At 40.0% G+C, this 70,930-nt stretch overlaps 2 protein-coding genes and 1 pseudogene across 14 annotated transcripts; all 3 read left to right on the top strand.

The window, feature by feature from the left end:
- Nucleotides 1–15,311: 15,311 nt before the first annotated feature.
- Nucleotides 15,312–54,280, top strand: LOC135224360 (uncharacterized). 13 transcript variants are annotated; one of them, XM_064263299.1, is made up of 4 exons: nucleotides 15,312–15,558; nucleotides 31,436–31,487; nucleotides 41,298–41,373; nucleotides 49,359–50,676. In XM_064263299.1, exon 4 carries the CDS (start codon nucleotides 49,391–49,393, stop codon nucleotides 50,543–50,545), a length of 1,155 nt encoding a protein of 384 aa, XP_064119369.1. In that variant the 5' UTR covers nucleotides 15,312–15,558; nucleotides 31,436–31,487; nucleotides 41,298–41,373; nucleotides 49,359–49,390; the 3' UTR covers nucleotides 50,546–50,676. The 13 variants fall into 13 exon arrangements, with proteins under 13 accessions (XP_064119369.1, XP_064119368.1, XP_064119365.1 ...); XM_064263298.1 differs by having other exon boundaries at nucleotides 41,298–41,477; XM_064263295.1 differs by having other exon boundaries at nucleotides 41,298–41,482.
- Nucleotides 36,987–39,029, top strand: LOC135224361 (uncharacterized). The gene has a single exon (XM_064263302.1). It carries the CDS (start codon nucleotides 37,002–37,004, stop codon nucleotides 38,061–38,063), a length of 1,062 nt encoding a protein of 353 aa, XP_064119372.1. The 5' UTR covers nucleotides 36,987–37,001; the 3' UTR covers nucleotides 38,064–39,029.
- LOC135224745 (uncharacterized) lies at nucleotides 42,360–44,578 on the top strand (annotated as a pseudogene).
- Nucleotides 54,281–70,930: the final 16,650 nt, after the last annotated feature.

The following is a 70,930-nucleotide window of genomic DNA, read 5'->3' as shown; positions in this document are numbered from 1 at the left end:
AACACCTGTGGGGCGGTTGAGAGACCGAAACGAAAAAAGTGCCCTGAATTGGTACATACCGTCCCAGTCGAAGATGAAGCGGAGGTACTTTCTGGAGGACTGATGGATGGGTATTTGAAAATACGCGTCCTTCAAGTCCACTGAAAGCATGAAATCGTTCCCCCTCCTGATCGAGTCGAGCACCGAGCGTGCGACTCCATCGTGAACCGCGCGTCGTGCGAACGAAGCGGTTCAGGGGAGAGAGGGGTCTATCACCGGACGCCAGCCCCCCGATGCCTTCTCCACTAGGAAGAGGCGGCTGTAAAAGCCCGGTGACTGGTCCTCCACGATTTCTACAGCTCGTTTCGCCAGCATGGTCTTGATCTCCTGTCGAAGAGCGTTGTCTTTGCTGATCCCCGGCAATAGGTCTGTAGATGGACCGGTTTGGAGATGATGGGGGGGCCGAGACTCGAAGGGTAGTAGATACCCTCCCGAAGGACGTCTACTATCCAGTTCTCGGCGCCGTAGCGCTGCCAAGTCGCCCAATGGCTCGCCAGGCACCCCCCCACTTCCGGCAGCAGGTGAGGGGGAACGCCGCCCTCCCTAGCGTTTCCCTCCTCGTTTCGACTTCTTTCCACCACCTCCTCGGGAAAGGAGGGCTGGGAGGAGGGCTGGTTACGGCCTCCTCTAGCAGAAGTTGAAACAGCAGGAGTCTTCACACGGGGCTTGGACGGTGCAACCAAGTCTTCGCCGCCGTGGAAGCGCTAGCCAAGCTCTTTGGTTTGGCCGCAGTTCGCTCGAGATTGCCCAGTAACCTTCGAGACTGCCTGGTGAACTAAGCGGTCACTGTCGTCAGTGCGCCGCCTTTCCTTTCCACCGCAGTGTCCACCATCTCTCCAGGAAAGAGAGCTTGGGGAACTCCTAAGAGGTCCATTTCGAAGCCCAAGGTGCCGCCTCACGCCCGGCCCCCTTGGTTCACCTCGGGTAAGGACTGCGTCCCTACGTCGAAGAACCAAGTTGGCCCACAGGTTAGCAGTCTGATGGGCGAGGTAAGAGATCGCATCTTCCTCCAGACTGGCACAGTCTCCTAAAAGAAGCGTCGTCTTCGAGAGCAAGAAAACTCCCCGGAGCCGGCCGCGCTACTTTGGATATTGTGAGGACCACAAATCACCCAAAAAACCAGGAAACTGCCTGGAAATGCTGCCATAGCGGTAGATTCCAGGGCAAGTGCCTCCTGCTGCGAGAACCATAGGTTCTCCGACAGGAGCTGCTGCAGGGACACACTGGAGTCAGCCTCGCTAACTCCGGGTTAACCTGTTTCGGCAGTATCGGGTCTTCCGAAGGCACGTAGAATCGCCTCTGCCGCTGTAGAGGAGGAGGAAGCAGCTTAGAAGACCGTCCGGGGACTTTAGCGAGTCCTCCCGTCCTGAGACGAGATTCTCCACCTGATCCAGGACCGAGTCTGCAAGCTCTGATCGCGGTAACCCCCCACCATCATTTTGGGCTCCCTCTTGGAACCCAAAATGATTCGAGCCGGGACGTGGGCTCTGCCGGTGGTAGCGGCGATCCTTCCGCAAGGTCATTATGCAGACGCATCAGCTTAATGACCTCTGCAAAGTTCCTCTGTATCTCGGGAGTTACTGCGTCTTGTGGAGTAGGACCGTCCAGTCCCTCCAGCAAGAGCATGTCCCGCGATACTCCTCCTTCAGAAGGAGGAACAGCGACAGACCCCTGACGGTCGCCTCCAACTACTTGCGCGTATGTTCTGGTCGGTCCTAAAACCGTGCCTGAGCCATACGGCGTCATAGCCGGGTCACGAGCGGCGCACCTCTCGTGATCGCTCCTCGGTACCTCGCTCCTCCCGGTATAGCCCGAGGAGGTTGAAGGTATGGGAGAGGCAGACCTGACGCTCCCCCCTCGCTCGCTGGCAGGACCAGCGTGCGTGGCGGGCTGCTGCTGATCGTCAACCCGCGGTGACGGTCGAGCAGCAGGCCTAGCCTTGCCGCTCGCCTGGTCGATAGGCTCGGCTGAGAATGTCGAGACCGATCTCTAGCGTCAGGCGAGCTGCCGCTGGTCAACGTCTCCGCCCGGTCCCATCGGGAGCGGCGGACGGGTGACCTGCTAGGCTCTCTGTCGCGTCGAGACCGGCCAGCGTCCTCTCGGCGCGTCGAGCCGCTGGTACCTAGCCGTGCTGGTACCGGCGGCCGTGGGGACTCCTTCCTCGCCTCAACCCGTGGCTGGTCAGCGACCGTCACGTCAGCCCGAGCAGCCAGTTGATCGCTGCGAGAGCGTCCACTGGCCTGGCGAGAGTCGTGTGCACGACTCTCGCCAGTCTTCTGCTCCGCGCCGCTGTCTTGACGGCGAGCGAGCTCGGGCGTCAAAACTTTGGCTGGACGGTCTCCCTTGGAAGAGCGTCCACTCGGTGCTTCTCGCGAACGAGGAGCGGCCGAGACGGAACCTGGTTTAGCGGCAGAACCGCTAGCACCAGGTGAGGACGCACCAGCCGAGGCTGGTGCACCTCTGGTCCCCGTCGACTTCTTCTTTGCAGAAGAAGCGACGGGCCCCGTTCCCGAAGGAACAGGAGGACCAGCAGAAGAGCTCCCCGACTCGCCTGAGCGAGCCGGGGCCCATTAGAAGATCCGAAGGAGTCTTCCTAGGGGGGGAGGAGGCAGCCTTCTTCTTCTTCGGCTGTTTAGCCTTAGAAGTCGAAGGGGAAGGAGAGGCAGCAGACGACGAAGAAGACGACGAAGACGACGACGACAACCTTCTTCTTCCTCTTCTTCTTCGCCAGGCTCCGCAGGACCAGACGTCAGGTCTTCCACCAGGAGGGAGCCGGGGCAGTTGCCGAAGCAAACAGGGCCCGACTGCACCTGTCCGGAAAGACCATGAGACTGTGACCAGCACCACCAAACAGCAGGAACAACAGGAACAGGTCCGGGAACAGCAGGAACGGCAGGAACATCTGAAAGGGAATGAGCAGCAGGCACCTGATCTGAAAGGGAATGAGCAGCAGGGACAGCAACAGGTACGGCAGGCACGGCAGGTACCACAGGAGAGCCAGGCGTCCTGTCGGCAGCTACCGTCATCCTCGGCACTGGCGGCAGGCCCAGGGGGTACTCTTGGGGCAGCGGAAGTCCGGGGTCGGCAATACAAAAGAACCCAGGTGGCGGTGGCACCGTACCTCTTTGGCAACGGCAGGAATTGGTTTTTGAATTGCAGCCGTGGGTGTTACCGACATCACATGTGGTGTGTACACCAAGTGCGGTGGCATCTCATATGCTGGTGTAGAAATAGTAGTGGTATTAGTGGTCACCGTACCATGAGTGACCACTGCCGACCCCGCCAACCGCTGAATCAACCCCTGTATGCTAGGCACTCCCTGCAGTCCCAGCGACTCCCACACCTGTCCCAGGTCGTCCTTCGCTGATGGCACACCTGCGGAAGCAACAGTCGGGTTAGTTAGAGGGGTTTCCTCACGCTTGGGGGGGGAGAACCCCACCCAGAAGCGGACGGAAGACCCCGAATACAACTGGACGTCCGGGTAGCGGGCGCCCTCCTCCACACTCGACGGATCGAGAGAGGAGAGGGACTCCGCTACCCACCCCCCCGCAGGGGAAGGCGCGAAACGTGGGGGCTGGCCGGGGGGCAGGAAAGAGGACGAAGTGTCCGTTACCAAAGGAGTCACTGGACTTTCCGATGACTTCTTGGGCGGCCTAAGTCTCTTCCTGCCCTCGTACAGAACCCACTGCGCCTCGGACCAATGCATACAAGTTACACATGGCTCGTTGCGGGAGCACTCTCGCCCCCGACAACGAGTACAAACCTCGTGTGGATCCACATCCACAAATGATCTGAATCCGCCGCATCTACGCCCCTCCAGCCCGGGACACACTCTACGGGCGACTGGGGGGCGCGGCGAAATCTCCATTTCTTGATCACTCATCATTAATGAATAAAAGAAATGCAAAGTACTTACAATTACTCTCAATCACACTAGGAAAAGAGGGCATATACTCAAAACTCAAAGCAAACGACAAAGCGGGCAGAGCGATGACGAGCACGTCCTATCCACACACGGCCGAAAGCAAAAGTGGTTTGTTTACCTCCCAGTCGCGCGGCGCGCGACGATCGGACAAGCAGTTAACTACCGTTCTCCCCTTGTTCGAAGCTTACGACCGTTCCAGCTGCCGCTAGCTACTTCCTATTGTTAAAGGACCGATGGTTTGTATTACGTATCGGAACAACTGAAAGATCCTTCCCTCCGCCATGAAACGGAGGTACTTCTTCGACAAAGGGTGAATCGGGACGTGAAAATAGGCGTCCTGGAGATCCAGAGACACCATCCAATCTCCTTGGCGTAAAGCCAAAAGGACTGAGGCCGAAGTCTCCATGGAGAACTTGTCCTTCTGAACAAATTTGTTCAGAGCGCTGACGTCTAGTACTGGTCTCCAGCCCCCCGAGGCCTTCCCAACCAGAAAAAGGCGATTGTAAAATCCCGGGGAGTTTTGATCCAGCACTAGTTCTATCGCTCTCTTGTCCCACATCTGATCCACCATCAGTCGAAGAGTATCCCTCAGTACAGGGTCCCTGTATCTGGCTGACAGTTCCCGCGGAGTTGACGTTAGGGGAGGACTGTCCTGGAAAGGTATAAGGTGTCCTTTCCTTATCACAGACAAAGATGAGGCGTCCGCGTCTATACGTGCCCAGGCCTCAGCAAATTCTAGGAGCCTGGCACCTACTGGTGTTTGGAGGCGTGAAGAATCATTTACCCTTCTTAAAGGGACGGAAGGCAGACCTACCTCTCCTCTCAGGAGCCTTCATTTTTGAGGGAGCTCTGGAGGGAGGGCCTCCTCGAAGGGCTGATAGACATACTCGGTCCTCTCTTTTCAACCGCAGCCGCAGGCCTCTTCTTTCTCGATGACTGAATAAGAAGGTCTTGAGTCACCTTCTCAGTTAGTGACCGGGAAATGTCCTTCACCAACTGAGAAGGAAACATAAAGTCCGATAAGGGAGAGTACAAAAGTGCTGCTCTCTGAGAGTGGGAGACCGCTTTGGTCAAATAAGCACTGAAGACTGTCCTCTTCTTAAGAAGTCCCGCTCCAAATAAAGAGGAGATTTCTAAAGAGCCATCTTGTACTGCCTTGTCGATACACGACAGTATACAAGGAGTACATCTGGGTCGAGACCTTTCTGCTCATGCGCCTTTTTGGACATCACCCCAAGGGACCAATCTAAGAAGTTGATAACTTCCAATACATGGAAGAGTCCCTTGAGGAGATGATCCAGTTCTGAAATGCCCCAAGTCACACGGGCAGAGTTCAAACCTTGTCTTCTCGACGCATCCAATAAAGTTGAAAAGTCTGCTTCAGCAGAAGACGGGAGGGAAAGGCCCATATTCTCTCCCGTCTGATACCAAATGCCCCTTCTGCCAGCGAGTCTCCCTGGGGGCATGCAGAAGACCGTCCTGACCAGCTCCTTCTTCGAATCCATCCAAGAATTCAAAGACTGAAGAGCCCTCTTCATAGATATGGTGGGTCTCATTCTAAGGAAAGACGAAGATTTTGTCGCCTTTGCGCTTGAAAACAGAAGAGCGCGGAAGGAAGGAGACGGCAGGGGTCAATGCGTCCCCATATTCCTCAAGAAGAAGGGCTGTCAAGACTTTGTAGCTTGTTAGTCCTTCCCTTCCACGAGTTTCGTCTTCTGAGTTCTCAACTAACTCGGGGTCTAAAGGAGAATCCGTAGTAAAATCAGGCAGTCTTTTCTCTGGAGGAGACAAACTCCTGATAGGAGAGGGACTAAGAGCATGTAAATCTCTCCTCTTGACAAAAGTTGGCGCCTCACGTCTGGAAGACGCATCTTGTCTGTAAGAAAGTTCAGCTTTGTAAGACGCTTCCCGCTTGGCTGGCGCCACGCGCTTAGGTGGCTCCTCATAAATGGATGACGCCTCGCGCCTGGAAGACGCCTCACGCCCGCCTGGCGTCCTGGCTGACGCCTCGCACTTGGCTGGCTCCTCACGTCTGGAAGACGCCTCGTGCCTGGAAGACGTCTTGCGCTCGGCTGGCGCCTCATGCTTGGATGACGCTTCACGTCCGGAAGGCGTCCTGGCTGGAGTTTCGCGTCTGGCTGCTTCCACGCATCTGGAGGACGCCTCGCACCTGGCTGGCGTCCTGTCTTGCGCTTCACGCTTGGCATATGCCTCTCTCGCTCTTGCTCTAGAAAGCATGTCCTCTTCTACCTGTTTGGAAGAGGAAGCTTCATGCCTGGAAGACGCCTCGCGCCTGGCAGGGGAGAGAGGACGAGACTTCTTGATAGGAAGAGCAACGTCCTTCTTACGGGGAGGATCTCTAGTCAAAACTCCAACCAATGAGGCTAGCTGCTCTTGGACAGCTAGAAGAATTCTCTTTGAAGCTTCTCCCGCGTCCTCTTCAATGGGAGGAGAGGGAGAGCTCGAAGGCGAGCGATCCGCTACGTCCATGTAGGGAGACGTTGACACAACCTTCGCCTTCTTGATCGAAGAGGGAGCTTCATCCGAGAAGCGCTCCGGGCTCGAATTAAAAAAAGGTTCTCTCCAATGCCTTTTCAGGGGCCTGGAAAGGTCCGAGTCCTTCCACCCTCGTTTAGGTGAAGGAGAGGGAGAGGAAGAGAAACACTCTCGCAGGACGCTTTTTCTAAAGCGGTCCTGAGCAGTCTGATGCGAAACAGAGCCTGCTGAAGGGACGTCTCACCGTTGGGGATTCTCCACAACCTCCTTAAGGCTTTCGACTTTCCTTCTCCTCTGGGCCTGGGAGCTTGGAAGCGGTCTAGGCCTGGGACTGTCGCAGAGACGATCAAACGCCCCCTCCACAACACTGGGAGCACTCACTTCACTTAACACTTAACTCTCACTATCCTTACCTTGTAAGGCCGCCATTTTGGACCTCCTCTTGGAGATAGTAGCCTTCAGGTCAGCGATTTCAGAGGCCGATTCTGAATGTAAAGCCTGTGAAGAATTCGACACAGAGGGAGAATCAAAATCATTAAGATTAGAGATAGAATCAATAAAAGGCTCAATAGGTCTTGTACACACACTCTTTAATGCACGTCTAACTCTATCCCTCTCTAACTTCCTCAAATAAGAAGTTAGAGTCTTCCATTCTTCCGCATTCAACCCCTCACATTCATGACAGGTATTAGTAGAACATTCAAACCCCCTACATTTAAGACATACAGTGTGAGGATCAACCGAAGCCTTCGGTATCCTCACCTTGCAGCCTACATTCACACACATTCTCACACTCACATTTGAGTCAGACATACTGAGAAAAATCAAAAGCAAGTCCAAATTCAGTCCACAGTAGCGAATGCCAAAAACCACGATCCAGGTACGTCACCAAAAAGTCGATAAACGATGATCAAAAGGTTGAAATAAGATTCCAGGTCAGGAGGTAGTAACAACAATGTTGATACCACCAGCAACAGAGAAAATATGATAGAAAACGGGAATGGTTCCTAGTCCTGCCACCCAGGGCAGGCCGGTAGATCACCTGACCTACCTGTAGCGAGTGGCGCGAAATTTGAATTTCTGTCGGGGACGACGGAGTCTTAGCTAAGTTTATATCTGAACCGTAAGTTGATTGTATGAATGAATATATATATATATATATATATATATATATATATATATATCTATATATAGTATATATATATATATATATATATATATATATATATATATATATATATATATGTATACATATATATATATATATATCTATATATATATATATATATATATATATATATATATATATATATATATATATATATATACATATATATATACATATACATATATATACATATCTATATATATACATATATATATATATATATATATATATATATATATATATATATATATATATATATATATATATATATATATATTACCGTGATTCATATAGATCATTCGAGCTACAAATGTCCTTTAATATCTAATTCGCTCTACCTCGGAATTGATATATTTTCATATATGTACTGAAGGAGAATTTTTAGTTGGTAATAATTTCGTCCCCTCATGAGATCAAACCACCATCCAACAGACAGGAATGAAATCAGGACTGACAGTGTCGCTAGCGATTCGGCTTACAAGTGAGGTTAAGTTTATATTGATTCTGACCTTACAAATCACTGTCGAACTCGGTTTTTTTGTAATTAGAATTTATATGAAACCCCCTCTACCATGTTAGCCAATTCAAACGTTTGACGCACGTGGCCATATTATGAATAATTATCACATCACCATGATTTATATAAATCATTCGAGCTACAAATGTCCTTTAATATCTAATTCGCTCTACCTTAGAATTGATATATATATCTTCATATATGTACCGAAGAGGAATTTTTAGTTGGTAATAATTTCGTTCCCTCATGGGATAGAACCACCATCCAACGGACAAGAGCGAAATCAGGACCGACAGTGACGTTAGCGATTTGGCTAACAAGTGAAGTTATAAGTTTATATAGATTCTGAACTTACAAATTACCGTTGAACTCGGTTTTTTCGTGATTAGAATCGATATAAAACCCCCTCTACCATGTTAGCCAATTCGAACATTTGACGCACTCAGCCATATTATGAATAATTATCACATCACCGTGATTTATATAAATCATTCGAGCTACAAATGTCCTTTAATATCTAATTCGCTCTACCTTGGAATTGATATATTTTCATATATGTACTGAAAGGGAATTTTTAGTTGATAATAATTTCGTCCCCTCATGGGATCGAACCACCATCCAACGGACAGGAATGAAATCAGGACCGACAGTGACGTTATAAGTTTACATCAATTCTGACCATACAAATTATCGTCGAACTCGGTTTTTTGTAATTAGAATCGATATGAAACCCCCTCTACCATGTTAGCCAATTCGAACATTTGACGCACGTAGCCATACGTATTATGAATAATTATCACATCACCGTGATTTATAAAAATAATTCGAGCTACAAATGTCCTTTAATATCTAATTCGCTCTACCTCAGAATTGATATATTTTCATATATGTACCGAAGGGGAATTTTTAGTTGATAATAATTTCGTCCTTTCAAGGGATCGAACCACCATCCAACGGACAGCAACGAAATCAGGACCGACATTGACGTTCGAATTGGCTAACATGGTAAAGGGGGTTTCATATTGATTCTAATTACGAAAAAACCGAGTTCGACAGTGATTTGTAAGGTCATAATCGACATAAACTTATAAACCTCACTTGTTAGTCGAATCGCTGGCGTCACTGTCGGTCCTGGTAAAGCGATTGTTATATGTGCATCACTATAATCAAGGGTTTAACTCTAATGAATGTCCGGTAGAAAAGCTCAATTTTTATTTGTAACACAAAGTAACTATAACCAGTTACCTATTCAAACCAATCTGAAGGCAATTGGCAACTTTTTCATGGCTAAAAAAGTTGAAAAGTTGAGCGACAAACTAATTTCTGCAACCCTGCCGACAGTTAAGTTCCGTGGTGGCCATATCTTCTTCACCTTCATAATACAAGTACTATATTGATGATACCCTGAGTCCACATGAGGATTACGAAGAAGGTATCCAACCGCAAGTATAACAGTCGCTTTACCATAAATCATAGTGTCTATCGTTTTACTGCTCCACCATACATTCAGATATCTCTCACTCTAATAACCACTTACAGTAGGCACCACTACCACAGAGAGAGAGAGAGAGAGAGAGAGAGAGAGAGAGAGAGAGAGAGGAGTGGATCAGTGTATATATCAGTCAATAGGCAGGTAACAACCGAGTGAATCATCAGATATATCTATCAATGTAAACTATTATTAGATAGATAGATAGAAAAAAATTGTACAAAATATGTTTAAACTGAAGTAACTTATGCGGATCAATGCATAAATAAATCAGTCAACTGGCAGCTAACAACTGACTGGATCGTTAGATATATACAATGTATAATATTAGATAGAAAGATAGATAGAAAAATCATACAAAATAAGTTTAAACTAAAGCAACTTTCAGAGAGAAAGAGAAGGGAAGGTGAAGGAAGGAAGATGGACAGGGGTGGCAGTGGAGGTGGGGGGAGAGGGTAGGTGGAGCTTTTTACTCCTGTGTTCACATCCATTTCTGGATAATGGAGTCTTAGTCTCTTGGTACAAGGACAAGTGTCGTTATTCTTTATGATTAGTGATTCACAATACCCTTATAAATTATGGCACTGGGTGTAATACACTAAAGCAAAATCTTGTTCTGATACGAGTGTTCCTTACAGAAATATTGCCAAAAAACGTGCTTGCACTGTCTCTGAAACCCATAGTAGGTATGCTGTTTAGTTGTCAATCAAGTTTTCTGTAATGAAGTATTTTTTACAAGCTAGCTATTGTATAAATTTGTATTTTTCTCAATCAAAACATATGCTCCTCAATGCTAACTTTCCTCTTTTAACGGCTTTCTGGTCATTGCAAATTCGGCCCAATTAATTTCTTATGGTGCGAAAACAGACAAGAGGCCCAAGGAGCGAAAGCGTTTGCATCACACTACGGCAGTAAAACATCTTCATATATCCAAAAAGTAAATAATAAAGATATATATGTGCATTACCATTATTACAATACATGAATACCTGATAACAATCTGCATGAATAACTGGTAAACTGTTCTGCAAGAAAGTTGAGTATAGCAATTCATTTACAATTGGTACAAAAGTGAAGATGTCATGACGTCATAATACAGGGCTTAAAAAAACATTCTAGTTCCGAAAAAATAATTACTTAAATTTTAGTTAGGAATGGAGTTACTTTTTCAATAACGAATATTATCAAATTAATATTCATAAATATGTAAAATATTGATGTTTTACTATTTATTTAAATAATTGTCTGGTGCACGCTTCGTCGTCGTCGTCTTCTACCAAAACCGTATTTTCCTTAAAAACGTTGTGGTAAGAGGACGTGTTTATTATTGTTGTGATGAAAGTGCCCCAGCGTCTATGGGTACAAGTGGTGTGCGGATTTAGCACAGGAAATGGGAAGTTTGTTGACACAAGCAACTCCGCAAACATCGAGATGGTGTCAATTTTCTAAAGTTTTTTAATCGTAAGTAAAAATTTCTAAAGCGTTTTGGGGTTATGGGCACTGCGTTGGCCACCTTTTTCATTAACCTCTGTTTAAATCTTAAAATATGGCCTTAATTTCTAACTTTGGAGAAAATACTTCGAAAGGAGAGTAGAGGTCTTGGTATTTCTACAAAAGCAGTCCGCACAGACTGCAAGGAACGTAACCACGGATACGACATCCACTAGGGATTGGGGCGTCCAATGTATTTCGCCGTGTTTAGTACTGGCCCCTGGGGGGTTCATTACAGTCGTCCGAATAAATATTACTTAAAATTCTTGTTCAGTAGGTAAAACTGCATAGAAAACCGCAACTGCCATAGTCTAGGCCGCCACGGATAAGTACCCTAGATCTACCGAGGTCTTGAGCTCCATATATCTATGTCTCACCAACAAAAACTCGTGACTGATGACCATCTATGGTGTTAGGACGCATTAAAAGTACTTTTTCGGAGGGTGGCCTAGCCGTGGTAGTCGGTGAGTTGGCCAGTCCACGCAGTTGTTTACCCTGCTTCGAGAGAAAAGTGGTCTCTCGATCTGTTGTTTCCACGTTGGATGGGTTATGACTCGCATCTAATTCAGGATACTGGAAGTGCTAACGTTAATTTTCGGGAAAGGGACCGCGCAACGGTACTTTGTCCGCCTGTCCGCACAGCAGTGCTTTACCCAAGTAGCCTAGCTTCCGGTAAGCTGTCAGAAAAATGTGATTCATATGTTTGGCCATTCTGTCATGCGACATATTAAAGAATCGAGTTGTTCGTAAGCCAACCACAATAATGAATCAAAACTTGACACAAGATAGAGTGATTTGATCGGCCTTGATTACTGGCGTACCCTAAGGTAGTAGGCTAAAGTACTAGCTTCGATCCTATCATGAAGTTACAGATCGAATAGCCTAACCTCGTGCACTGACTGCGGTATCGAACCTATCAAACCAATAACATTATACCAATTCTACCTAAAATAAATAGTAAACTCACTTACAAACAGAAAAATCTCTGTAGTCGGGCGAAACTCTGTATTTGTTTAGCTGGCAACTTAGTAAACATTCGCCATGTTAAGACGATGCACAATTCAAAGCTTAACAGCCAGGCGTTGGATAATAATCTTGATTTTCAAGTAATGTTCTTTAACAACGGATCTTAGTTCTATGTTTTTCGCTTTTTATGACTTATTTTCAATAGTTATGATCATCCATCAAAATCTATCGTGTAATTTGATATACGACACATATGCAGTAATTACCATCACTATCAGCATCTGCACATTAATATGTACCTAGAATAAATAAATGTAGCACAGTAACTCTGATCGAACCTCCACAATTAACAAACCATTCAGTAACAAAAATAAATAACACACATATAAGAAAATTAAAAGGTTTATAAATGACAATGACACCTTAACTCAAATTGAGGTTGTCCGATCAGCCATTAAGAAATAATCACTAATTGGATGGATGGTCACCAAGGAATGCCAAATGCACTGTTACATAAACCCCTGAGTGTCCTAGGGTTCTACTTTGGCAACTTCATCCCATAATGCTCGCTATTAAATCATAAAAGCCACAAGAGATCTTGAAATGTCCGAAGCAGTAAAAACCTTAAATTATATAAATGATCGATCAATTTACTCCTGATCTCATGAAGATGGTAAATCAGTCTACATATCAATACTGTAATACGAAAATAAAATACAAATAATTTTAAATGAAATAAAAACCGCAATATAATCGGTACAATATTTACCCCAAAAATAAATGTGGTCTAATTTTATGTGACAAAAAGGTAGTTTAAAAAATTCTTACTTGTAAGGCTGTAAGAATATGAGACATTACTAGTTTTGGAGTCACTACAACAGGCGGAAAAACGTCGAGAATGTTCATTAATGAAAACGCGTCAAGGTCAGCTGTAATAGAAAGCGAAACATTTTAAACATAGACTATTCCATTTATCCAAATCGCCTCCCTCTAAAGTTCTAAATTAAGGGAAACGATCGAGTTATTTTATTGTCTTCTCAGGCAATATATATAAATGAACTTTTTTTAAAATCGTTACTAAGTCACTAACAAACTTAATACCCTGTACATCCAACTTTGTGTTTTTTTCCTTATATCAGCGCTGGCAGTGACCGGATGTACCTAAACTCCACCCCACCGATCAGACGTTAACGAAACATTTCGATATTTTTCAAGTCGCAACGGAATGTTGATGCCAGTCTCACAAAATGTACTAATAATACTGATCATGAATTTTATTGTTATGCTCTTACCCTTAAGCTTCCAGAGATGCCAAAAAGAATGGGCTACAATGAGATTAGCTGTAGTTATAGTATACCTGCCCTCTTTGGGAAAGCAGAAAAAATTCTACCCATTTATTGACTAAATTATTAATTCATAAATATGGTCTCCCAAGCACACATTAAATGCTTTCTAAAGGATTACTTAACTTAGTTTCCATGGAATATACTATTCCTGTTACTGTATTTTGTTCTCTATTTTTCTTTTAATATATATATTCGTATATGTTTATACCTAGTCTTGGGATGTATCATATTTTTCTTTTAATATATATTCGTAAATATTCATACCCAGCCATGGAATGTACTATTTTCCTTTTGATATATATTCACATGTAGTATTTATAACCACCGTCCCTTGGAATGTACTGATTTAAAAAAAATATATATATATATTTGTATATATTTATACCCAGGCCCAGCCTTGGAATGTAATTCTATTTTTTTTTCTTTTTGTCAATATCAGCTAATTATGCACTGTACCTGATTATATACCATTTCCTTTTGTTTATAAATGTCTTAATTAACATATACTATTTTTGATAGAATAAATTTGTCAATATTGAGTACTGTTTTTAATTTAGACCTTTCGTTATCAATACAAAAACATTATTCCAAAGTGCTATATTAGTGGTTAGGAGGTGATATTTTCAAGTAAATTTCTATGTTGCTTCCTCGTAATATCTAGTCTACAGATCTACGTTTATTTCACATTGAAATGTAACGTGACCGCAACGATTTCGCAATGTTGTGTTTATTTGGTGACCACGTAGATGTGCTAGCTGGGACAGTAAGGAGACACATATATATATATATGTGTGTGTGTATATATATATATAATATATATATATTTATATATATATATATATTATATATATATATATATATATATATATTACAGCGTGAATTATAACCTTTCTTGTGTAGCACAAAAATGCAGGACTTTGGATATACTTCTTTCAGCGTAAAAAGAAGCACATTTTGACAGGTATAAAGTGCAGTTTATTGTTGGGATGAAAACCACAGAATGAACTTTGATAACATTAATATAAAATTTAAACCAATTAGCATAAAAAAATCAGAACTGTGAAAGGTGCATTAACTCAATGCCTACTGGAGAGAGAGAGAGAGAGAGAGAGAGACGAGAGATTGAGAGAGAAGAGACGAGAAGGGAAGGAGAGAGAGAGAGGGGAGGAGGAGAGAGGAGAGAGAGAGAGAGGAACCTTTAGTAGGTAGGACGTGAGTACTACAAATTATCTTTTATTAGAAACAGGGCTTATGGGTATGGTTCGGGAAGCAATACGGACACTATATTCTGTAGTGAACCGGCATATTTTACGTAGTAATCCTAATCGTGACCAAGGGCAAAGCTTTTACAGTGACATATTGGCTGGAAACGAAAATGGACACCTTGTGATATCTGTAAGGACAGTAGACTATAAGTCTAATTAAATTTCATTCACATTACTTTTGACGACGAGGACTGAGCCCACTGAAGAAAAAAAATTATGTAGAGCTATTATTTACAGACATGAAACCACAAGATAAGGGCGTTTTTGTCTCGAACATCTGTCATAATTAATGTGCGCGTTCCTTGCAATAAAAAAAAAAAGATCATGGTTAACCAGACAAGCATAAATAACGGAACAGCAAAAATCTTCAGTAAGTTACTTTATATTACCTGACTTCTAGCTGTTGGTTTAAAGTCCTATCCGAATAAAATATCTGATAGTTTATCTTGCTTTTGTTCTCTGATGCAGCTGGTAATGATATCAAGGTCTTTTCAATAACATGTTACCAACTTTTATACCTATAGGGCGGTCAGCTAAACAGTCCAGGTTTTAACATTCCTCATGGTAGTTGTCTTTCCAGGATACTAGATGAACAAAATTCCCTAATTTCATAAAACGAGAACAGGGACATCAATCGGTACCTACTAATCTATGAAGCCAAGAATATTCCCTGTAACACAAGGGAATTGCAGTAATGTTGGCAGCTCTGGGTTTAAAGTAAGGACAATATTACTAGTCATGGTATAAATTCGTAATCGCTATCGCGTAACCCACAAACATTGTCCCCGTGCAGTTGAATAGACACCAAGTTTACCGCTACGTCTGTTATCCAGACACCCCCGTCTCTTCTTATCCCGTAAGTGAAACCAAAAACTTATTCAGTAGCGTCCAATTTTAAGAAATATAATCACGCTTTTCTTTCTCTAGTACTGTGCAGATAAGTCCAGATGAAAGTCATTGTAAGAAACCTACCACATGCATCAAAAGATAAACTGTTCGATGTAACAAACTGTTTTATGGATCTCTCTCTCTCTCTCTATGTATGTTTGTTTGTATGGTGTTTTTACGTTGCATGGAACCAGTGGTTATTCAGCAACGGGTCTCTATGTATGTGTGTGTGTGCGCGCACGCGGTTTGTTAAAAAGTGCCGAGTCAAAATGCAGAGGTAGTCTTGTATATTATGTCAGCTGCAGTCATCACGAATTTGTACTTTGCAACTAAATTTCATAGAAAAATATATCACAATACCATCATAAAGGGAATTTTATTAATTTATTTATCTTGTACCGTTATCACTCATGCTAAGTCAAGCATAGTTAAATGGGTACAGAGCTGGCCCGGAGTCTCCTCACTATCCATGCAAAGGCCCTCATCAACTGTTTGATAACTTGCTTATTCTTGAAGTGTCTTAGATTTTATTTAAGATTAGCTTACAGGTAATTCTGACGATAACTTTGACTGGTTTACAACATTCTAAATCTATGCAGAAAGTAATATATATATATATATATATATATATATATATATATATATATATATATATTATATATATATATATATATATATATATATATATATATATAGATATATATATATATATATATATATATATATCTAATAAAAGGAGCCCATAAAAACACCAAAATGTAGAGAGAAAAGTACTATATTTCAGAGACTGCTGTCTCTCTCTTCAGGTATATGAATGAGAAAAGTTTACAGAAAGGGTGGTATTTATACCAAGAGATCCGTCCACAAGTAAGCCAATTTAGGTCACCCCGCTGATAATCTTCCTTTAATCTTCTTAAGCGTTGGTTGAATGAACACTTCGTCGACGACATCTGAGATCCACGCCCCTTTTGAGATGTTCATTACCTGCTTCTCTTTTATCAAGGCCGATTCCATCATTTGAGTCTTGTACCGGCAGTTGCTGCTATAAATTACACGTGACATATTCCAGTTTATTATATGGTTATGTTTATTTATATGGTTGAAAATAGCCGAGTTCTGTTGTCCATACCTAACTGACCGTTTGTGTTGTATTAATCTCTGGGGAAGTGATTTACCTGTAAATCCGATGTAAGATTGGTCACAGTCCTGGCATGGGATCTCATATACCCCAGAGTCTTTGGGAGATGTCTTTTGTTGGACGTTAATCAGGGATTTGGCTAAGGTATTTGGGTAGGTAAATGCAAAAGGGTTGGATTTCCCAAGGGTGTGGGTTACTCTCTTAATCGTCTCCAGGTGAGGAATTTTTATTTTATTGTTGGGTGTGTCTCTGGTCTTGTCTTTAGGGGGTCGGTAGAAAATTACGTTTGCTTTTTGAATTGCTTTCTCAATTATATGGTCAGGATACTTTAAAGATGAAAGTTGCTTGCGAATTAGTTCAATTCTTTTTCCAGGAAATCTGGGGAACAAATTCGTAAGGCTCTTAAGAATAGGTTGCTAGCTACACCTATCTTGATAGTAATGTCGTGATAGCTAAAGTAGTGAATATATGAAAGTGAGAACGTTGGTTTTCTGTATATGGTAAATTTGTATTCTGTCGTGTCTCTGATTATTAAAACATCAAGAAAAGGAATTTTGTTGTCTGTTTCCCATTCAACTTTAAATTTGATGCTGGGCACTAATGCGTTTGATTTTGAGAGGAATTCATTAAAATTACCCCACTTATTATCCCAAAATGTTAGGATGTCATCCACGTATCTCATCCACAGCATGTTTTGGGTTTTATTGCATTTATTACTGTAGTTTCAAAGTATTCCATGTACAGGATAAGTATTTTTCCGCGAATTTTTAAAAGCCTGGGAGACAATTTATGTCGATGTTTAATACGTCCAATCGGCGTAAGAGGGTTAATGAAGAAGGAAGTGAAATCAATCAACCAAGCTCTTCGTGTGCAATTACTTAATGAATAACGAAAAATTCCACTTCATACACCACTTAGAAGTACAAAAATAAACACTCATTTTTTCATGCCTGGAAATACTGTAAAAGAGAAGAACCACTGTAACAAAATAAAACAATTCTTTGAAATGTATAAGAAAAATAGTTAATTCACGATAATAATAAAATTATCTTAACAAAAACAGAATGTATAATTTTCATAAACTGCATTTAAGTACAGAAATGATAAACTACTTTCTTTAAACAGTATCAAAATCCAAAATAGAGGTAGATTCAACCTACGTCTTTCCTTTAGAATAAATATGAAATATTACATTTGAGGCTGGCACTGCGAGAACTTACATTCGCCACATTTAAAAAAATTGAGAAAAACGCGTTCAAAGTTTTCAAAATTGGTAATGCCATAGCTAGTTTAATATTTGTTTCTCAGAAAAAATTCTTATAAAAAATTTTTCCGAATTTCATGTAATTTAACGCTAGACTAGTAAAAAAATAGACTTCAGAACTTATGCTACTAGAGGCTATTAAGTAGTAGTAACTGAATTTGCTAAGGCATTTTTTGAACACTTTTAAACACGTTTCTTCACCGCTTAAATATTCAACATTTCCAATTGCAAATTTGTTACTTAGTCATAGTGCATTGCTTTCAGTAGCCCAGATACGATTTTCAGACTTTTCATTTGCTACCAAAAGTGTCTAAGAGGCACCTACAAGTAGCAAGCTTATAACGAAAAAAAAAAAACACGAAAACTGTAAAAAAAAAAAAAAAAGCTGACGTAAATAAGAGCGGAGGAGAGTTCTGTTTATAATTATAGCGACGCTCCTCTCAGCTGCGGCGGGTTAGCTCGCACACCATTGGCTGACGCATGACACGTGACTTCAGTGATGAAAATCATGAAAGTAAGTTCTCGCTCGCCAGAACTCTGAAAAGCGATAACTTACATTCGTATAAAAAAAATATACTTATGTATAGAGGCCATATGGTTGACTTTACAGTGCCCGAACTTAGATTCACCCCATTCCCCTCAATAGTATAGGTAGCGAATGAGCGTTTGAGACCAAAAAAACGCATTTTGACCAGGTGTGGCAAATGCAATTAAAACTGATTTAGTGATGCCGCGGTTTTGTTTCACCCTGCAGCTTATCCATTACGAATAGATATAAGAATTTGCTCTGCAACGGCACACATGTTTACAGGGTGCTCTATGAGCAAGATCACGTGCTGGCATAAGGTCAGCTAAATCTAAAACAACAACCGCACTACTGAGTGACGTGTAAACAGGATGACGTCTGAATTCAGTAATGACTCTCATACCAACAAATTTAGGGTCTCATCTATCCAGCTTAAAGTATGAACATTTTGTAATGAAATTTCAAGTTTGAAGGTAACATGAATTATATTAAAACAATTATCCATCTATTCTACAGTCTATTCATGTCATGGAAAAGACACAGCGTTAGCCAAGCATTTAAGCCTACTTTTTAACAAATAGAAAAAAAGAACCCAATAGGTATTCCTTTTTAATAACAATGGTTCAAGTTTTGTACTCTCTGTCTCTGACTACTGTTCTTCTCTTAGTTTCAAATGGATGCTTATTTTGAGAATATGAAGTTTGTTTTTGTAAGAGTAAGCTTGTTAAGGTTGTTCTGTGAGCGATAATGATTACACCAATTCCTCAAGCAAGAGTCGCAAGCAGTAACCAGCTTCTTTACTTGCAATCGCTCAGGTAATGTTAAGGCTTTTTTTTTTGCATCTACTACCTAATAGTAATGTTTAACATTTCAGGATTGTTTACCTTCATCCGGCAAATTTCCTGTGACTTTCCTACATACTGACATTACGTTTTCATAGTAGGCTATAGGTAGCTACCTAGCTAGTATAGCTACTTGAAATTGCCTCCTGACAATTGTGCTAGCTAAGTTCATTGTAGGCTATGTGTATACAGTACCTTAAACATTACACAAAATTAGCAAGACTTACTACTACAGGCTACAACCAACAAGGGTAACATGTAAAATTAGTAGTATCTCGCCAGCATCAAATTAAATTAGTACTACATAAAGGGGGAATGATTATATATTCCCTCATTGAAATTGAAGGGCATTTTACTGATATGTAATGTGTTGGTGTAGGAAGGCTTTGTCATTTGTCAAATACCCCACTGACAAACAGAATAATGGCACTGAAGATGCAACAAATATAACTTTTTCAAAAGATCTTTTTGAATATAGTACCTATGGTAGGTAGCTAGGTAGTACCTAGGCTATTTCAAAAGACCTTTTTGAATACATGGTATACCTGAACAATTCAAGAATGAAAAAAATATGAAAACTTGAGAGACTTAAAGAAACCAGTCTTATCCATTCACAACAGGTTGGACACAGAACAAGTTATTTAACAAATCTGTGAACTACAACATACAAAGTTTTACACAACAATGGGAAACAATGGGACCTGCTAGATCTAGCAGGGCTGAATAAAGGCCTCCCAAAAATAATAATGATGATGAGTATCTAACCATTAGGTATATATGTACATGTAATGTATGTAATCTCTCTGTAACCTCCTTAGAGGTAGATGCTGAGCTCTTGGGCTAACAGTGTACATGCACAAGAAAATTGAGCTTGAATTTTTTATTTTGATTTTTTGCATAGTACCTATTTAGCATAAGATATATTTTTTAATGAATTAAAATTGTCTGAATTGTATGAAAAGAGTATCTCTTGCCTAACACAGGAACTGTAAAACCCATTTTCCAGGTTGCTAAATGTTTGAGTGCACTTTTGGCTATGTGATACCAACCAAATACATGCATTTGTATTTACAACTTTACTGTATGGGGAACACCAAAATCTTGTATACTACACCAAGAACAGTGAATTAGTAGCTTATGCAGAAAAAAGTTGAATAAATTTTAGGTTACTGCATGTAATCACCAAAGAAAAATTTGATAGAGAGCCTGATAATTTAATAGGTACCTAATGATAATTACAGGAATGGAACACCAAAAAACTTGTAAGCTACACTTACAAGAACAGTGAATTAGCCTATGCAGAAAAAAGTTAACAAATTTTAGGTTACTGCATGTATAGTAATCACCAAAGAAAAATTTAATAGAGAGCCTGATAATTTAATAATGGTAATTACAATAATGCACTGTAACATAACCTTCCCTAACACAGTACCCTTTATCCTACCTTCCCCAGTGGGGACACCACCCCCTTGGATCACCTAACCTTGGCTAGAAGTTTTACAGGGATACATCTTAATCTCACCTAACTTGCCTAAGGGTGCCACATCCTACGTGCTACAGAGTCTACCCTGGACACTGCACCAAAATATTTTGTTCTAAACCATTAGGTAATTCAAATGTTTAGGATACTAGTCTGTTTGTTAGAAAATCAGTAAATGAGGTTCACTCTTGGTAGTACATTGTGTGTTTTCATATAACATACATGCCAGAAGTGATGTTACAGGATAGTAGTTTTAATTTTCTCATAGTCACATATGTAAAGCTATTTTTTTTACCAATGGATCCATTTTTTTTCTCCCATCCAATGAAGGTAATGTCAAGCTTTAAATATTCAGTAATAAAACTATGATTATATACCTTTAAAATTATGAGCAGTATAAACTTTAGTAGTGGTTTTTCATTACTGATTTGATGCTTCTGGCTGCTTTTGTCATACTGAAGCTACCCCCAAGGGAGATAAGGTGTTTGAATTCATCAAAGATCATCATCATAAGAAATTATAAAGTTTTAGTACTTGCACAAAATAGTTTCTTGCCAAACATGATTGCCTATCTCAAGCTTTGGGTATTTTCAACAATTTCTATTTGAGCAAATAACTCTTTTTTTTGTTTCCCTACGTACGCGTTTAACATTCGTGTGGGTACTAAAGTGAGAAACAAATTTTTTTTAGGGGGGTGGAAAACTACTGAATAGCACCAACAGTACATAGTAGTGTTACAGTATTCTAAAAACATAAGATTCCTATACACCTGGAAACATATTTATGTGTAGTTACTAAAAATCAATAGAAGAAAAACCAAACATTGTAAGGAAAAATGTCCAACAAGTAAATATAGTACAGGCAGTCCCCGGGTTACGATGGTCTCGGCTTACGACGTTCCAAGGTTACGACGCTTTTCAATTATATTCATCAGAAATTATTTCCAGGGTTATGACGCATGTTCCAGGGTTACGACGCATGTTCCAGAGTTACGACGCATGTTCCAGAGTTACGACGCCTACAAATGCTGATCTGGCAGATGAAATATGACACCAAAAATGCAAAATAATCAATATTTAAAGGTTTTTTTGATGAAAAATGCAATAAGAATTCAGTTTACATAGTTTTGAATGCACTTAAAGCATTAAAAGTAAGGTTTTCTTAGGATTTTTGACAATGTTCCGGCTTACGATGATTTTCGGCTTACGACGCGTCTCAAGAACGGAACCCCCGTCGTAACCCGGGGACTGCCTGAAAAAGGAAACAAAAGTTTGAAAAGCTTGTGAATGTTAAATTCTTACCAATACAACTTCAATAATCTGCAGTTTTAAGGGTCTTTTTGTATCTTGCATCATTATTATAACAGAACTGACATAAAGAACAAGCATGTTCGAGTCCAGTGTAGTATGTACGTACTGATAGAAAATCCTTTGCTATATATTTTTATCATTAAGGGCTTCTGTCCCTTTTATTGGAAGAAATAAGAATGAAAAATAATCTTCATGTGTATGTTCTGTCCTAGATCTTCTCAAGCCTCCATTTTTTTTTTGTTAAAGATATATTCTAGTGTAGAGAGTTTTCCCTGGTTAGGGATTAGGATCGTCAGCTAAATGGTACTGGTCAGCCACACAACTATTTTCCTCATAAGTTCCTGAACTACCCCCAAAAAACTGGCTTCCATAAGATAATTGGTACTGATACTGTTCAAACTACTAAAGGGATTTTGACGTAAGGAAAAATCTATTTCTGGGCGATTGGCTCGTGTCGCCAGCGAAATATCCTTTAATCTATTATTTCTAGGGTAAATGTACTAACACATACCAGAGAATAAATAAAATAAAGAAAAAGGTCAGTATAACTGACTCGCTCACCCTCCTCCAGGGTGTCGGTATGAACACTAGGCGAGTGAGACCACTACCACGAGCCAAATACCAATAGAAAATCTCCCACAACAAAAACCCTCCATGAGGAGAGCCGACCCACAGAGTGAGCAGCTCGTACTACTACTACTCCATCCCATGCTGCCGACTGCTGCGCCTCTGGTGGCCATCCTGAAGTTAGCAGACAATCTTGGGCGATGGGATGGGTAGGGCGGGATTTCGCTGGCGACACGAGCCAATCGCCCAGAAATAGATTTTTCCTTACGTCAAAATCCCTTTTCTGGGCTCAGCTCGTGTCGCTGCGCGAAATCGTACCAGAGAAATAGCACAAGATTGTAAACAAAAGTAATAAAATAAATCAGAATAGGTCTCAAATAAAAAATAAAGTAAATATAAAAAAGAATATAATTGCTAAAAAGATACAAATACACAGTGATACAAAATAGAAATATGCTTAAATTACCCTTAATTCTAAACATGTTTCTTATCATAAGGTAATTACATATGTACAGAGGTAAATTGGCTTACATGTAACAAAATGGTATCTGTGTAAAGGCATGTATCAAAATATAATAGCAATTAAAATAATCAAATGAACAAATTAAGCAACAAGGATAATATATAAGGAATGCATATGACTTAATATACAAAACCCATAACCATTATAAATGAGATGTATCCCCTAGCATAAAAATAAGGGGGTTGGGTTAACATCCATGAGATCAAAATCCATAATCATCTGTGAGTGTCCCTAGTCAAAAAATAGGGGGCACACACTACATCATCATATAAGCAGCTAAGACACCAGGTGAATGTAAATGAACACGGTAGGAATAGACGAACTGTTGGGTGAAGCAGGTAGAAAGGAGGACTGAATCTTCTACTACAATTTAACTAGAATCAGGGGAAACTATGTTTCCCGCTGCTACTGCTGAAAATTTCAGAGCTTCCAAGGACTTAAGGAATAATGGGCGTTGAACACTGTCGGCGATTTCCATCCGGTATACTTTTTTCAACTCATCGAAGTTCATGTGTTGGAAATAATTAATTGAGGTGGCTACTGCCCTGACATCATGTACTTTCGGGAAAGAGTCAGGATTGGCTTGCTTAATAAAGTACAGGATTTGTTGCCTGATGCCTTTAATGGATAAAGTTCCACCTTTTTCCCTCTTAAAGAGGGGACCCGATGAGGATGAGGAGGTCCTGGATAGAAAGGCTCGTAAAGTTGTAACTGGGCAAAGAGATACGTCTTGTGGAAGGGGTAGTACCTTCCAAGGTTCCCACCTCATCAAAGGGTCTTCATTCTTTGCTAAAAAGCTACGTTCCGGAGAAAGTAGTACCTCCCCTGTGGGAAGGAATTGAATATGATCCGGATCTCTGGACAAAGCCGACAGTTCTGAAATTCTTGCTCCTGAAGCTAAGCTTAATAAAAACAGTGTTTCCTTCCTTAGCGCATTATAAAACGAGCATGTGTCATTATCGGTTTCTGAAGCCAGTTTTAGAACATCGTTTAAGAACCATGAAACTGACGTAGGCCTTACAGAAGGTCTAAGTCTAGCACATGCCTTAGGAATAGACGAGAAGTAGGAATCCGTCAAGTCTATATTGAACCCAAATTGAAATATCTTTTTCAGGGCTGACTTGTTTGTCGTAATCGTGCTAGCTGCTAAACCTTTTTCAAATAAGGATCTGAAAAAGGATATAGCTGAATTAACTGTCATGATTCTAATATCAGATTCTCTCAGGAAGATTGCTAACTTTTTGACAGCAGCATCATACTGTCTCAAAGTTGAATCCCTTTTATCGATTCCAGGAAGAGAATATTCTGAGGGTCAATATTCGCATCTCTTTTTGCCGCAAACTTCATGAAATCCATAAAGTTAGGGTTTTGAGAATCCCTGAGGAAGCGAACACAGTCTTACGTTTCTGTACTGACTGGGAGAGCCTGGGATTGGGGATCCGAAGAGGACGAAGGCCCAGCTCCAGAATTAGGGGATACCAATTGCTCTTCGGCCAGTCTGGGGCTACTAGAGCCACTCGACCCTTGAACGTCCTGAGTTTGTTTAAAACTTTCATAAGGAGATTCACTGGGGGGAAGACATAAATCTTCTTCCAGTTGTTCCAGTCTAGAGCCAGGGCGTCCGTGGCATAAGCCAGAGGGTCCAGGTTGGGGGCTACATAACAGGGGTAGTTTGTGATTCGCTTGGGACGCGAAGAGATCCACCTGTAGCCCTGGGACTCTTTGAAGGATCCATTGGAACGAACTGTTGTCCAGTGACCATTCCGACTCTAGGGGTACTGATCGGGATAACGCGTCTGCTATGACGTTTCTCACTCCAGCTATGTGAGTGGAGGAGAGATGCCAACTGAACTTGTCTGCCAGGGAGAAGATGGCTACCATCACATGATTTAGATGACGTGACTTGGAGCCTCCTCTGTTTATACAATGTACTACCACTGCGCTGTCCAGAACTAGCTTTATGTGGGAGTACTTTGGTGGGCGCAACCTTTTTAGAGTCAAGAACACTGCCATTGCCTCCAGTACGTTTATATGGAACTGACTGAACTGAGGTGACCAAGTTCCTTGAACCTTTTGGACGTGGGAATACCCTCCCCAACCGCTTAAGGACGCGTCTGTGTGGATGGTAATCCCTGGTGGAGGGAACTGAAGGGGTACTGACACTGACAAATTCTTGACTTTCGCCCACGGCCGAAGTCGATTCTTTAGAATCAGAGGGACTGAGGATAGTTTGTCCCTGGACCTGACATTTGCTCGTGAGCGCCAGATTCTGGTTAGGTCTTTCAGTTTGGCTTTCATTAAGACGTTCGTCACTGATGCAAACTGGAGAGAACCCAGGATCCTCTCCTGAGCTCTCCTTGACGCCAGTTTGTGATTTAGAAATTGCTTGACTGACTTCGCTATTTCTTTCCTTTTGGTTGATGGAATCGACAGAGTATGGGAGGATAGATTCCATTGAATGCCCAGCCACTGAAAGTCTGACTCTGGAGTGAGTCTTGACTTGGTCCTGTTTATCTTGAAGCCTAGATATTCCAGGAACTGAATCACTTTCAGTGTAGCTCTGTTGCATTCCTCGACTGTGAAGCCCAGATCAACCAATCGTCGAGATACGCTACTACCATAATCCCTTGCGATCTGAGTTGTTGTACTACCACTTCCGCTAGTTTCGTGAACACCCTGGGTGCCACGTTGAGTCCGAAGGGGACTACCTTGAAGGAGAATGTCTGGTCTCCTATCTTGAAACCCAGATATGGACGGAAGGTGTGTTCTTGCAATTAGGGATATGATAGTAGGCGTCTGTAAGATCGATAGAGGTGGTGACGGCCCCCCCCACGGGGAAGTAAGGTCCGCACCTGTGAGATCGTGAGCATCTTGAACTTGTCGCAGCGGATGGCTAAGTTTAAGCGGGACAAGTCTAAGATTACCCTTCTTTTTTGTGAGCCTTTCTTTGGCACGCTGAACAAGCGACCTTGAAATTTTAATCTCTTGACTCTCGCTATAGCTCCTTTCTGAAGGAGGTCGTCTGCGTACTCTGTCAATTCCTTGGAAGGAAGTTGACGGAAAGGTCTGGATGGAGTGGTTCGTCAACCAGCTCCAACCCAGCCTTTTGACACTATGCTCTGAGCCTTCGCTGAAGTTCCACCGGTGGCGAAAGTGAAACAGCCTCCCTCCTACTGAAGTTCTTCATTGTTCTGGTAACCGCCTCGGCCTCCTCTGAAGTGCTTTCCCCCCTGTTAAAGGGGCCTCCCGATCCTCTCCCACGAAAGGAACGCTTACCTCTGCCTCCCTTACCCGAGCGGTCATACTTCTGCGAAGCTTGACTCTCGAAGGCTTGATTGTAAGCTGGGGTAGATGGCGTAAGGAGGTGGAGGGCTGAGGCTGAGGGGATATCACATAAATTGGCTGTGATTGAGCCTTAGAGGTGGAAGGTTGGGCAGTTTGCACTAAGGGCACTGTTGGAACTTGCTGAGGAAAGCGTGGCTGCTTTTTCTGGTAAGGATGGAAACGCCTAGGTTTCCTCTGTCCTTACCTTTAGGTGTTAAGTCTTGTCTCCTCTTAGCCGTAAGGCCCCAACGGTCCTTAAGGCTCTGGTTTAGCCTCGTAGCCTCTGATTGTACTTCTTCACCATAGCTTCTGGGAAGAGATCTGCTCCCAGATGTTAGACGAGAGTAACCTATTCGCTCATGTCGAATGGTTGCCTCTTGCAGGACATGCTTCCTACAATTCGTTCTAGCAGTGGCAAACTCAAACATATCCGACTGTACCGTTTGAGTCAGGGCTTTGGTCATGAGCTTAAAAAGCGGTTCTGAGCCATAAGCTATGGTTGCTACCTCGGACATAGCCATAGAGTTAATCGATCTGGCTAATCGCGATTTCGCGTCAAATTCAGCCTGAATAAGGCTATCTGGAGCCTGGTAGCTTTTCACCAAACTGCTCCATAGCACAGTCCGGTTTGAGTTTGCAGCTGAGAAGGTGTTTGGCAAGTCCTCCCACAATTCTCCGGCTGAGGGGAGCAACGGAGATGTGGGATCTGCTTCCTTTAATTGAGGCATGGGTTCCCCCTTCTGGGCCGCTGGGATGGTAGACCTAGCGATCTTTGTCAGGAACGGGAGCGGGGTACTCTCCTCCACTGTGAAAATGGTAAAGGGACTCTTGAAAGGTTGTATCCTGGTATTAGAACAATCCATGTCCTCTAAACATCTGAGCCATTCTCTCTGAGCCTGGTCTCGTGAATAGAGGACTGTCTCTTTTGGTACCCTATCATCCCGAACCATGGCTGAAGCTGTAAGCCTTGCGTAGCCTATGAACGGAGGCTGGAGGTCTTCCGGAAAGAACTCGAAGTCCTCTATCCTTCGAGTTCCGAATTCCGGTATGGAGATGAGACCGTCTTGGAAGGGGGCGTATGACGCTACTCTCCATGGATTGTTCATCGAGAACGGAGGTAGTGAGTCATACGGAGGAAGCTGATTTCCACTCGTATTGGAAAGTGAAGGAGAGGCTAGAGGGGCTTCTCTCAGTCCGGCTATAATGGAGTCCTGGGAAGTAATCCTATCCGACAGACGAGAGATCATCTGTTCCATGCTACTCTTTAAGGACCCAACCAGGTCGCCCACCTGTTGCAACAGACCAGCATTGGAGTCCAAGGCCGGAGCTGCTGCGGAGGTGGAGGGGTGGCTCTGAACCGGAACTAAGGGTAGCGGAAACTGGGTGACTCTGCCGGGGTGCGAGATCTCTCTTAGAGGATTTACTCCTCGAGGACTTTAGAGCGGAGCCAGAAGCTTTAGGACCTCGTTCTGCTCCGGGATTGCCAGCCGGAGACTTACGTGAGGAGGAAGACGCCGAAGTCGACTTCTTAGAAGACGACGACGTCTTAGTCAAGTTTCACTGTTGACCCTTGACCTTAGGTCTAACCGAAGCGTCAGGAGGAGTATAATATTCATCGCCTGTAAAGCCTTGGAAGGATGGAGAGGTTGCAGGAGTAGAAGAAACAGTCACACCCAAGGGTGACCCTTGGGTGTCCACCATACCTACCTCGACCAACAGGTCGTCTACACCTACCATAGGTTCCACATTAATATCTAAAGTCGCGACGTCCGTGGAGATATCCTGGTCTGGTCGTTAATGAGCAGCCAGCTGTTGTTGGATGAAGGCGATAGTAGGGGCCGCCTCTACTGGGTCGACGTATCCTGTCGCCTTGCCTCCGGGGAAGATTAACAGCGCCAACCGCTTCTCCAAGATGTAGGGCATACCCTTGGCGGCGTTTTTCCCAAAACAAACCACCGACCCAGGCCCGCAGGGTTGCCAGCGCGTATCTTTCACTGCCGGCGCCTGGAAGAGAGGGCGAAGATTAGATTTAAGAATCACTTAAAACTAAACTTAAGATATAACTTAAACTTAGATGCCTTAAGTTAAAGTGGATGATGAAAACTTAAGCACTAAAACAGAAGCGGAGCAGCTACCGGTAGATGGAATACTCACCCATTTCTAACAGCTGGCTCACCAGATCGTAACATATTGGTATCACGTCTCATGGTACCAGACCTGGATGTCCCCGTGCAGAGTCGCGCATGGAGCATGGGACCGGCAAACTTCGTGTCCACATGGGTCCTGAAGTGTGGCGGCGCATCCCGGATGCTCACAGTTGGTGGCCTGTAAGTGGGAAGACACATGAGTATCTTAAAGAATAACACTTACAGGCTAAAGGACAGAAGAACTCCGTTGCATGCCGGAGCTCGGAAAAAATTTGGGCATAGCCCCCCCCTGCATTGCCTGAATAGGCTATAATCCCGGAGATATCCGGTAAGACATGTAAAAAGGGGGGTGGGGGGGGGGGGGGAAGGTTTTAAGGTACTTAAGATAAACTTATAGTTAATCTAATAACACTTAAACCTAAAACTCAAACGAACCGGAACGAGTCCAGTGCGTGGCGGAGTGTAGTAACTCAGCGGTACTGGATGGACTAACATCTTCCCGCTGGATGCTAGGACTCCGATCAGGAAAGGAGTCCAAGTAAGGTCGGGAAGAGCGAGGAGACATACAGGCTCGAGCGAACCGGAGCGACCAGGAAGCAACGGATGGGGGGAAAGGCCAGTACCCTCCACCACGTTACCACCGGGCCGGACCGATGAGCCGGAGAGATCGCGTCCAGTCTGGGTCTGTCCCGTCTCTCTGGCCCCTCCACCTGAGGGGGGGTGGTGAGAGGGAGGCATGCTCGGGTATGTGGAGCGAGCGTGGGCAGACCGACCCACCCTCCCCCGACTCAATGGAAGAGCGAGAGGAGGGGGAAGGGGACTGGGGCGCAGGCGTCTGGCTGTCTCGTGATCGCGTAGTGACCACGAGACGGTAAGACTAACATAAGACAACTAAGCCTAGGACCAACCAATGATCAGAGAGATGCTATCGGAAAGCAACTGAACTGAAAAGCGGTAGCATGGAGACCCACTGGGCCAAAACCGACTGATCAGAGAGATGCTATAGAAGGCAACCGAAACTGATGAGCGGTAGCATAGGCTCGATGAGCCAGGACCTAGGCTAAGCCAGACGCCTAACTAACCTAACCATAACAAAATACATGGAATAAATAAAATAAAAGAAAGAAAACAATAAAGTAGGAGAAAAATCCAGGAGTGTACGACTAACCCGAAGGAAAGTCTACCACTCAAAGCTAGTCAGAGGCCGATACTAAGAGCCAGGACTAGGGTCTGGAAAGAAGAAGCCTACATAAGGTAAAAGACATGCATGCATGGCAAACCTAGTAGACAGTACCCTAAGTAAAACGGATAATTAAAATAGAGCGTACATATATATGGGGATGTTCTAGGTATGGGAGACCGAGAACGAACCCACCACGCGGCAGAACCATGCTGCCATGCTTCCGACCCAAGTACGTATTTATACCTAAAAAACGGCAAACAAATACTGACTGAGGGCCGAAAAGAATCAACTAACCATAATTACTGAGTACTTAACTTAGCTGCTGCAATAGCTGCACGCTCCATTATAGATAAATCCAACGAAAGGGCACAAAAAACACAGAGAGAAAAATATCACAACCGACTCGTGTGCGCTAACTTGAAAGGATGGCCACCAGAGGCACAGCAGTCGGCAGCATGGGATGGAGTAGTAGTAGTACGAGCTGCTCACTCTGTGGGTCTCTCCCTCATGGAGGGTTTTTGTTGTGGGAGATTTCTATTGGTATTTGGCTCGTGGTAGTGGTCCTCACTCGCCTGTGTTTCATACCGACACCCTCTGGAGGGTGAGCGAGTTCAGTATACTGACCTTTTTCTTTATTTTATTTATTCTCTGGTATGTGTTAGTACATTTACCCTAGAAATAATAGATTAAAGGATATTTCGCGCAGCGACACGAGCTGAGCCCAGAAAAGGATTTATTCCAAGCCACTTGCAGCTATTTTATGTTCAGAGGGACATTTATTCATATTAATAATGCCCCTTTCTCCAACAGAAAGGTTGCCCTTCATCCATTTTACAATAGTAGCTATACTGTAAGCCAAAGGTTTTTTTCTAAATGATATCTGTAGTCCTACTGATATACTATATGTTACTCCATTCATAGCCTTATACAGTATAACACTAAAAACTAAACCCTTTACTATAAATTCTAAAATGTAAGATACTATAAAACTTTTCATTGCCAGAATAATAGATATAAGTTAGGATAAATATCTCATTCTACACAGAAAAGTTATAAGAACAAATCACAGTAATAAAGGTACACCAGTTTTCTGTTAGGATGAAAATCACAGAGCGAGCTTGAGTAATATCAAGTTTTCATAAAAAATAATAATAATAAAAAAAAACAAGCTGGGGTAGGGGCATTAATTAACCAGAAACCCACAGTACTAGTTGGAACCTAATCCTTTCCTAGCCTGGACAGGTGGATACCAGCCTGTAGTGTGTGTGTGTAGAGAAGGTAGCCTACAAGGGGTACTGTGTCTGTGGTTGAGCAACATTATTAGTATTTACATGGCAATCCTAATCAAGTGGATACTACTCCTTTATAAGCTCTGCCTTATTGGAATACACCATGTGGAAGGTGCACATGTAAAATAAGTACGGTACTATGCCACATTTGCTTTATCTGGGATCAAAGCCTGTGGTATTGCTTTTTCTTATAAATACTATTCTGTTTTATCTATGTGAAATAATTTGTTTAACATAATTTTTTTCTTTCAGAATACAAAACTATTCCATCATACTAGTCACAGGCTAAACAGTTTGTTGTGAGGTGAGTGTTCATATTTTTATAGTACTCTTCTGCACATTAATTGCCATGTGTTCATTCGACAGTACGAACTGCTACTTTTAATTTCTTTTATTCTGTATTTTTTACTAGTTTGTGGTAGTAATTAATCAAGGAGTGAGGCAACCCCATCATAAGTAATTCTGTATTTATATTTTCCTAGTGTTAACCGGACATTGTTTCTTTTACTTTTATCTGCAGATAAACAGTGATACATAAGTAAAATATTTGTCATTTACTACTGTCTCTGATGATTGTTTGTTCACTGTTGTTGGTATTTCATTTGTGTGCTGTGTTGTAGTCTTCAAAAAGTCATGACTCGCCACAGCCAACCTTACAATATATCCATTTGTTCTTCATCAGCTTGGTGCTGCTCATCTTGTCATAGTGTCTGTTATAGCTGAAACTAATGTATGTGACATCAGGAGTGGCTGATTGGTAATTCATACCCAATGGACTAAGTTGTTTCCATGTTTGTTTTACTGACTACATTTCATACGTGGGCAGGTGAATAGAAATGCTGTTGTATTGTGCTTCATTTCCACAAATGCTAGCTTGACTGTAGGCTCCCAGTCGATCATGTTGGTGACAAAACCTTTTGAAAGGTGAATGCATTTTTCTTATGAGATTTGTATGACCATAGAGGCTTTAAGAGGGCTACTCTCTCATGAGAAAGAGGTCACCATGCTCCTCAATATTTCATTGGTTTTGGACTGCCACCAGATTTCCTAAGATCTTAGGAAACCTGGTTCTTTGCTGAGCTGCCTAGATCCATGGTAGATCTTCACCAAGAGCACTAACGATTGAAAGTTTAGTGCTGTGACTTTTGACATATATTTGTTCAAGGTTTCAGAAAGTATCTACTGTATTGCTTTTGTGGTCTGAACCAAGGGTACTCTTCAGAGACATCATGAAAACCAGGAGGAATGTTGTGCTTGTTTTTGCAATTAGATAACTTCTGAAAGTGAGACACTGCCTCCACTCGCAATCCCCTCAGTGTCCATGAAATATGCCACATCTTGAAAGACTTTCTTCTTTGGTGTTATATTGGTTTGGAAAGGACCCTACACACGTCTTTAGTCCTCCCTTCTTTTATGAAGCATGAAGTATATATTTGGCCATAAACCAAGTAGACACTAGCCTGCTTAAAGGTATAAATTGCTAGAGGCTTAATCTTTTTTCCATTATGTTTATGAGACCTTTCATGGTGACTATAATTGAAATCAGAACAATCAGAAGTCTGTGACAGAGGTTCTATAATCTATTTAATGTGACAAACAGAGGTTCTATAATCTATTGTTAAACTGCCAGTTCAGTGGTAGATCCATACCTTAAGAAGAGGAACAAAACTAACGATTCACAATGCGAAGGGTTTATGGCAGTTTTTCTTAAAAACCCAAATAACACCAGAAATTGCATTTGAAAATGTGCTATTTTCAAACAGCAATATCTCATTTTTTAAGATATTGTGATTTTTGTTGCAATATGAAGCAAAATCTATCGACTTTATGGTGCTATGCATTCTTTTGTGGAAAAAAATAAAACAAAATAATATTACAAGTTAATTGAAAGTGACTTTTTTTCCAATAGTGGCATTGTGTACAAAATTTTTTCGAAGTTATTTTCCAAAATGAAAAGTATCGTTAATATTAAAAAAATTGATTCCGAAAGAAAAAGAAATATTCTTCATGAGGATGCCCTTGGAATTAGAACAGCGATTGTTGTTGTTTTTGTTTTTTATGTTTTTTTCAGTATTTTTTTCCTTATATTCCTGAAACCAATAAAGATTTCTCAAAAAGTCTTTTTGCACATTGTTTGGCAATGTTTTAACTTCTCAAAAATATCTTTGTGAGCATTGTATGTGCAGTGTTTTTTGTGTGTGTATGTACAGGCAGTCCCCAGTTATCAGAGGAGGTTCCGTTCCCGATAGCGAAAAATTGGGGATAATAGTGCCAGTAACCAATGATTGGTGCCGATAATCGGGGATCAGTGCATATTGGTGCCGAAAATTCAGTTATCGTCGTCGCTAGACAGGTGCCATGAAACCGGAACGCCAATCACCAAGGCCGCTGATAACCGGGAACTGCCAGTATTTTCAGTCTATTATTATAATAAATATTGGAAAATATAGAAATATCAATAACTTATAACACCTGATATGCAATAATACTGGCAGCCCCCGGTTAACAGCTAACCGGTTATACTGAGCTTTTATAGCGCCAATCTGTAGTTAACAACAGTGCCAATCTGTGGTTAACAACGCTGATATCCGGTTAACAGCGGCATTAAGCGGGTTTTTAGTGCTGTTATTGCCGATTTTCAGTTAGCAGCATCGGGCAGGAACAGAATCCCTGCTGTTAACCTGAGACTGCCTGTAATGAACTAAAATCTGCATTTACTGTATTGATGAGGGGGTCTGGCAAGACTATAGAACCTATGGTTTTAATTATTAAAATGGCACCTATTCTATTTTATTCTGGGTTTTGTATAGTTATCCATTATCCATAGTCATTTTCATTCCAAGTCGTCAAGGGAGGAGGGGCGGGTGTGATTTGAGTAACTTTGTTGGAAGATGGTGTAGGGATGAACCTGACATCTCCATATTTTTCTAAAAGTTCATCTGTTGATGAAGGATCATCAGGAGTAAAATCAACACCTACATTGTGCATTGCATGTTGATTTGCAATCAGATCTCATAGCCACCTTGCATCATCCTTTGCCAAGAAATTGTGTGTCAGGTATTCAATGTTGAAACTAGCCTTAAGGAGGCATTATTGAGGGTAATCCTTCACAATAACAATATTGGAAGCATTAAGGAATTGCTTCCCAAGGGCTGGACATTTTATTTCTTTTTTGGATGCAGAATACCTCCTCAAAATCTTTTGAAGTCTTTCCTCTTCATTATGTAGGTAGGGAATTTGATTTTTCTGGTCTCTTGCCTGATGATGTCTTAATAGGCATGAATGCTCCTCATGAATTTTCAGAGTTTGCAATAGCCTTTTTAATTATACCAAAAGAGCGATTGCATGCCATGTACGAATGTCTAGAAACTAAGTATGACATCTCAATGTGCCCAAAATACTTGCAGTAAATTAATCTTTGGTGTGAAAGGACTAAAGTAATATTTTTTATTTTGTCCACCACAGTTGTCGGCAAAAAAGTACGTACATACATCTTTTTTGGCTTGGTGAGATCCAATTGCACATTCCTTTTGATGTACGTGCTGTTACAGGCAGCTGATTATCTCTGATGGCCTTCTACATACTTGCTGATGTTTCAGACCACAAAAACATGTGGCCCATGTAACATTTGTCGATTGGTTGATGCATACTCTCGTTCTGCACACTGATTGGCTGAACTGCTCAGCTGGCTGAGATAGACCCTTAATATTTTCATTCCGTACTTGACAAAACTGAAGTCTCTCCAAACTGACTTCTATATAGATATATGTATTGTAAATTACATGCTTTGGAACTTGGAACCACTTTGTTCCTTTTGACTATTTAAGGTCGCCAGATTTATGTTCTCATTTTGTTTGACCTATCTTTCTTTAATTTTTACCATGGGATTATCAGTGAAATACAAACTAGTAATAGTAGGAGTACTACTTCAATTTTGGGTGTACTACTACTTTGGTTTCTTAATGACTTATCAGACCTTTGTGCTGATCACTAGCATAATCTGTTGTTGCTCTGGAGTAAATAATTTCTTACTGTAGTTACGTCTTTTTGTCAGTCAGTTTGATCTTAGTTATCTCTCTTGGAGCAGTTTGTTGTCTTATCAGGTAGATCATCAATTTTGGCTACTTTCCTTTAGTAGCTATACACCCAAGAAAGTTTCCACAAATCTATCTTAAAAAGTGGACACCTTTCTGTACCCTTGGAATACCACATGTTACTCATTCAGCTTGATGAGAGAATTAATTGCAGTATGTTAATGGCTGCATGATATAAAATGTGTGAATAATGGCTGTATGTTAAAAGATGTGCCAATTTACCCAATGAATTTTTCCTTAGATTACTTTACCATCACCTAAGCATGGTTTTGTTTACTTTAACTTTTGACCCTCTCTTCTCCATTGTGTTCTTATAATGGCTACATGAAAGCTATAGGAGAGGTATAGGGGTAAATGCAGTTCTGTCTCAAATACAACTTTTGGTGTCACAAGAGATGCTTAGGATAGCAAAATGTAAGTGGAGCAAACGACTTTCAAAACTGAAATGTATAGAAAAACAAAGAGTGAAGAAAGTGAGGAAGAGAACCAGATTGTAGTGGAGGTCTGCAGTCTTTGATTGACTAATTCAAGCTCTCTTGCTTTGTGACTTCAAAGGTCATTGATATTATTATCATTGAGCAGCTGTCAAGAAGGTAGACTTTTGATAAATAAGAGTATCCCTTTAGTAAGTAGAGCAAAAATCCACGCCACAGGTACAAGTCCTATATATCTTAATATGTATAGTGAAGACAGGGTCATTACCAAATAATACCTAGACCAACTGAAAATTCAGGTAGAGTGCACAAGATGGAAGAGAGTGGAGATAAATCAAGAAAGTAATTACCTCATTGGTAGATTTTTTGTTGATGAGACAAGACTGTTTTGGGAGATGTCAGATAAAAATTTACATTGAAAAAGATGATAGTTTGGGGGGCATCACATTGGGGGTCTTAAAACTTGAGTTATGTAGTATGTCATTCTGAAATACTAGAGCTCCTAAGACCAATGTTTAGGCAGTAAAACAGTGGATTATATCTGTGAAACATATAACTTCTCTGAAAAAGTCATGTATGTTTGATATTTGTGAATATAGTACCTTTTGAGCAAATGTTTATTGTTTGGATAAAAACAATTTTTTTAACTTCATGTAACAGAAATATTATTAATTATGCTAAAACATAATTTCTTATCTGAAATAAGAACTGAGCTGAGTGTACCTTTTGACTGTGATACTTCCAGTTAATTTATGATTGCATGAGATCTTTTAGCACAAGTTTTCTGCAAAAACATTTTGTTTCAAGGTTTTTTTTCCTTATAAATGTGGGTAACATTGAAAATGTGCAAGTATCATTAACACTCAGCAATATGATTGTAGTATAGCATTCTAAAATATCCTTAGGTCTGGTCATACAGTATTTTCTGTACATTGTGTACATTCATACATTACTTTTTATTTCTATAGCAAGAAAGAAATTAGGCTGGCAATTGACTCTTGATAAGTGCTATCATTTATATGAAATACTACATTCTACTTTGGGAAACAAAGACAACAGCCTTGTAGTCTTAAAACCATTTTAAGCTGACTTTGCTATGAGAGGAAAGGCTGTTATTAAGGGTTTAATAGATTTTAACATTTTTCCAGGTAAATTAATCTTGACATCCTATCAAACACTTGTACTTGAAAACAATTGCAGTTCATCATGGCTGCTACCTCTGAAGTACTGCCTTTAACATCCGTGGGCCAGATCAGCAAAGAGTGGCTTGCAAGTATTTTAAACCTCAAAATGAAATCACCAGTCAGCATAGAATCCTTAGAAACAAACATTCCAAAATCTAAAGCAGGTTTCTTGAGTGACATATGCTTTATCAAAGCTGTATGCTCTGTAGAAAACACTACCTATGATTTAGCTCTCATTGTAAAACTTACTCCTCAGGATGATGAGATTGTTTCTTTTATGAAGAGAGGAAATTTAGGGGAAAGAGAAGTAGCCTTTTATAAACATGCTGGCTCAGAAGAATTCCTAAAATTTTGCCATGCGAGTGGTTTAAACCATCCGGTACCAGAAGTTTATTGGTCAGCTCTGAAAGACAGCTCATTAACCCTTGTACTGGGTGACCTAAATGCAAAAGGTTATAGGATGCATTTGCTTCATGAAGGAAATAAACTCCAGCAAATCAAATGTACATTTAAGGCTATTGCCGTTATTCACGCTTTTGGATGTAAAGCTATTAGTAAACATGGGAAAGAATACTTTCACATACCATTTGACTCAGGCTACTTAAATGATTTAGTTTGTCTTGGTCTTAAGATGCTAATTGACATGGTTAAAGAAAGTCCTCTTGCTGAGACTTTCACCTCATTTATATCTATGAACGAAGATATGATTTCCACTTCTGATAAATACCCTTTGATAGAGACTTTGGTACATGGGGACTTATGGGCTGGTAATGTCATGTTCACAGAGGATGATAAAGATGCATCTATTTTTGATTGGCAGTTTGCCTGTGTAGACAACCCATTATGTGATATTACCTCCATGCTTTTAATGAGTGCTGAGCCATCAGTGTATGAAAATAACTTGAATGAAGTTTTAGAATGCTATTGGGAAAGCTTCACCAATGCCCTGATTAAGAATAATGTTGAAATACCAATCACTTTTGAAAGTTTAATTATCAATTTAGAAAAGCTGTGGATGCATGGTTTCATGTTTTTCACAGCTAGCCTTCCAGATTTGATGGGGAATGGGAAAATTACAGAAGCAAGGGTACAAAAGGTAATATCATTTCTGGATAGAATTGGCGTTTTTTCAACATTTATGACGGATCATAAGGGATTGAACCAGTAATAATGAAAATCTGCCAGCATGTTTTCATTACTGTGTGATCATACCTATGAGTGGTGCTATATTTCTGGTTAGTGATTAAGAAAGCACTTGATTATTTACATTAAAACTTCATATCAGTATGCTCCATAGTCCATAGTTAAACTCCTATAAACAGTTGAAAAATTTGCATGTATGGAGTTGCTTGTTTTACTATACAGTGCATTGCCACAAAATTGCAAACACATACCTGTAGCTATACTCTGTTTTTTTCCATCTGTCCAATCGCCTGTGGTGTTAGCGCATGGTAACACTGAGTCCCAGGCTTTAAATAATATCCTATTTAGAATATTAACGGTGTAATTCGCATACATTAAATTATTAAAACACTTTTCAGTTGCAAATGTACACCCAGATATCCTTTTATTTACCTAAAACTTACACATAGCGTAACTATTTAAAGCCCGGGACACAGTGTTACCATGCAAAAACACCACAGGCGGATGGACAGATGGAATAAAACAGAGTATAGTTTTGTACGCAAAGGCCAGAAGGATTGGTAATCAAATACATGTAATCTAGCCCAAGCCTGTGGAAAGTGAAAAATGAGGAGAAAGTAGCAAGGGCGGGAATTAACCACAAGGGAAGCACTCAGTCTACATCTTAAAGGATAAGAGGTTATTTATTAGTAAGAAAAATCAAAAGCTAGAAAGGAGATTCAAAGTAGCAAAACCAGGTCACTGAATCACGAAAGCTGAAGATTATTATCTACATATCTGAACGTCCAGGATGATAATGAGTAGACCATCCAGAAATTAAGTAACTGCCTATTAATGTCGTAAATCCAGTGATCAAAAGCACAAATATTCAATCAGTCACTTTACCAATAATAAAAAAAATTATTTTATGTTCTGTCTATGTATGTTTTTTCTCTTGACAAGAAATTTTCTGCTTGCTCATACATACTGGTAGTAAACATTTATATCTGAATAGTCTTTTCATGTAATACTCTCTTCACTAAGTTGGTAATTTCTCTCATATAATTCCATATTCTGTGAATCAGCAGTATTATTTTATGACTGCCATGTTTCTTATAAGCCGGTAATTTCTCCTGATTCCATGTTTTTTTACTTATTGTATAGCTGTTAATACATGTTTTTCTATTTGTGATACTCAAATTTATAAAAAAGTACATATTTAATTATTTGCATTTCACGTGCCTACCTGCTTATACACATGCTGTTCACCGTAGTCTGTAACTTCCAGAAGCTTTTGCAAATCTATTTCAATTTTGTGTCATATACTTAAGTTTAAAAAAATTTTGTGTCATATAATTCAGTTTAAAAAAATAAGCTTTGTTTTATTGTTTAATCTTTTATGCCTATATAGTATATGAAAGTGCAATTCTACAAGTTAGTACCAGGTGCTTCAAAGCCTCACAAATTTACCTAATATATATAGAGTTCAGAGCATTGAGACTTAGATCCATTTCCAGACCAGTCTAAAATGTATTTTGCAGACATTATCTATTGTAAAGTCCAATTGCATCTTCTGAACCAAGTTCTTTAGTGAATTTAATGTGCATTTTTCTGTGTAAACACTCACAAGAAAATATTATCAGAAGCTTGTTTGACAACAACTTTATTCTAAATAGTGTACCCTAAACAGTAAAATATGATGGTAACAGAAGATTCTTCTTATGGCAAGTTTCAAACATAAGGACTGGGATAATTTAATTTTGCATACCTACATACTGAGAGACCATTAGTAGTGAGAGAGGATGGATGATGAAAAGTCATAAGCTTGAACCTTATTACCAATAGAAGTTTATAATACACAAGAAAAATTAATTACGTTGATAACCACTGTGTTGCATATGTATGCTATAGTTGGATTACATATAACTATCTACTTTGAAGGAAAGCATATGTGGTGCCATTTCTTTTTGCTAATCTAAATATTGGAAAAAACTGAGGCAGGTTCTAGCCCTCCACTATTTTTCTTGTATATTTACTTGGATAACCTGGACTCTGCACATGATATTCAATTCAAGAGTAATATATAAAAATGTATCACATCTACAAAAACAGGGAAAAACAATCAGTGTGGTAGCTGATAAATACAAAAGTCCACTAAACTGAGGTCCATTTAGTTTATGTGCTGCTTCAGTATTTTAGTATGTATCATAAGGCTACATGTGTGTAGGAAAAATTTGCCTTGGAGAATGGACTTGCCCCAGATTTTTGTTATAGTTTTGCAGGTTATTCTTAGGAATAAATATGCTTTTTATTTTTCCACAGTTCAGATGAAAAGGGTATGTTGGGGTTCCATCTGTGAAACATTTGCCAAAACAAATTATGAAATAAGGCACTCAATGATAGTTAGAAAGGACTAGAAAAGGCACACTAAAAACAGTGCTCAACTTGGCTGCATAGAAGAGACAATTATTTCATAATATACATAAACTGTAATGGAAGACAAATGATTTAGAGAGAAATTGTACAAAGTGTTGTCTTAAAATATTAGTAAATATAAAATACTTAAGCAGCTAAAAGTATATTTTAGTCAAAATTATTTCCTAGGGCATATACAGAACCTAAAAGATGCAACAATGTTATGGATAGAGAGAGAGAGAGAGAGAGAGAGAGAGAGAGAGTGAGAGAGCGGAGACGAGGAGAGAGGAGAGATTGGAGTAAAGTTGTAGAGACGAGGGAGGGAGGAGACGGGTCGAGGGGAGGAGAGAAGAGGAAGAGAGAGAGAGAGACGAGAGAGAGAGAGGAGAGAGAGAGAGAGAGAGAGAGAGAGAGAGTTACATTCTGTACCGTAATTTTACAATACAGGATATGCAGCAATCTAGATTATGAATGACACTGGGGGAGATAAGGCATTATTACATTAGAAGTTCACAAAATATATAGGCACATGTACTATATGTGACTTATACAGTACATATATGTACTGTGGATAGCAAATTGCAATATATTTTTACTCTTATGTAGGCCTACATTGGCAGTTGACAAGTATCTTGTTTCTTTTGAGCTCTTTGTACTACAGTACATACTTGTGCAATGGCTAGAAGTATTTGCTTGATACAGTACTGTACAATTCTGTAACATTATTGCATGGAAGGCTCTTCATGTAAAGTACTGTAGGTACTGTACTGTGCGGTTGTATATACTAATGATTTTTTTTTTTTTTTTATTACTTCTATTGACTTACCTATGATAGGCTAACCTTGGCACATTCTCACCTAAACAGCTGTATGCTGCAGCACAAGTTAGTGTGGCTACAGATGAAACACAGTTACTGTAGTGCATTACAGTGCAATGAAAAGGTATCCATGTACTGTACTACATTGTTAAGGAAGATTTTGATTGCCTCTGAACTTTCATTTTTTCATCGCTTCAACTTTTGACTTTTACTCAGTTCATTCTTAATGTAAGGTCAGTGCATGTTTTTTTTTTTTTAATGCAAACTGCTACTCTGACTTGACTTAGTAATTTTGCAGATGAATTGGTTTTGTAAATTTTTGAATTTTCTTTGTCTTCCCATTTATTCTTTTCTATTCCTTTAGTCAGTGGAAAGAGTATTTTCCTTATGGATGCCAATTAAGTGCCAAAAATACTTGTCCTAAAATCATATTTATCATATGAATCCTAAAATCATATTTATCATATGAAGCATCAGTCAGTCTCATGAGGGACCATGGTATCCCAAAACCACTTTACTTTCCTTTTTCAAACATCTAACTCACCTGGTAGTTATATATATAGCTTACGTCCCTGACATCACAGCAGAATTTCAAAACTCGTGGCAATCGCTGATTGGGTAGTCAGGTGCACCACCTGTGCGCCCTCTACCCAGGTACATAGAACCGTTCCAACTATTCCTCAGATCTTCCCAGCCGCCGCATCGGTGACATTGTTGGAACTTCGCTCGCTTAGCCCATGTTTTTTGCTGTTATTTGGTGAAGTACACTTTGGCTTTGGCTTTCGCTTGATTTGGATTCTTGATTTGGACTTTTCTTGACTTTAGTTTGGATATTGTTGGTTTGACCCTTGCTTGTTTAATCTCTCTTTTGAAAATTCCCAACATGACTGACTCTGCATCGAGTGTGAGAATGTGTGTGAGAGGTTGTAAGACTCGGCTTGCTAAAGCCTCGATAGACCTCATTCTATTTGTAGTAAATGTAGAGGTAAAGTTTGTGAGTTGGGTGATAGGTGTAATGAATGTGTGGACTTGCCTTAGACTGAATGGATTGAGTATTACCGCTATGTGTGGAAATTAGAGAAGGATAGGATAAGGAGAGCGAAGAGTACTATGTCTCGCTCCTCCAAAGATAGTCAAGGAATAGACAGTTCTCTATCCCTCAATGAACCTATTGATCCTCCTTCTATAGTAATAGTACCAGATCCAACTACGGAAACAGGTAAGAGTCCAACATTAAAGGACAACGGGTAGAATCCCTTGCAGAAGATAGGGATAGATTGTGGTCTAATGTGAGAGATCTTAAAGTGGCTAGTGATACAAAAAGTGCCAGTGCAGTAGAGGGTGTGGCCGCTCGGATCTGTCGTGCTCCTAGTCCTAGACCTCTTCCAAGCTCACCAACCCCTGCGAGAAGGAAAGTCGACAGACGAAGGGAGGCGAGAGGTTTTAGCTCCCGAGCGTTCGTCCCCTCGAGTGTATCTGTTGATGATCCCCAGGACGCTCACCCTCGCCATTGGAATGGCGAGGTTAAAGTGTTTTCTTCGTCATCTTACGACGCAGTACCCAGATGGGGCTGGCGTCAGACTTCAAAATCTAGACCCCTCAAAAGACAACATCCAGTAGAGCAGGACGCCAGGCGTCAAGAACTGCCAGGATGTAGTCATTGGAGCAGCCCAGAGCGCATCCCTTCCAGCTCCGATATTCGCTCTCCTACCAAGCTAAGACGCAAGATGTCGCACAGGCGGCCGTTGTCTTTGGTAGGAGACAAGGAAATATCGGACGGGGGGAGACCTTCGGTGCGTGCTGCAACTCCCTAACGCTTCTCTTTCGACTCTGATGCTTGCTCTCCTACCAATTTAAGACGCAAGATGTCGCACAGGCGGCCGTCGTCTTTGGTAGGAGGAAAGGAAGTATCGGACGGAGTGAGGCCTTCAGTGCGTGCTGCAACTCCTGAACCCTTCTCTTTCGACTCCGATGCTTGCTCTTCTACCAAGTTAAGACGCAGATGTCGCACAGGCGGCCGTCGTCTTTGGTAGGAGGAAAGGAAGTATCGGACGATTGGATGCCTTCAGTACATGCTCCAGCTCCTCCTGCGGATTGGCATTTGTCTTCAGAACGTTCGTCTCAAGCCGAACAGGATGAAGAGAGAGATATTGATGTTGCGGCTTCCCCAGTCTGTCCCCAGCAGCAAGAAGCTCCGCAGATTTCCTTACTGCAATATTTGCAGCAGAAGCTCTCCTCATTAATGCAGTCTTATCAGCCTGCTACAAGCAAAGACAACAAACGTCAAAAGCTTGGACGAAAAGCTGGACGCCAGGATGTAGAGCCTCAAGGTTCTCAACACCTAGACGACAGACGTCAACATTCTGGACACCAGGACGCCGAGCGTCAAGAGCCAGGACGCCAGGCGTCGAGATTCTGGACGCCAGGACGCCAAGCGTCAAGATTCTGGACACCAGGACGCCAGGCGTCAAGATTTTGGACGCCAGGACGCCGAGCATCGAGAGGCTGGACGCCAAGACACCAGGTGTCAAGAAACTGAAAGCCAGGACGCCGGTTGTCAAGATTCTCGACGACAGAGCACCAAGAGTCAAGAAGCTGGACACCAGGGCGCCAGGCGTCAAGAGGCTGGACGCCAAGACGCCGAACGTCAAGTATTTAAACAGCAGGACACCAAATGTCAAGAAGTTCGACACCAGGAAGCCGAACGTCAGGATTCTTGACGCCAGGACACCAGACGTCAAGAACATTCTTTGAAAGCACCGATGAAGCATGACATAGCTACGTCGGTTATAAGTCGATCGGAAGAAGGGAATGATGACTTCCCCCCTTCTCCTTTTGGTCCAATGGAAGACTTTTCCGACGAAGAGAATCAAAGAGATCTACAGCCTTCGTCAGACTTGAAAAGACTTATGAAAGTTTTCACAGAACTTTTTCCAGAAAACTTTGTTCCAGCTGCCCCTCGTTCCCCACCTTCAGAGTTCACTCTAGGGAAGGCAACTAAGAAGTCTGACTTCACAAAGATGGTGTTATCACGCTCTTCGAAGAGAGCGTTTAAAATTATGAAGGAATGGATGGACACAAAGAGAGACCAAGGAAAGACAGCTTTCTCATTTCCTCCGGCCAGATTAGCGTCCAGATGTAGCATCTGGTATGATACTGGAGAAGCTCTCGGTCTGGGAGTTCCCGTTCTTCCCATGGGGACTTCTCGAGTCTTGTGGACGCTTCTCGTCGGACGGCCATGGGAAAGACAAAGGTTTTTTGGTCTTCCTCTGAAATGGACCACTTCCTCAAAGGGATTTTTAGAGCCTTCGAGGGGTTTAATTTCTTAGACTGGATTCTGGGATCTTTGGGGAAGAAATTAGAAACCTTCAAGTCTACTGATACGGAAGAACTTGTTCACCTGATGTCTTGCATTGACAAAGCTCTTCGAGACGGGTCGAACGAGCTAGCGGCTCTTTTCTCGGCGGGAATCCTGAAGAAAAGGGCCCAAATGTGTTCTTTCCTTTTGAATGGGGTCACACCCATTCAGAAAGCGGAACTTCTTTTTGCTACCCTTTCCACTCATCTTTTCCCTCATCTTTTCCCTCAAGAATTAGTGAAGGAAGTCTCCTCTGCCTTAACCCAAAAGGCTACGCAAGATCTTATGACAAAGGCAGCAAGGAAAGTCTTACCATCAAGTTTTGGAGCTCAGAAACCCAAGGAAGCTACACCTCTGCCTCGAGTTTCTCGGCCCTTTCGAGGTAGATATCTCAGCAGAGGGAACAAAAGACTGGTGGCAAGAAATTCCAAGAAAAGAGGCTTCAGACAAGGGCGAAACAAAGTCTGACAGCAGTAGGAGCCAGACTTTCCAACTTCTGGCAAGCATGGGAGAAAAGAGGAGCAGATCTTTGGTCAATTCAACTTCTCGAGGAGGGATACAAGATCCCTTTCTTGAAAAAACCCCCCTTAGCAGAAAAACCAATCGATCTGTCAGCCAGATACAGAGAGGAAACCAAGGCCCAAGCGATACAGCAGGAAGTTTCTATGTTGCTTCAGAAGGGAGCGATAGAAAGAGTTCGGAATCTGGAGTCTCCAGGGTTTTACAACCGCTTATTCCTGGTTCCCAAGAGTTCGGGGGGATGGAGACCAATACTGGATGTGAGTGCCCTGAACGTTTTCATGAAGAAAACAAAGTTCACGATGGAGACAACGAGATCAGTTCTAGCCGCAGTCAGACAAGACAACTGGATGGTTTCGTTGGATCTTCAGGATGCATACTTTCACGTCCCTATCCACCCGAACTCCAAGAAGTACCTAAGGTTCGTTTACAAGGCAGAAATGTACCAATTTCAAGCTCTTTGCTTCGGCCTAAATACCGCTCCTCAAATATTCACGAGGCTGATGAGCAACATAGCAGGAATGCTACACAAGAAACGTATCAAGGCCTCGCTGTATCTGGACGACTGGCTCCTCAGAGCCCACTCCTACACCAGCTGTCTGGAGAATCTTCAGAAGACAATTCGGTTATCAGAAGACCAAGGCCTTCTGATAAACCGTCAAAAATCTCAACTGATCCCATCCAAGAAACCTTGTACCTGGGTATGAGGATTCAGAGTCGGGTTTTTCGGGCATTTCCGTCCGCGTTGAGAATGAAACAAGCCTTGGAAAAGCTGCAAAACTTCCTAAGGAAACAGACGTGCTCCGCAAGGGAATGGATGAGTCTGCTGGGGACCCTTTCCTCGCTAGAGCAGTTTGTCTCCTTAGGAAGACTGAACCTTCGCCCACTTCAATTGCACCTCAATCAACATTGGGACAAGAGGAAGACACTAGAGACAAAGTGTATTCCCATTTCGGACTCTATGAAACACTGTCTACAGTGGTGGAACGACCCCGTCAAGCTCCAGGAAGGCCTTTCCCTAAAGCAGAGGAACCCAGACCTAGTGTTGTTTTCCGACACCTCGGACTCAGGATGGGGTGCAACACTGGGAAAGTTGGAGGTCTCGGGCTCCTGGAACAGAGAACAGGAGAAGTTCCATATCAATCAAAAAGAACTGACTGCAGTCTTTCTGGCTCTCAAGGAGTTCGAAAGCGCAGTACAGAACAAAGTTGTGCAGGTCAACTCTGACAACATGACGGCGTTGGCCTACATTGACAAAGAAGGTGGAACCCACTCCGAGTCCCTCTACAAGACGTCAAGAGAGCTTCTTCTCTGGACGAAAGAGAAAAGCGTGACACTAGTAACACGCTTCATTCAGGGGGAAAATAATGTAAGGGCAAACATCCTGAGCAGGAAACATCAAGTCTTGGCGACAGAATGGACTCTCCATCAGGAAGTCTGCAAGAACCTGTGGCGAACCTGGGGTCGCCCATGCATAGACCTCTTCGCCACAGCGCAAACGAAGAGGATGGAGACTTACTGTTTTCCAGTCCCAGATCCCGAGGCAACCCGCATAGATGTGTTCCTCATGAATTGGGCCCATCTAGACGTGTACGCTTTCCCTCCATTCAAAGTAGTACACAAAGTGTTGCAAAAGTTCGTGTCTCACGAAGGCACCAGGATGACTCTAGTGGTACCGCTCTGGCCGACAAGAGAATGGTTCACAGAGGTACTGGAATGGATGGTGGACACCCCCAGAAGCCTCCCGTTAAGAGTAGATCTACTCAAACAGCCCCACTTGGAAAGGTATCACCAAAACCTCCAAGCTCTTCAACTAACTGCCTTCAGACTATCGAAAAACTCACAAGAGCTAGAGGATTTTCGAAGGAGGCAGCTAGAGCCATCACAAGAGCAAGGAGGTCTTCCACCATTAAGGTATACCAATCCAAGTGGGAGACATTTAGAGGATGGTGTAGGGACAACTCCGTTTCCTCTTCCAGTACCTCTGTGACTCAGATAGCAGATTTTCTGCTATACCTTAAGAAGAGGCGTAACTTTTCAGCTTCTGCCATTAAGGGTTACAGAAGTATGTTAGCAGCTGTCTCCAGGCATAGGAACCTGAACCTGTCTGATAATAAGGATCTACAAGACCTTCTCAGATCCTTCGAGACGACTAAGGAGAAACTACAATCCTCGCCAGCTTGGAATTTGGACGTAGTTCTGAAGTTTCTCATGAGTGATAGGTTCGAGCCTTTACAGGAAACATCATTTAAGGACCTCACCATGAAAACTCTCTTCTTGATTAGTCTAGCGACAGCGAAAAGAGTCAGTGAAATCCATGCCTTCAGCAAAGCTGTAGGTTTCAGACAGGGCAATGCTATCTGCTCTCTACAGCTAGGATTTCTAGCGAAGAACGAACGCCCTTCTCAGCCTTGGCCCAAATCGTTGGAGATTCCAAACCTGTTGGATCTCACAGGTGAGGAAGCAGAAAGAGTTCATTGTCTGGTAAGGGCCCTGAGGCATTACCTGGAAAGAACGAAGCAATTACGTGGCAATTCAGAGGGGCTTTGGTGTTCTGTCAAAAAGCCCTCTCTGCAAATGTCAAAGAATGCGTTATCTTTTTTTATAAGGCAATTAATTAGGGAAGCGCATTCAGCATGTAATGAAGTGGATCTCAAGCTACTAAAAGTTAAGACTCACGAGGTTAGGGCCGTAGCAACCTCTGTAGCTTTTAAACAAAATAGATCCCTTCAGAATATCCTGGACGCAACCTTCTGGAGAAGCAAGTCAGTGTTTGCGTCGCACTACCTTACACAAGTGCAGACTCTGTATGAAGACTGCTACTCGCTGAGTCTGTTTGTAGCAGCTCATTGAAATCCCATAAACCAATACTCTTTTTCTTACCTTGGAACTATTGAAATTTTATGGTTGTTTGTGGAGACTGGATGCAGTCTTCCACAATCATTGATCCTTAGTCAGGTGGTCAACTTGTTCCTTGGTAGTGCCCGGAACAAGAGTATTGTAGGGAGTCTAGTCACATAGAGGTTTGACCGGTTGACAGTCTCCAAGAGGTCTTCAGCCCCCTGGGTGGATCGCTGGATCTCATAAGGAAAGCAGACATAATGAGGCAGGATATCATTGAAGTCAGCTTCCTTAACAGGTATGAACCCGCAAGTTTGTTTTTAATTAACACTTATGTCAATTCCAACGATGATAGCTCTCTGACCCTCCACCAAAGGTATCCATCAGCTATATATATAACTACCAGGTGAGTTAGAAGTTTGAAAATGTTATTTTCATGATAAAATAAATTTTTGAACATACTCACCTGGTAGTTATATATAATTTAATTCCCACCCTCCTCCCCTCTAGAGACTATGGGCATGGAAGATCTGAGGAATAGTTGGAACGGTTCTACGTACCTGGGTAGAGGGCGCACAGGTGGTGCACCTGACTACCCAATCGACGATTGCCGCAAGTTTTGAAATTCTCCAGTGACGTCAGGGACGTAAGCTATATATATAACTACCAGGTGAGTATGTTCAAAAATTTATTTTATCATGAAAATAACATTTTTAACATTGAGTTGTCTCTCCTCTCTGTTTCATATGCAGGATATTGAATGTAGTTATTAAGTATTCTTTTCTGTTTTAATTATGTCCTATTATGTCATGGCCAACTACATAAGTTGATCTCATGTGTCATCTATAGTAGGAGTGTTCTTTTATCATTCAGTATTGTTTCATCTTATTTTGAAACCAATTATCCCCATGTCTGTTGTAGCTGGTGAGGTGGCTCTCATATACCTTTATCAGTTACTCCATGATGATAACTCATAGAGGAAATATAACTCACCCAGAATGAATTTACAATAATATACAAAAGGATATTTAGCACTAATTGCTTTCCCCACTATCATAAAGAGATACAATTAATCATTTTGCTGCTGTTTGGGACTCTTAAGTCTCATTTTTGTTATACTAACAAGGCATAGCTAATCAAATTTTTGTGCTTTATCTTGTCTAATCACTAATTAGTGTTTTAAATGTGCAGTACCTGTTCTTATAGTGTGTTGAACCTTGTTTGACTTGTACAGTCCCAGTTATTGCATTAGGGATCTCTGTCTCTTTCAGGATTACCATTTTCATATTACATTATGATTTGACATCAGTTTTAATTATGATAGTGCATTATTGTATTATGCAAATATGTTTTGTCCTTTGATCCTTTCATCTAAAAATCTAATGTTGCAGATCTGCACTAACGTACACTTCACTTGAGAAATATGGAATCGGAATCATTAATTCCTCTTTCAACTTTTGAAGATGTGAACCAACAGTGGCTTGAAAAAATGCTTTCATTAAAATATAACATTTCTATTACTGTACATTCATGGAATTTAACATTACCAAGTGGAAGAGAGGGATTCCTCAGTGAAATAGCTTTTGTGAAAATACTCTATTCAGATGGTGTGGATGAGCCAAAAGATCTTCAGTTGGTGTTGAAGATTCTTCCCAAGGACCCAAAAGTCAGGCAGTTTTTGGCAGATGGAGATCTTGCTAGGCGAGAAATTGAATTTTACAAATTTGCCACTTGCAAAGAGCTCCAAGATATTTGTACCAAGAGTGGGATTGCATTACCAGTCCCTGAAATTTACTTTGCTGGCTACAGAAAAGAAGCAGTTACCCTGGCACTACTTGATCTTAGTGTCCAAAAGTGTAAGAGTATTATTGTGAAGGAAGGAAGCACTCTTTCCCAAACAAAAGTGGCGCTGCAGTCCATTTCACAAGTTCATGCTGCTGGATTCATCTTCATGGAGTATTTTAAAGATCATGATATTCTTTCAACACTGTCCGCTGACTTTAGCACTGACTTTTACACTTTGGATATGGTGAAAAATCTTAACACTATAGTTGAATTAACAGAAGGGACTCCAGTTGCAGACACAATGAAATGTCTGATACCTTTGGAACAGTTAATGTTCACATATTATAAAAATTATCCATTAATGAAAACAATTGTTCATGGTGATCTTTGGGCTGGCCAGTTGTTAAATACTAGTGATGCAAGTAAAGCTTATGTCATCGATTGGCAGTTCTGCCGAGTTGACAACCCAGTTCTGGATATTGCAGCTATGTTTTTCATGAGCAGTAATCCTGAAGTGTTGGAAAAACACATGGATGAACTTCTGACATGTTACTGGGAGTCATTTAACCAGCCTCTTCAATCATTAGGAATGACAAGTGGTATCACTTTTGAGCAGTTCAAGAAAAATGTTGATGACTTATTGCTATTTGGCTTTGCAATTCTAGCTGTCAGTATTCATGATTTTTTACCAGCGGGGAATCTCACAAAGAAAAGATTACTCTGTGCAATAGACTTCTTGGAGAAGAAGGGTACTTTTAAAAAGTTTGTTGATATCTTTGGAAATAAAAATTGAGTACTGCTATTATGTTCCATTTTAATCCTTTCATATTTATTGTAAAGAATAGTATGTATACTGTATTTATGGATTGCCATTTGATTTTATTTTCATTGTGTATTAATATAATGTTTGCGCACAAATACAAATTGAACTATTTCATAAGCCCTGCTTTGCTGATAGAATGAAATAAACCATCCAGTATTAATTTTGAAGAAATAGATTTTCTTAGACAAATTTACACTGTTCTTTTGAACTTCATACCTCTTCATCAGGATCAAAGCATTCTAGGGAGGGCTGAAGTTGAGAGTTAAGCATTGTAGCTTAATGGTATGGTTAAACTGAATATAATAATAATAGTAATAATAATAATATTTTGGGAGTAGACTCTCTCTCAAACATGTCTTGTTGAAAAGGAGTGCTGCTTCAGCTAAATTAATTTTGTATAGACTTCTCTATTTTCCTTATCAGTGGCTTTTCTGTGTTGCTCAAGCTGGCAAGCAACGTGCCAAAGGGGATCGTCAAATCCGGTAGGGTCATTTCCGATATTCTTAATTGCTATTCTTATTACAATCTACTCTCTCTCATGACGTTCCGCCCAGATCTGCTAGGGCATTATCACAGTGATGGTTGCTGTAGGACTGAATCTTGGTGGTGAGTCTTTCCAAATACATAGTGGTCATGTGAGCGCTCTAGCCAGACCATTCAAGTGGGCCTTTGGTCTGAACTCTTTCAGAAAGCATAGGACTTTGATTTCTAGTACTCATGGACCCTGATACCCTCATTACAGTTGTTTCCTCAGTTAGTAAGAATGGTTACCATGCCACAAGATGACTTGCTTTTTGGAGAAATCTCCACTTTAGCTCTTCTTGAAAAATCCTTTCTGTATCTCTCTGACAACACCTGACAGGCATAGTACGTAATGTTTAAACACTCCCTACTGCATATGAAAGAAAGTTGCTCACCTTTATCCTGAATCCAAAGTCCTGACCTTGCTGTCCGGCTTCACTTTTACTTCACTCCAATTTTCAGCTTTCATTTCATAATAAATCCTTTAGGAAAGCCCTATGAATCTAGAGACAGGACTCGGTGATGTCATAAAACTACAGTACTTTATAATGCTGTCTTATGGCAGCAAGGTCTGCATTGCGAATAGTGTTTTGCAGTTACCTGTTATCTCTCCATCACATAACCATAAGCCATCTTGGGTGAATACTATCTGCATTTCTAGTTTCCTCCCTTGTTTAATTTACCTAAGTTACTGGTGCTCCCTTCACCACTCCTAGGTTGTACTATTCATATTTTATGTGCTATTTGTATTATAGGCCACAAGGTAAGTTGAATATGTGTTTTATTTGCAAATATGTACTGAATTTTCACTTGTGTCCTTTCACTAAAGTCTTTTGCCAGAGCACTGACCCAAACTACAGTAGCAACGGACACTTTACATCTTATTTTCATCCTAGGAATGAATGTTGAGCTGTTATTTAAAAAAAAATTGTTAGAAAGATCATCTTCGTATGGTAATTACTGAGAAATTTCCATAGGTGGTACAGTATGCAATGCATGGGTAACTGCATATCTAAAGAGCCTCAGTGGATTTCCTAGTTGGACCCTTTGGCTGACTGCTTTAACTTATCCTGTATATGTAGTATACATTTGCTTCAGAAGTTTAATTTTCTAGAAAGTTCATCTACATCCAAAAGCTTCTCCCTCACAACCTGAATAACAAAAATAAACTTTTAGAGCTCAAATTACAGTAGTATGTATGTACTGTACTTACATTCTATCTATATTGCCTATTTTTATAGTCTAATTTTTTCTCGTGTGTTACAGACACTTCCAAAGTTCAGTATTGCACTCCAATCTTGACCAAGCAATGGAGTCTGACTTAAAGCCACTTTCAGTCATTGAAGATATTAGCCATCAGTGGGCTGAAAAGATGTTGTCACTCAAATTTGGGAACCCTGTTACCTTACATTCATGGAGCTACGAGTACCCTGAGACTCCTGAAGGATTCATGAGTGAAATTGTTTACCTGAAAGTTGTTTACAGTGGAAGTGATGATGAAAAATTACAACTTAGGTTGGTGCTCAAAGTGCTACCAAGAGAACTGGAAAGAAAACAAACTATTGCTCTTGGAGGCTTAGATAGAAGAGAAATAGCCTTTTATAAATTTGTTAATACTCAGGAGTTTAAGGACTTGTGCTTAAAAAGTGGTGTTAAGCTGCAAGTACCTGAAGTTTATTATGCTTCCTATTTCGATGGAGACATTACACTTGTTATGCAGGATCTTAATAATGTCAATTATAAGAGTGGTGTTGTAAAAGAAGGTAATAGTCTTGCTCAGACTAAAGTAGCTGTACAAGCTGTTGCTCAGCTTCATGCTGCAGGCTTAGCATACTTGGAAAAATATGGAGAGTTAGGCGTTTTAACTGATATAGCAGAAGAGTTCAAATTTACTTGCTTCGACAAGTTTTTCATACGCAACCTGAACACTTTAGCCGATATGTATAAAGGCACAGCATTAGCAGACTCAATGAAATCTCTGATACCTTATACAAAAGATATTCTAGAAATGAGAAAGAGGTTTCCTTTAATAAGAACGGTAGTTCATGGTGATTACTGGGCTGGTCAGCTAATGTATTCGGAGGATGAAAGCAATGTCATGATGATTGACTGGCAACACTGTAATGTCGATAATCCTGCCAGTGATATCCTGTCAATGCTGTTTATGAGCAGTCACCCTTCAGTGTTGGAAGACCACTTAGAGGAAGTTGTACAGTGTTATTGGGAATCTTTATCTAGTAATACTAAAAAATTTGGATTGTCTCTGGACATCACATTTGAGCAATTAAGGCAAAACGTTGATGACCTGATGCTTTTTGGATTTATGATGGTTGGTATAAGCATTCCTGAGTTCCTTGGTGGAGGTAACATTACCCCTGAAAGGTTGTTTGGTTATGTTAACTTTCTAGAGAAAAAGTCAATAGTGTCAAAATATGTGAAGATGATGGAAAAAGAACATAACATTTAGCATTAAGACATTAACAATTTACTGTATACTACTTGGACTTCATTACAGTACAAACTGCTATACTTTAGTATTGCCTGTAGGTTCACATGACCTTGTTGTGTGAAATTAAATACTATCTGCGATTAATGAAGAAAATAACATATGTGTACGATGAAATTTATACAATTGAGGTTTGTCATTCTCTTTCATGCTGATACTATGTCAAATACCCTTTCTCTTTTTTATTCATTGTATGGAAGTATTCAAGTTGTCAAGTTCAAGCTTAGCTTGAGAGTAATAGTAGTGACTTAAATCAGTCGAAACCATTAATAGGTTTATTCATAGTTATGAGGTGGCACATAGATGGTGAAAATCTCATCCACAATCAGCTCTTAATTTTAGAAATGGTAAAAGTCATGGTTGCCAAAAAAAAAAAAAAAAAAAAAAGTAACCATTGAAGATGTGCTGTATTACATTATTATGTAAGGGCGAATTAAATTCATCTTTGGTCTTATTTTAGAATATGTAATGTAATTCAAAATTTAAGGTAATTCAAAAAGGTATATATTAGTTCATACATACTTTGTTTTTCAAACAGGTTGGAGTTTAGATTTGTAAATAGCTAAAAGACATTTTATACAAGTCAAGTTTTGTGTGGTACTGCTGTTACGTTTGCAAATGATTAAATTATTAGAATTATAGCCTTTTCAAAAGTTGAATTTAATATCCTTGAATTTTTACAAGAATACCTTGTTAGTGGTTTTAACACCTGCTTGTACATTAACTTGTTTTAGTGTTCTAGATAATTCCTAGCCTCTCAAACTCAATTGAAGGATTTGTTCTTAAGTGAGATGAAAATTATAGCAAGACAAATTTCATGAACTTGGAAAGGTAAGTGAGAGGAGATAAAGAATGAAGAGTAAAAGGAAGAAAGCAGTGCAGCTAGGGTCAAAGGGAAGCAGCAGAGAACCTTTGGTACTGTTTATAGTGTGGCGTTCAAGACACAGAGCAGTGAATAACCCCTTATGGGAATCTGCTTGTCCAACATAGCATGATGTTTTACAATGAAGACAGCAGATTCTTGAGTACCTTTAGTCACTGAAGCAAGAGAATTAGATAAAGAGTATAACTACAGATATAATTTACCTATAAACCCATATATATGTATATGTGTGTGAAGAGATGCACTACTATTCCTAAATAGCACAGCCAATTGTCCACACTCCACAAACATTATTCCATGGTCACAAGAAGAGCAAATTTTGAGATATCTTTTACCATGTTAGATTTAGAAATGACATCTTCAGAAATTTCAGATTGTTTGATAAGGGCTCCATGGCGTGAAGCCTTTTGTTTTTGGGTATATTTGGGCCACCACTAATTCAATGTGAAAATGAGATCCAGAAAATGTTTATGAAAACTACAAAAACACTTACGTACTCTGCTAGCCCTAGGGATCATTATGACCATAGTCAATTTAATAACTTAGACACCTTAAGTCCCATAATTATGTGAGAAGACATTATTCTAAGGGCTACAGCCTTGTTGTTTTGGATTAAATATTTCTGCTTTTGGGCTAATTGGGATCTAAGGATTGCCATTTCACTTAGGTAACTGGAGAACTGACTGGCCTACAGGATCTGGAACTCAGGCCAGTTATCTTGGGATATAATGCAGAAAACAATGCACATCAGATTCTTCATACTGCGCAGTATTATTATTTCCATGTAGTGACTACTATAACTCTGGTCTATTGTTTTGGAGCTGATGGTAAATATCAGCAGCCAACATCATTCAAGCTTTTTATGACTGGTGGAATTGAGACTTGTCACCGAACTGTTTATACGCCTATATTTTAAAATTTTATTAGTAATTTGAATAAAACTGTTGATTTTCGTATCTTCATTAACAGAACTAAAAATATGTACTATTTCCTTTTGCTATTATATGAAACAAGCAAATCAGATGTTCTAGAAGCCTCGGTGTAATCAGGTTTTGATAACCATCAACTTAATAGAAAACAGACTAAGTAAAGAGGAATATATGATGCACAATTCATAAATTCTAAATTGAGATTGGCATGCAGGAGACCCCAAAAATTATCGTGGTTGGATGCCAATTAAGGAAACTTACAACCCCAAGAGGCCAAAGTGGCTATCAAGGCCCACATAACTTAGCAGAGTGCAACCGAGAAGGTCAAACAATTTCAGACTTGCTTACCTGTGGGACCAGTAGCATAGTGATTCTTGATACATTGTTGACATAGCCCCAAAGGTAATTAAAGATCATCACAATTAACACATGAAGGTGGCCTGAAAACGAACATAGTATATGACTTAGATTTTTTTTTTTTTTTTTTATCAATAGACTCGAACTCCCAACACTAGATTTTTATTCTTATCTCTGTGTAATAAATGTGGGAAGAATCAAAGTTCATCTGAATTAGTGATGGCAGCCTCACTGCTGCCATTTTGGGAGACTGCCACGGGCAAACCACCGTTTAAATAACACTGAAAACTTTAATACTTAGCACCTCATGATTGCAACTGGAAGCAATGAAACTGACCATATGTCCCAACATTAAAGTTTTTATTTCTTTGGTCTGAGATCTATGTATGCTCACTAACAAAAACAAGAGTTGAAATCCCGTCATCATCGGATATCCACATTGCATCTTCTTAATATCCGCATAGCATTAGAATTGCAAGGAATATCCGCTTACCCTCCACATCCGCAGTTTGAGAATCCGGATAGGCAGATAATAATTATCACCCCCTACTCAGGTTTCAATTATTCATATACTATTCATACATCGTAGCTAAAAGTAGAGTTTTTTTTATTGTTAAATTTGGCTTTTTCGTATTATTATACAGAATACATGATACACAACTACACATTTCATACAGTATATACTGTATAAGTAGCTCTGTCATAGCATATTTGTTATAAAGCATATTTGTTACAAAGCATACATATTTCTTCAAGTAATTTCATGTCAGTTTACAGCAGTTGTAATAATAAAAGCAAGGTATTGCATTTTTTCAGGAAACACTCTCTAATGCAAAGAATGGCTTTGAGTTTCGTTAGCCTTATCACACAATGAGCATGAAATAACTTTGTGCCAAGATAACTCAACCATTCGTGCATTGCAGGGTCTCCGTCCCATATCCTGGTAACACATAATTTTGAATTATGTGGCTGAAAGTCATTCTTAACAATTAATTATATCTAATTTTTTTTAGCTTTACAACACATGTACATCCGCATCCTTGAGGGTATGGTCATCAAATATCCACATCAGAAAATTATTTAAAAGATTGATATTCACATCAGCATCTGCAAATCCAATTTTCAGGCATCTGATACATCTCTAATATATATATATATATATATATATATATATATATATATATATATATATATATATATATATATATATATATATATATATATATATATATATATATATATATATATATATATATATATATATATATATATATATATATATATATATATATATATATATATATATATATTATATATATATATATATATATACTAGCTGGTTTGGTGTGTGTAACCCAGAGCATACATATATATATATATATATATATATATATATATATATATATATTATAATAACCTCTCTCTCTTTTCCTCTCCCTCTCGTTCCTTTCTCTTACTCTTACCCTCTTTCTTCTCAGTAATACCTACTCTGTCTGTCTGTCCGTCTGTCTGTCTTTTTTCCTCTTTCTTCTCCCTAACTCCCGGTTTACTCTCTCTGTCAGCCCCCTTCTAAGACCACCCTCTTTGATGTCGTTGATGTTTACCCTATAGTATTCTTTTCTAAATGATAAGTCATGTACGTATACAGAAATGTGTAAAGTAACTATAGTCCATTCACATAAGGTAGATTCTTGTGCCTACGAGACGTTTGTTTGGCGGCCTCTGATTGGCTGGTACCGGGAGGCAGACTGCTCGCTCAGTGTGTCATATTATTTTGTAGATTAGAAAACTAGCATTATGTTTACATTTCTTCATTTATCTCACGTTTTACAAAAAGATAGGAAAGTTTGTGTCATACCAAAGGATTCGGTATTAAATGTACAATTAATTAATCTTTTCCTGAAATCAATAAGTTAAAATACAAAGGAATTACGAGTAGAAGTGAAGAAAGGAACATTTTATTCTTTATACCTGTTTTTATTTATCATCGGATTTTGCATAATTCATGAGATCAAGATAAAATAAAATCATGTGTTTTTAAACAATAAAATCACCCTGAATACGCTGGTGCTTTCAGATTTTAGATGCGTGTAATATGTAAATGGAAAATGAGGAATATATCTAATTATGCTGCATCCGTACTTGACTCGGTTTGACAGTAGTGCCGAGAGACGCAAGATATCGTGGGTTCTGGCCCTCTTAGCTAGAGCCGTTGGTGCGTTGGCAGTTGCCAATTGGTGATATGAGAAGTTTGCAGTTTCGAGAATATGTATTTACCGAATTATTATGTCATTACATTTTCTGTAAATAAATGCATAGATTTCCCATTATGACTTTCGAACATTTTTACTCAAATATCATATATGTCCGTATTTCTGGACATATAATAAAAAAAAAGTAAATAATCAGATGGATGCATCTGGGTGTTGGCTTCAATTTAGTCTAGGTGAGAAATGTGGATGCTTTATGAGGTTCATTGATAAATAACAGAACTTATTTCTCTGGCCAATAACATCAAAAGCTTATGGTTTTCGTGTGTTCCCTCAATAAACAAAAGTACACCTGTTTATTTCTTACCATAGAATTTGTTGATGATGTAACGAATATAATATTCTGTCTTTTTCATAATTGCTTGAGTTACTCTTACACCAGAATGTTTATCTCCTTTATATACATGTTACACTTGACAACATGTATACAACAATGTTTAGGAAAAATTTGATTAGTTTTGTCCCGAGGTAGTTCATTATTCTTGAATCATTTAATTCATACCTGAGTTAGAATAGCTCCCGTAACCGTTCCTACACCCCTGCATCATTGTATATATATATATATATATATTATAATTATATTTATATATATAATATATATATATATAGATATATTATATATATTAGATCATAGTACATGTAGGATAATGAGACTAATCAGAAGACTGTTATATTTCCATCTTTTTAAACAAAAAGAATGGAAATTCATGCAGATATATTATGTCATAAACACAAAAGAGAGTCATACGCAGTAGGCTTACATTGGTATGTCATTAGGCTATCGATATGAACAAAAAGAAATTAATATCTTACAAATTCTGGTGTAAGAGTAACAAGCAATTATGAAAAAGACAGAATATTATATTCGTTACATCGTCAACAAATTTTATGGTAAGAAATAAACAGGTGTACTTTTGTTTATTGAAGGAACATATGAAAACCATAAACTTTTGATGTTATTGGTCAGAGAAACAAGTTCTGTTATTTATCAATGAGCCTCATAAAGCATCCACATTTCTCACCTAGACTAAATTGAAGCCAACACCCAGATGCATCCATCTGATTATTTACTTTTCTTTTATCAGATATGTCCTGAAATACGGACATATATATTTGAGCAAAAATGTTCGAAAGTCATAATGGGAAATCTATGCATTTATTTACAGAAAATGTAATGACATAATAATTCGGTAAATACATATTCTCGAAACTGCAAACTTCTCAACGCCAATTGGCAACTGCAAACGCGCCAACGGCTCTAGCTAAGATATCTTGCGTCTCTCGGCACTACTGTCAAACCGAGTCAAGTACGGAAGCAACATAATAAGGCATATTTTTCATTTTCTCTTTACATATTACACGCATCTAAAATCTGAAAGCACCAGCGTATTCAGGGTGATTTTGTTGTTTAAAACCACAAAATTTTATTTTATCTTGATCTCATGAATTATGCAAAATCCGATGATAAATAAAAACAGGTATAAAGAATGAAATGTTTCTCTCTTCACTTCTCGTAATTCCTTTGTATTCTAACTTATTGATTTCAGGAAAAACTTTCCTATCTTTTGTAAAATGTGAGATAAATGAAGAAATGTAAACATAATGCTAGTTTTCTAAGCTACAAACGAAAATATGACCCACTGAGCGAGCAGTCTGCCTCCCGGTACCAGCCAATCAGAGGCCGCCAAACAAACGTCTCGTAGGCACAAGAATCTACCTTATGTGAATGGATTATAAGTCTATGGGCATAGCCAGCCCCATTTCACGGACAGAACCAGCTCTGTTTCACGGAATCCCTTCTCACCCTTCGGAGGGGGGGGGGGGGTGGTGGTGGTGGAGGGAGTAGAAATTTTGGGACCCCGCCACCCCGGGGATTTCCAGGCTCCCAAACATCAGTCTCGACCTTCCCCGGGGTGGAAACCCATCTCCGTTCCGAATCTCAGTCCTGTCAGACCGATGGCCTGGATGCCCATACCAAACATACATACAAACATACATACACACATTGCCAAATATATAATAGATATATATAGGCAGCTCCCAGTGGTTCTATACCAATGACCTGATAACTGATAATAAGCGAAAATCAGCGATTTATGTACTAGGGGCTAAAGGAAAAGCTGAAGAGAACTCAAGTAATGCCTATAGTGCAGAGCGTGAGGTACACTAATGGCACTACCATCCACCCGCCACAAGGAGAGAAGTAATAAAGGTGTCCTTGGTTGTTAAGTTCAGGGAAGACTATGCTCCTGACAAAGTAGGCTATATACTGTGTTAGAGTGGCAGGTATCTGTAACACCAACCACAAATATAGAGGGGAGATTGGACACCCTATGATAGGCAAACCAGTTTGTAACGTGCAATGCCTGGCGCTATCGCTGTGTTGATTATTTCAAAAACAATGACGCAACTCATACAATCTAATAAAAACCCCGTGCGCTTTAAAACAAGTGTTCTTGGCTGTCTTCAAGACAATCAAATTATTTATGCACTATTTACTAAGGACAATATGTTTTGTACGTATAAATAACAATATTTAATTTTGCTGGTTTATTTCTTCTACAGTTCAGCCATGAATTTTGCAGATATGGAGAAGTTACAATATTATGATCATGTTGCATTGACAGCCAATTTTCTGAGCAGTCTTTAAAGATTGGTATGAATGATCTTTGCGCCATTTACCAAGGAAATGTGTACTATATGTAGAAATAAAAATATTTACTCTGTCTATTACCGTTTTTACACACTTGGGCAATAAAGTTGACAAATTTGCTAATGTTAAGTCTTTCTTACCACCATAAATTTAATTTTACTCTCTAGAGGCAGAATTAATTGTTCTTTATTCATGGGTCAAACTGACATTCTGTAAAATTTGACAACAGTATGCTAAAATGATTGTCATCTTCAAATGCATCCCATATAAGCTTCATCCACAGGCATGATATTAATAATAGCCTAGGTTTAATGGCCTGATACCTAACAGCCAATACTCAATAGTCTGTACAATAATTTTGTAAGATTTTAAAATTTACTCTACCTGATATTATCACCAGGGATACAAATAATATTGTAGTCTGCAGAGCTGTATAAATCTGGTCGCTGCCAGTAATGATGTATATGCTGGCTTGCCCTCCATGGTTACTTCTTATCAGATTAAAAAATCTGCTCTGGTAGCCACCTAATTAGATTTTTAAAAATCTGCTTTGGTAGCCATATTGTTCCATAGGCAGTACATTTACAAAGCTATGAACAATGTCACTCATACTGACCTATAATTAAACATACTTATTTACATTGTACAGACTAAGTTAGGCTAGCCTGCAAGATAAATCAAGACTTTCATAACCAGCCAAGACTTGAGCTACATTTCATAGTCTGTGGAGAGGGACAAACAGAAAAATCAGCATTCCTGAAGGTTACACCAAGTTAGGCTACCTTCACTAAGCTATGGTAGGTTATCCTTGGTTAATATTTAATTATCAACCCTGGTAGACTAATTATTTGGTAAAGTTTACTTTTAAAGCTAAAATGCAGTATGAATTTGAAGTATCCTTTAGGGTAAAAATGATAATGGTAAAATTGAAGAATAGTCTACTGCCTATCTTTATGTATTCTGCCAGATCGAATTCAGCCGTCCTCTGCATACGATGAGGTTTGAGAACTTATTGATAACGTGGTTAATAACAGTATAACACTTCATTGACCCTTAAAATTGCAGCAGGCGTATGGCTAGGGCTCATGATACTATGTAATACTAGTAAATGGGAAAATTGCCAGACTTAACCATGGTTATATGGACTGACAGTAGTAACCTTACATTAAATTTATTAGGCTATGTGAATTTAAGGCCAAATAGGTTTTAGGAAATACAATGCTTATTACAACATTCGTTATTTTATCAGTTCAAAAAGCAGGCGTGTAGTAGGTAGTAGTCAACTGCAAGTTGACTGAGATCTAACACATGTTTACTTGAGGTGGTTTCAACAGAGGTACCTATAGGTATTAGATAACCTAAAGATTTTCAAGACTGAAAAATGTCATTACCTTGTGAAATATGATCCCCTGTTATTTTGTGATCCTGTTTCTGTATGGAACACAGTTAATGGCCCTGCACTTGGCCAGAGGCTGCTCTGGCGCTGCCAACACATAGCAATGGTGCCCTCTTACTTGTGAAATGTATTAAGGAGAAATATAGTGAAGACCAATTGAATTCATATTTCCAAAAGGACTGCATCCCAATTACATGTTTGTTTAAGGATTCTTAAGATTGTATGGGAATGAAAGAGTTGAGTTCAACCACCAGGGTGTCGCTGCTTGTAGCTGTAGGTAGTGGTTGTGGCAGCCGTTATTTCAGCCTCCAGAGAACCGTAGAAATTGAACTAATGTGTAGTGTTCCTGGGATTTTTTTCTTTCGTTCTCTTTACGGTGGTACGGTGTGCAACTTATAACTGCAGAAATGGGCAAAGGAATTTTTCAATAGGAAATGAAATGCAATTTCACAGGTTAGCTAAGGATAGGCCTATTGAATCTTATTTTTTTTACATTTTTTGGTGCTAAGCAGATAAATGTCTTGTTAGTAGGCATTCTCTCTGTCAACATGTTCTGTAGTCTCAGCATATTATTAATACTGTCGCATAAGCGCAGTACCGGTTTCGCTTTCGAAATGAAAACGTCATAAAATCGACTCAAGTTTAGTCAACAACTCGCGGTTTACATGCTACTGTGGTGCACGGGGACACCTGCTATAGTATTTTGTCTGCCATTAATATTCTTTCCAGTGGGTAAGCTTGTCGGATACAGTCTATGCCATCAAATTACCAATTTTAGACATGTAAAGGCAGAATTAGAGTTGTTGAACAAAATGCATATTATCAAATGTGGTTTCTCACAGAAATTTCAAAACGCCACCCGGTTGAGTGTTGCAAGACGATGTAAACAAACAGGAGAAAACGTATTATTGCAAACAAACAGGAGAAAACGAATTATAATACTATTCGATCCAAAGTAAAAAAAAAAAGAAAGAAAAAATAGGTGTATTTTGTGTATGTAACAAATCCTGGTTTAATTACTAATTAATGTTTTCACTGAGCGATATGACATAGAATAGTACTGTCTCATTAAGAAAATGAAGTTTTGGATGAAGTTTGTTAGGTTAGGCTGAAGCTACATCCCCAAACTACTCGTTTGATAAGATGCTACATCATTAAAAATTTATTTTAAGTATAACTTAATTTTGGATATATACAAATAATTTCCCACTGGTAAAGTTATCAAATGATCATATAGTATAATATATATATATATATAATATATATATATGTATATATATATATATATATATATATATATATATATATAGCCTCTAAGAATGGTTAAAAGAAGAATCTATATAAGCTAATGCATACTGATTCTGTAGGTACTCCTCCCGTTTTGTCCGTTTCAAGAATAACTTCTAAATAGAATTATTTTCGTATGTTAGTTGTAAATCTTTAAAATAGAAAGAAAAGTCTTTGTCATCTTTTTCTGGCACCGGCTTCTATACGCTGAGCATGGCGAGAAAAAAATCATATATCTAGCAATTGTTTTCAACGCAGTCGTCATTGTCATATCGTAGAGTAATGATTAATTGCCTGTAATGAAATAACATGTTGTGATAATAAATAAACAAGAGTTAGAAATGATTTTCTACTTTAGTGTTTCGTCATAAAGCATAGTAGTACTATGTTAAGTTTCAGCACAGGCGGCCGATATCACATACGAGTATTCAAAAAAAAAAAAAAAAAAAAAAAAAAAAAAAGGAATATAAAAATAACAAGCTGTTAAAAAGAATATGTTGCCTTTAACCCAATCATATTAATCAGAATCGCATCTCAGTTTAATACCTCACTGCAAAAGATAATCATAGTACTGCTTTAACGAGTCATGGGAATTGTTGAAAAAACATACTATGTGTTTTCCAGCCGTGGTTGAGCGAATCCACGGGGTTATGATTGATACTTCTCTTCGACAGAATGCATGTTACGAGAGGAGAGAGAGAGAGAGAGAGAGAGAGAGAGAGAGAGAGAGAGAGAGAGAATCTACCACCGGATACTCCGATAACCCTTAGATATACATATATCAGAATTTTCTTTTGGGCGAATATACATAAAGTACAAGGTTCGTTATCAACTAAGCCTTGTGAAGAGACGGGTCTGAGAGATATAACAATTAGAAAGAAAATGAAAATTTTACGTATAAACAGTCAAGCCAAAGAGAGTCTGCTCGGCCTAGAATTTACTATTATAACGAACATACTCTGTTAGATTTTAGTCATATGTTCGATTTGCTTTTCTCTTAAACGCCGTCAATTCAGAAATGAGGTTACACTACACGCCTTCAGATCAAAGTGAGTAAAAGAAATACCATTTCAAATGCGGGAAAGTTCAGTGATACAGGTACAAGTAAGACATGGGCGATTTATTCAAATGTCTGCGATTACAAACTCGTATTGTAGGAACCCTGATAGAAAAAAAATGGCGATTCTAATCGGCTTGCACGCCACTTTGAAAAGGTCTCCTTCTAAAACGAGTAGCTTTTTATTTTCGTAGATAAATGTAGGACTGCATTGTTCCGTCATGCGTAACGATGTGTATACTAAGTTCAGTGACTTGAACCTTGCTTGAACGTGGAAAAAGGTGTATGTAGATTCTAACTCACAGTGTCTGCTATTGTCGGTAATTTTGCTAACCGACGTACTTCGACAGAAAAGGCTAGCAGTTATTTCTTGCTATTCTGAGGATTTGGGAAGATACTTAGCATTGTTGAATTAGGAATACGACGAGAAAGTAATTTCGACTTACTTGGAATAGAATTGTTCTTAAAAGAATGACAAAACAGTAAAAATAACTACTAGATCAAAAGGCACAAGCTTAACGTTTGCTTTGCCAAGGTTCTTTTACTTGCTGTTTCCATTCTTAAAAGCTATTTTTCCTTGGCATGATGATTCAATAACTTTTACCAATTGGAAATTACTGTATAGGTTGGTGCGGTATATCACTATTTACCGAAACGGCCCACGAAGCAACCAAAACGACCCTAGATATGTTTGTTTTACCATTGTAAACTTGTTTAATTATTGTGTATTAACAGATAAAACATAATTTTTGTCTGGCCCAAATATTTAGTTAATTTATTGTCCACCTAATTATTAACTTATCAGATAAGAGGGTGGACAGATTGGACAGGAACATGTCATAATCTTCAAATTTGGCATTACCATGGAGGAACATTGAATCAAAGAAGAAAGGATGTTCTTAAGTACTGACACGCTCGACGGCTGGATATTTATACACTTGTTGTGACAAAAAAGTTTTCCAAGATTGAAGGTTCTGTACCGAGAACACTCCTAGAAGGTTCACAGCAAAAACGTTTGATTCTGCAATTTGTTGTATGTATCACTTGCTGTACAAAGGCATGTGAGTGCACTAAATTATCTACTTGCTGAATAGAAATGTATTTGTTGCATGTTAGTTGGAGCACTGAGAGGGCTGTTTTCCAGGATCAGTTTGGTATATACTGAACGTGGCTGGTCTGTTTTAACTGCTTCTCCAAAGGGCCTCAGTAGCGTGATCAGTATGGTCTTGGCATACCACCTCGGTGGCCTCGAGTTTGAATCTCGGGCATTCCACTGAGGGGTGAGAGATGCGTATTTCTGGTGATAGTAGTTCACTCTCGACCTGGTTCGGAAGTCACGTAAAGCCGTTGGTTCCGTTGCTGAATAACCATTGGTTCCCTTCAACGTAAAAACATCATACAAACAAACAAAAATAACTGCTTCTCCAATGTATTCTAAGACCGTCCCTGGAGTTCGCACGTATTCAACCCCTAAGTCCTTTGAATTCCCATGTGCTGGCCGACTGGATATAGGAAATGTTCCTAAATATTCAACAACCATATAGGGCTGAACTGCCGAGTTCGGATTCAGACACTTTGCATTATTTATTTATTTATTTATTTATTTATCTATTTATCAAAACAGTTAATGATTAGGTGGGCAATAAATTAACTAAAGATTTGGGCCCGACAAAATTTTTTTAATTAAACAAGTTCACAATTATAAAACAAACATATCTAGGGCCGTTTCGGCTTTTTCGGTCGTTTCTGTAAATAGTGAGACCCGGTTAATGTAGGATTGGACTGATTCGTGACAGTTCAATAACGGTAACTGTGCAGTTAATAAAGGCTTTAAATTCGATTCTTGTCCTATTCTTATATGAATGATGCAGCATTTGCAAAATCAGTGACAGAGATGTATACTAAGGATTTTATCATCTTCGTTTGCTTTCTTCTATTCGAAATGAAACGAGGGAAGCGAACCAAATGATAAAGCCATTTCTCAGCATTTACTCATTTAAAAAATAAAAAAATCATGCGGCTTTATCATTGATGCTGACGAAAATTAATTGCAAAGCGATGACAAACAGATTTTGTTGAGAGAGAGAGAGAGAGAGAGAGAGAGAGAGAGAGAGAGAGGAGAGGGAAAAATGAGGAGGAGAGAGAGAGAGAGAGAATAAGTGGTACATTGAGTCATGAGACTAGTATTCCAATAATATCAGCTTCGGTAGGGAAATGGAGCAACGGGTAGAATTTTAAATGGTTTCTTCTCCCACCTAACCCCTACCCCCGCCCACCCCCAAAAAAAAAAAAAAAAAAAAAAAAAAAAAAAAAAAAAAAAAAAAGTCTGCCTTCAAGAAACTGCGGGTGAAGTAAAAACCTGATCCACTGACCAGTCAATATTTCAGCAGAAACACGTTTGTAATGAGCTTGAATATAGTCTCTAACCCTGAAATCTTACGAGTTATCGCATCGTCCGTTATCACGTTTAATGCAATATTTTTGGCCTAATTTCTTCTAGAGGTCATAACGGTAATTCAGCGTTGAAGTTTTTGGCGCTGACGTAAAAAGAACAGCTGAAACTTTTTTTTTTTTTTCGCTCCTGTTTCTTGTGCATCGAGTGTTACCACCTCGTGTTACTCAACATCTTACATTTTATCTGGTCGTCACTGTTATTTGTTTTGTTAAAGAGAAACCTTTACAAGAGATTAAGTGAGATGGAAATGGATTCAAAAGCTTAACCATGTGCAGTTAATGAATGCAGGTTCTTGTCTGTTAAGTAGTAAGATACTCCGGTTTAATTTTTCTCAACTTTTTGCTTTGCGAAACTGCAAGCAGTTAAAGTTACGGATCATTCCGTCAGCAGGGCTATTCAACACCGATTAAGGAGAGGTTTCAAGACGTGGAATTGTCCGCTGATTGTTCCCTTGAAACCCGCATTCCAGTTTTGTCCATTCCCGAGAGCTGAAAGATATGTGAGCATCCGCTCACATATCTTTCACTTTGTAAGACCATGTAGGGATAAAAGACGAATTCAGCACGATGTAGTTTGAATATTCAGCAGATTTAGCCTTTCATTTTTGTTTTTACTTAAGGCTGTTGTAAACCAATTTAGAAAAAGTCGTGTATGGCAACTGCTGCAAAAGTTTGCTTGAAAAATTGACACCACTTAGACTTTAGACCCATGGTTTTGGAAGTCGTGATTTTAACTATTGACAGGCGAAGATATACAACTTGCTTCAGGAATAGCATAGCCTACTTTTATAAGTGTGACGCAAGCAGCGTCACCTGTCTTGATCAGTTTACGAAATGTGTGAAGATTAGAGTATTTGCACCGTGTAGCCGAGTCTGCTGAGAACAGGAAGCCTACTGGCTAAACCAGGCTATACTCCGGTGAAGTATCGCTTGGGAGCCTGCAGAGGTGGTTGGAAAATGGAGAATTTTCAACCTTCGTAAAGTTTCAGTAATTCAGATTGTACCGAAGACATTATAGTCTTACTAGCTATTGAAAGTTCGTCTTTAAACATGGAGGGTCTCATTTTCATAGTTTTATTTTGGATGCATGTGTCGGCAGTTGTTTTTGGCTGTTAGACTAACGTCCTGTAGAAGCAACTCGTTTCTAGACCAGATTATGCAAAGAGTAGGCGCATTCTTCGTCTTGTTAATTATAATGATGATATTCCCGTCTCGTGCATCATGATCACACTGAGTAGGACCCAGCAGCAAAAATAAAAGAAATTCAGTAAGATGTTGGATAGCTGAGCATGGTACTACAACACGTTCTCAGATTACCTTTATTGAACAGTACACCTTTAGCTAGATTAAAACTATACAGAACTGTACCACACTTAATCTTCCTGATTATACTTTGGGATATTAAAAATTATTTTTTACATCCATGAGAATGAATAGCTTTGTCTTTGACATCTTAAGTGTTTTTTGAGTGAAGGGGTCATTAACCTGACTGTTCTCAAGTTTTCGTCTCTCTCTCTCTCTCTCTCTCTCTCTCTCTCTCTCTCTCTCTCTCTCTCTCTCTCTCTCTCTTGAAGGTAGCGGTTGTGGTGTGGTAGCAAGCCCTTGAATAATTTGAGCACAAAAGTTTCTTTGAAAGTATTTACAAACGACGAGATATATCTCTGAGTACGTTCATCCTATCTCATTTTCTGGGAGGACACCCAACACGCGAACGTAAAAAAGGAGAAAAGAAGAATAGAGATATTGCTCGGGTGTCAGTGCGGTGCCCTGTAAGCATTACTTGAGGTTCGTTGCAGCCTGCCTTCGGCCTCTATATAGCTGCAACCCCCTTTCGTTTCTTTTACTTTACCCCCTTTCATATTCTCTTTCTTCCATCTTACTTTCCCCCATCTCTTAATAATGGATGTGTAGTGCAACTATGCGAAGTTTTCCTCCTGTTATTACGCATGTCAAGCCTTTTACCGTTAATTTCCGTTTCAGTACCGAAGGACCTCATAGGTCCCGGTGCTTGGTCTTTGGCCTAAATTCTGTATGAAATTCAGTATGGCGCTGGAAAAAAAAACTAGACAGAACCTGCCATTAGTTGTTTCGCGGAACAAGGAATGGTTTGTTACAAAAACACAGTCGCGTGATGCTATTTATAAATGTACCATAAACAATGTAGGTACAAGTCATTGTTCGTTTGCTTTTTGTCATCTTTTGGAAAGGGGAACAAAAAGTGGATTCGCCTGCAGCAGGTGGAGCTGTCGGTGATATCATCACTCTCTGAGAAGATTGGGCGTCGATAATCCCAGAATTTATGGATCGGAGGCTTTGCTAGGAAGATTTCTGAGCTTATATTGATAAGAAAACAGTGTAGCAGGTTATTGTGTGCGATAGAAAATGATACGACTGAACTTCTGGGTATTCTCTCTCTCTCTCTCTCTACGAATCATGTAGGCTAATTACAGTTCCACGTAAGGAACTGTAAATTCAGAATGATAAATGCGAATTTATTCACTTTTGCATGACGGTAAATCTTATCAAGTCGCTGTTGGTTATTGTTTTCTCATAGCGTCTAGTCATCACGTCGGTTTTCATACAATTGTTTTCGGTGGAAAAAAAAAAAACACTATGTGTCTATGACAAATTGCCGCATCAGGAAACTTCAGAACATTATTCATGCAGTATCTTGTAATTATTGCATCCGGGAAAAGGAATCAGTTGATGTCACTAACCTGCGAAGCTGCATCCTGTATTCATGAAAGTGTTGTACTTTGTATTAATAAACTAATTATGTTTTGCTATCAAAATTTATGAAGGAAATTTTAAACATGACGTTGTATGTTGATTTGGAGTTTGATGAGAGATGAACTGGGTTAGAACGAGGCATGAAATGCTTACATGATACTATAGCAGATTCACATGAACCGTGCATTTGATGTCTAGGTCAGTCCCTTACGACGCTCCTGATTGACTGTTGATCAGCCAATCTCAGGGCTGGAAACTCTGAGTCTCTCTCGAGAGTTCACGTGGGTAGGATCTATGTTTCACCTCTCCTGAGAGATACGTCTTTCAAAAGTATCCCTCAAGGTAGGTGGAACATACATCCTGCTTATGTGAACTCTCTCGAGAGACAGAGTTAGTTTCCAGCCCTGTGATTGGCTTATCAACAGCCAATCAGGAGCGTCGTAAGCGACTGGCCTAGACATCAAATGCACGGTTGATGTGAATCTACTATAGTACAGGTTATTACTGTATGCATGCATATTCCATTTAGGGCTCTGAGTGGTTTGGATGGAAAGTCAGCATTTTCATGAACGTTTTAATTGTTTCTCCTTTGTCATCGTTATTCAGACAACAAATATTTTCTGTTCACATATGACTGAGCTGTTGACGTTATATTTGCTACAGACGTATCAGATCAATATCTTTCTGGGTATTTTAGATCTCTGCCTGTGGATTTTATACTTAATTCTAAGGAGTTGCGTCATGATATTTACATGAGGTCATAGTTCCTCGTTGGACGAGCGATTTACTCACTCGCCTACCGGTTCGGTAGTCCCGAAATCGATTACCCGCTCTGCCAACGTGGAGTCAGAGGAATTTGTTTCTTGCGATCAGAAACCAATTTCTCGATATAATGTGGTTCGGATCCCACAATAAGTTGTAGGTCCCATTGCTAGGTACCCAACTGGTTCCTAGCCACGTAAAAAAAATCTAAACCTTCGGGCCAGCCCTAGGAGAGCTGTTAATCAGCTCGGTGGTCTGGTTAAGCTAAGATACATATACTTAACTTATATGAGGTCATATTACGCGTAGCATTAAATACCAATAAGACAACTAAAAGTTCAGTAGTAAAAAATATGGTTTTGTTAAGACCCAAGACTAAAAATAAATCACTCAGGGCATCTCTCTCTCTCTCTCTCTCTCTCTCTCTCTCTCTCTCTCTCTCTCTCTCTCTCCACAAGAGCGTGTGTAATTTTCGATTTATATCTTCGATGATTAATGGTCCAAAGACTTGGTACGTAGTGATTTTAATTCTGATTAACCATAGTACGA

This window comes from Macrobrachium nipponense, chromosome 12, assembly GCF_015104395.2.
Source record: "Macrobrachium nipponense isolate FS-2020 chromosome 12, ASM1510439v2, whole genome shotgun sequence".
In the NCBI taxonomy this organism is placed as follows: Eukaryota; Metazoa; Arthropoda; class Malacostraca; order Decapoda; family Palaemonidae; genus Macrobrachium; species Macrobrachium nipponense.
This window is presented reverse-complemented; position numbering and strand designations above follow the sequence as displayed.

Bases quoted from the DNA above. Each gene is read 5' to 3' on its own strand.
- LOC135224361 (XM_064263302.1), top strand. From the start codon at position 37,002: ATGAAATCACCAGTCAGCATAGAATCCTTAGAAACAAACATTCCAAAA.
- LOC135224360 (XM_064263291.1), top strand. From the start codon at position 52,407: ATGGAGTCTGACTTAAAGCCACTTTCAGTCATTGAAGATATTAGCCAT.